The sequence below is a fragment of the Dryobates pubescens genome, chromosome 21 (genome assembly GCF_014839835.1).
Source record: "Dryobates pubescens isolate bDryPub1 chromosome 21, bDryPub1.pri, whole genome shotgun sequence".
Lineage (NCBI taxonomy): Eukaryota > Metazoa > Chordata > Aves > Piciformes > Picidae > Dryobates > Dryobates pubescens.
The window spans coordinates 9,272,987-9,326,309 of NC_071632.1; the positions used below are offsets into that span (position 1 = coordinate 9,272,987).

The 53,323-nt window shown below is 41.4% G+C and overlaps 1 protein-coding gene across 2 annotated transcripts; it reads left to right on the forward strand.

Annotated features, from left to right (window-relative positions):
• The first annotated feature begins 24,569 nt into the window (after positions 1-24,569).
• Positions 24,570-52,992, forward strand: KIF5B (kinesin family member 5B). Of its 2 annotated transcripts, none has more exons than XM_054171342.1 (26): positions 24,570-24,975; positions 33,352-33,439; positions 34,507-34,580; positions 35,012-35,116; positions 35,525-35,573; positions 35,967-36,022; positions 36,122-36,209; positions 37,664-37,788; positions 38,774-38,878; positions 39,287-39,432; positions 40,324-40,472; positions 41,811-42,004; positions 42,770-42,838; positions 42,948-43,154; positions 43,363-43,506; positions 44,169-44,354; positions 45,208-45,325; positions 45,641-45,702; positions 45,789-45,898; positions 46,074-46,175; positions 47,390-47,450; positions 47,590-47,661; positions 47,832-47,936; positions 48,830-49,046; positions 50,783-50,915; positions 52,011-52,992. In XM_054171342.1, the coding sequence occupies exons 1-26, from the start codon at positions 24,850-24,852 to the stop codon at positions 52,015-52,017; spliced, it is 2,898 nt and encodes a 965-aa protein (XP_054027317.1). In that variant the 5' UTR covers positions 24,570-24,849; the 3' UTR covers positions 52,018-52,992. The 2 variants fall into 2 exon arrangements, with proteins under 2 accessions (XP_054027317.1, XP_054027316.1); XM_054171341.1 differs by having other exon boundaries at positions 24,571-24,975; positions 44,166-44,354.
• Positions 52,993-53,323: the final 331 nt, after the last annotated feature.

Below are 53,323 nucleotides of genomic sequence, written 5' to 3' on the forward strand. Positions count from 1 at the left end.
TGTCAGAATGAACAACTGGAGAAATGGCTTCTAGAATGATCTCGAAGGTCTCTTCCAACCTGGTTTAGAAGCAGAGGCTGTCCACAGGGTTTGGCTTAAAACAACTGGGTTAGTCTATACATAAAAAAACCTCCCATAATATTCTGAACATGTGATGGAAGACTGCTGCTTCAGGAGGAGTTGTGATGAGAGAAGGTAAGTGCTTAGGTAGCTAAAGTTGAAATATTCGTGTCCTCTGCTTGAGTGAAGTGAATCCAGTGGTGCAGATTCAAACTGTGTACATTGTGGTGCTGCTCGGTTGCATTTTCAGTGGGTATTGTATAGTAATATTTGCTGCCTCTTTGTATGTGATGGCTGACAGTGGGGATAGTCTGAAGTTTGGCTTTGTTTTCCAGGAGTATCTTGGCAGGGAGGAGTGAGTGTGCTGGGCTTGTTGGTGTCTGAGTAGAATTAACAAATCTATTGCTTCCCAAGAAGTGGATTTATAAAATGAATCCTCAGGGGTGAGAGAGAATTAGATTCTACCTGAGAGGTAGTAATTTACAGGAAAGAATTTCAGCAGTCATGGGAGAAAGCTAAGACTGTGTGAAGAACCCCTGGCTGCATTGATGGGGAAGAGGGAAGGAACAGAAACAAACTGGCTGGTGGTACTGTTCAGATTGCTCTGGGAAGTGTGGTAGGTAAACTGAGTAGTTTAAGTAGTAAGATTCAGAGATCTACAAGAATGAGGCTCTAGGATAAAAATATCCTAAACAATTAGTGAGCAGGTCCTGTTAGTGCTCATCCAGGTTCAAATCTCAAAAATAAAACCAAACCCACGACACAAAACAAAATTTACATGAAATTTGTCCCAGTGCTGAAAGTGCAGCAGAGATGCAAAAGCACAGCAGCTCAGCTCCTGAGGCTGTTAGTGGTAGAACTGGAGCATGAGCTGTGCAGAAGCATTACCAGGAATAGGGAGGAAAGGTTTGTTTCTTGCAGAAACCTGCGTGTCTGATGCTAACCTGAGGTAATAAGGAACTCTGCTGAGCTCTAAAGCAGGGCGGCAATCAGGCTAATTTGAGTAGCAAGCTTGTTCCTCACCATTAGGTGGCTGCCTAAACCAGCACAAGGGAATTTCCAGCTCCTGGCTAAAACCTTTTGGAGCAGTGCTAGAAACTTTGCTGCAACTCTTCAGTGTACCTGAGGCTGCTTCATCAGCATGAATCTGTGTTAGCATTAACTGTTCTGCTTTCCTCATCCTCGTGCACATCGTCTGCTTGCACAGGCTACAGTGAAACTACCCCCATCCAAAGGTCTGGGAAAGCTGTTGTAGTGACTCTTTCTTACCCTGTTATAACACATCTGCTGAAGGATTCACACCGTGAAGATGTGGAAAGAAAAAGGTACGTGCTGGAATTATGGCTGTGGTCAGGATAGGGAGCAGTTTCCATTCCACTTCATAAACTGTATGAAGCATTTTCAGATGTTTGCATAGAGAAGTCATCCATCCTGGTGATGTGCTGCTGCTGATGTTGTGACTGTGCTGGTGGTCGACAAGCAGTCTCCAGTCTTGGGAGACCGGGGGTGTCCCCGTAAGGTTTTTATTCTTGAGATACTTGGGTTTCAGTCAGCTTTAATTTTCTGTGTAGTGTGTTTGTTGTAAAGATGCTTGCAAAAAAAGCAGACTCCTATTAATGCAAGATTATATCAAAGTATCAAAACCCAGAAATCCTTTTGGAAATGCAAGACCCCAAACTAAAAAAGCAGACTTTTTCACTGTGAGGGTGACAGAGCACTGGAACAGGCGGCCCAGAGAAGTTGTGGGGTGTCCTTCACTGGAGACATTCCACACCCACCTGGATTGCATTCCTCCGTGACCTGGTCTAGGTGGTCCTGCTGTGGCAGGGGAGGGTTGGACTCAATCTTTCAGGGTCTCTTCCATCTCCTAACATTCTGTGATTTTTGCCTACAGTGGGTCACAGGAAGGATAGTACATTAAAAGCTTTTAGGTGACACAGAACAAGCAGAGTTTACAGGTTCTTCACAGGTCAGCTACTGTTATTCACAAAATACTTGTACTAAGAATTGGTGTCCCTTTCAGCACTACCCTGTCCCTAGCTTGATGCTCAACCACTGTACCCATCAGTACATCCTGTTTGTGGGTACCTGCTCAGCAAGCCTTCACTGTTTCTGAGATGCTTCCTTGAGCCAACAGTCACCTTCAGCATCAGAGACAGGGTGAAGGGGCAGCAGATGGCAATAGGTACAAACAGTACCAAAACTTGTGGTGACTCAAGTCCTGGATAATGTTCCCATTGTTTTCCTGCTTCCCAGAGACACCCAGCCTAGCCCTGCTTCAGTGAGCAGTTCCTTAGGCCAGGCCAGCAGGCAGACTGCCTCGAGTTCCTGAAAAGCCCACAGCACATTCAGTACTGAGACTCCTAAAGTTTCTCAGTCTGCCCTTGACTAATCCATTTGTTCCCCTCAGGAACAAGGGGCATAGCATGTGTTGGATTACTCAGGGTCAGCTTTAATGAAGCGTCAAGATAAAGCCATGATTGCTTAGAATTGTAGGCTGGAAATCAGAACAAATTTACAATGCACAGCACTGTGTACCATTGGAAGTCTGTTCACAGCTTCTCAGGGGCTGCTTGTAGCATGGTGAGCCAGCTCCACAGGAAGTCTCCCTGAGCTATTGCATCTCTCCTGGTTCTACTAAGCCTCACTGCTGGTGTCCCTCAGAGGAACCTGGGCTGGCCAGGCCTTCTCCCTTATTTACCTGTCCTTGTGTTGAGACATCACCAAGTGAAATGGGGGCATTGTGTCTTCTTCCCTTCTGCTTAACTGCTTTTCTGATCAGCTCATCTCTTAATTAAAAGATCATGCTCTTGGCTTCAGTGCAGTGTGTAACTGGGAGCAGCTGTGTGCATCTCTCTAGCTTTGGCTAGCTGAAATACACAGACAAGAAGTGTCAGATCTCACAGGAAAGCTGAAATCATTCCTCCACATGGGTGTCAGGACAGAGAGTTGTGAGCTTACAGGTCACAATAAATCAATCTGCAGAAAGATTTCACTCCCCACAGCCCAAGCACACCACCAAGGGTTTCTGCCAAACCATGGCAGCAGATACATGTCAGGAGCAGCAGCAGTGTGCCCAGCAGTGCAGAAGGGCCAGGCTGGCCTGGGTTGGCAGGAGTGAGGCACAGGCTGTAATGGAGATCTGCTCTCACCTGTGGCTTTATTCATGTGAGTAAAAGCTTTCAGGAGCTTCTTTCACAGGTAGCCTCAAGGGCTCTGCCTCAACACCTGGCACTAGTTCAGGTGCTTTGAGAGCCCTGCAGCCACCATTGACAGGAGCACTCTGAAGGATTCAGAGAAGAGTTGTGAGAGTATCCAAAAGGCTGAAACACACCCAAAGGTGAGAGTCACACAGCTCAGCCTGCTTCATTCAACATGCTACAGATGCCTGAGATCTCCCAATTGCCTACAAGGAATACAGCAGCAGGACAACAGAAAAGCCTTCAAGCTACTACAAAAAAAAAGTCTACTTTACCAGATCATTTGGTCTCTTGCAGCCTGTGTCCTTCCCTTTGAGCCACAGAGGTTGCTACATCCAATTGTGTTGTTTATAAACAAACAACTCTGACCTTGTCTCCACTTTTTAATATTGTGACTGATCTATGCAGAACATTCAGCTTGTATAAAAGAAACCACTGGAGTGAAGCAAATGAGAGCTATCAGCAGGAGCCAGGATCTTCTGAGCTTCAGTTGAAGGCATCACAGGGTTTCTCTTTACAGTGCTGGACCAGTTCCTCACCTCTGCTCTTTCCGCTTTCAGTGAGTTGAATGCAGTAGTGTCACTCGTGTGAGGAAAGTAATTGATGTTGAAACCTGGAAGCTGGTGTTGAAGCTTAGAAAGTGCTCCAGGTTTCAAGCACTGAAGATCTTGCTGATTGCACTGTGTGGTTACACTGCAGTGAACTCAGTTTTGATTTGCAAGGGTGTTATGCTATAAAAGAAGCACAGCAGTGAGATAGAAAATACTGCAGCTGGCCACCCTCCCCCAGGAACTTGGCTGGCCTTGGCAGCTGTCATCTCTCTGTGTCTCAGTGCATAAGCAATGGAGAAACCTCATCATATTGAACTTCAGGATGAAATCAATCTTTATTTACAGTTACACCCAGTGACCATTGTGCACAGGAAGAGTGTGGTTTTGAAAATGCAGTCAGGACAAGTCTTGACAAGCCTTCCCTCCCTACCTGACTGGGGCAGGATACGGTAGATTAGATCACCTGCAATTATGGCCCTGCAGCCACATGGAGCAGACTAAAGCTGTCACTGCTGGGAACACTACTGGGAGCACTTCTGGGTCTTGGAAGCTCTGATGAACCTCTCCAAATTCTTGTAGGACCTGGTGTCTCAGAGAATTCAGTCAGGGCACTTTGTGCTGGAACACAAGCCACATCTGCTTTTAGTGCAGGTATTGCTCACAGAAAAGACCTTTGAGGAAGACAAAACAAAGGTTACTGGGTGGTAATGACCATTCTTTTTTGAGTCACAGGGCTTGGTTTGCTTGAGGGAGCCAGCACATCTTCTCCCATGTGACACTCTCGGGTACTCCCAAAATAATCCGCAGCAGAGTGACAGATTTGACACATATAGGAGATCTGTGCTGTTCTGGAGTGGCAGCTCGAGGCCAGGCAGGCTACCCTAAGACATTTCTCCTGGCACTATACTTAGACATTTAAATCTCTTCTGCAGTGCTGTCTGAACACCCACTAACCATCTTCCTCCCCCAAGCTGAGTGTCCTGCAGGTGCTGGCTGAGGCACTGGGTGGCTCAGGCATCACTTCACCCTGTATGGCCATGAGGAAGATAAGGTCTGAGTGTGCCTGCCAAGTGCAAGGTAAGGTAGAAAAAAAATGGTAAGTGATGTTTCTTTGCTCCACTGATGAGAGGAGTCTGTCTCTGCACTAACAAGCTCTTGCACCAACTTCAAACCCCTCCATTTTGAAGCCTTAGGGCTACATTGCAGCAGACAGCTGTAAAGTCAGAGCAAACCCCACTTCCTTTGTAAAAAAAACATAGATACAGTTAGCAAAAGGACAGTTCTGGATAAGATGAAAGTAGATCCAACTTGGGAAGCAGGACAGTGTTTTTCCAGTCCCTCCTTCAATAGGCAACATATAGTTTTGCAGTATTTTAAAGCAGAACCGAGGACGTAATGTTCCTGTTCCACATCCCTGATGTATCAATTAACTTGAGTGACTTGGAAAGCTCACCTTGAAGCTGTGCACATAATGTTGACATTAAAAGAGGAAGCGCTGCCAGCATTTGTTGAAGTGCCAAAATGAAAGTGCTGTGTTCGGGCTCACCCCAAGCACCTCATTGTTTCCATCCTATCTCACAGGATAATCAGAAAGTGTCTGGGCGATTCTCCACCCTTTCCTTATGTTCTCTGCAGGGAAGCATGAGATCAGCAGCTTTCTCCTTTTGTTCATTTTTGTCCTTTGCTATTTGCTCTGATTAATGAGAATTTATTCTTTAATAATAAAAAGGAGTATAATGCAGGGATATGTGCAGACCAGGGAAGCTGTCTCTTAAGACCCCATATAGTCAGGTCTACCCTACAGAATCATTTAGTGCACTTCAATGTTAGGTTTCTGCTTGGAATTGCACTGTAGAAATTTCTTCCTGACTGTAGAGGCAGCACAGGGAGATGAACCTGGCTGGGCTGAAGAAAGCCTGTGTCACTAGCAGGCTTATAATTGCTAATTTGGTGTCCCAGTATTTAGTGATGCCTCTGGAAGCAGGAGGTGTTAGTAGTATAGAAATGTTTACATGCAGCTCCCACCTAGCTAATAAACATTCAAAGACCCAAATTTATTAGTGGCAGGAAATAAACCCCCCACTGATAACATAGAAATAAGAAACACAAAGAGCAACTAAAAGCAAGAATTCTGTGGTCTGCAAATTTTAAGAGCTATTTTAACAGAAAAGGAAACCCAGTCAAGATAACTACATCATTAATTACTCAGTGTGACTCATGGGATTGATACCTGCTCTAGAGAGCGTGGTCACCATTCCAAGTCAGCTCCTTTCAGCCTGTGAAGTTTTTGGCAATGTAAGATGACAAATCCTGCCTGATGAATCTGGTGGCCTGTGACAGAGTCACAGCTCTGGTAGATGTGGGAAGAGCAACTCAGTACCTGAAGGGATCCTACAGGAAGGCTGCAGAGGGACTTCTCAGAAAGGTCTCTAGAGATATAACAAGAGGGAATGGTTTTAAGCTGAGGGACAGTAGGTTTAGACTGGATCTTAGGAAGATGTTCTTCAGTATGACAGTATGATGCTGGAATAGGCTGCCCAGAGAGGTTGTGGATGCCACCTGCCTGGAGGTGTTCAAGGCCAGGTTGGGTGGGGCCTTGAGCAGCTGATTTGAGAGGTGTCCCTACTCATGGTGGGGAGGTTGGAGTAGATGATCTCTGAGGTCCCTTCCAACCTGGACCATTCTATGATATATTTATTTCCTCATGTAAAACCAGCTTTTCTATACCTATCAACCCCCACATTACCTAGCCATAAAACCAACCCCTTCTTGGTGCAGAATTCCTTTTGGTAAAACTTCTTGTGCTTTAATTCTGCTGTCTCAGTTATCGATCTCTTGCTTTCTCAGCTGCATAGCAGAGAGGCTAATGATGTAAACTAAGCAGGATAACAGCTTCTGGCCACAGGCTAATTCACACTGTCTAAGGCGAGACAGGCCAGCTTTATTGTTGCCTACAGTGAGGCATGAGTAGCCACTGTTCTGGTAAAAGTGCAAAGTGTACTTTTAACTACTGGCAGAATAACAGAATATAAGAACTTAGGGTCAAATCAATCCCCAGCCATAAATACCAGGCACTGACATTAAGAACGCTTCCTTGGCACATCAAAAGGCAGAATGACACAGAGGGTAATACTTCCATTAGGATTCATTTTCTCAGCCTCAGAAGTCCTTGTCATTGCTCCTCTGCATTGTCTCATTTCATTGATTCCCTTTATTCCCCCATCTTATTTCCAGCTATTTTATGGGAAGTATTCTTTTATTCTCTCAAAACTGGTAAGGCATACAGCCCACATTTGCTAACCTCTTCAGATTGCTGGCATAAATGACAAAACTGAACTTTTCTGTGTTCATCTTTTCAGCTGTACTTGGTTCTGCTATAACAGCTGGCTTCCATTCTCCACATTTTATACTCCTTCCTTTGCTCCCTGGCAGGCAGCCACTTTCCATATGAGGATTTAAGCAGGATGGGAAGCAATGCAAGCTTTCCACTCTCTGGTACCCCAAGGTTTTCTGTGATGAGCAGGGAGGTTGTGCTCTCCACAGCAGTGCCTAGTGTTCTGTCTATGGCTTTAAAGGATTTTGGGTGCATGCTGTGAGGGATTACCCTAATATTCACATACATGTAGCAGAGGTAATTCACCTTTTAGTCTATATTTAGCAAAAGCCTTTCAACACCCCTGTGCAGTGCAGCTGGATGCCTTTAGCATTTTAGTGCCAAACACTATAGTGGGTGAAGAGCAGAAGTACGCTGGGGTTTAGATCCCAGGCATTAGGTGTGGTTGGACTCAAAATTCTCAAAGGTCTTTTCCAACCTGGTTTATTCTGTAATTCTGTACTGATTTCTGTCTGTGAGTTACTGCCCTGAAGTGTAAATGGGTTACAGAGAGGAACTGTAAGCAAAATACTCAAGCAATAAGGAATAAAATAGTACCCTCTAGAGAGAAGCTGATTTAGCCTACTAGAATTGTATCAAACAATGTCTTGCTGGAGAAAACAAGAGACATGTTCTGTCTCTGTGAAAATCTTCCCCATCCCAAGGAGGCAAGGTAACATGATTCAGAGCAAGAACAGCTGGTAAGCCATGTCATAAACCAGAGCATCAGCATTGCTGTGTGACTTCTGCTGAACTCGCAATATGCTCTGCAGCAGTTTCTGATGCATCTTCAAGTTTCTTTAGACAATTTACACTATCTGCTCTGAAGCTAGTAGATTAGAGGCCCTTCTGGTCAATAGGTCTTCCTTGGATTGTTTTCTCACATCCATGTTTATTGAATATAATGTGGCTGTAAGATGTAGGGAACATCACTCAGACGCAGAGTAGCTGGTCGATTTGATATGCACTAATTAGCAATGTCAGATTAGGGCCAGGTTTTCAAATGTGTATGTGGTTTATGTGTAATTATCTATCAAAGCAAATTAGGCTTTTATATGTCTAAGCATCTAATTTGCATGTGTAATCAAATATGTAAATATTCATGGCATCCAATGCATTTCTTTCCTCATTCTGATGATCTATGGGAGCCTGAATTGGTTCCTCATTTTAAATCTCACCCTTCAGCTGGGTCATTTATAGGCATCTAGTGCAGTTGTAGCAGATGTGACACTGCAGCTTGATATTAATGTGTTATATTTTAACTGTACCCAGCACTTCCCAATACATGACTCCTGTTCAGTACCCTGCACCTCCAACCACTGGCAGTGATGTCTCATGGTAACTCTCCATCATGGAGCACAGTTTCTCAACATGTTAGTCCAGCTCAGTGTGTTTACCTTAGCCAGGGCCCAAAGAGCAGCTCCTGTGGTCCTCACCCCAGACTGGAAAGCAAAGGAGACTGATGGAATTGTCAATGGCCAAAATCAGGAGGGGATTATGCTCCACCAACGGCTTCTGCATGTTTGTGTGGGTGAGCGCTAGCACAGCCTCAATGGCCACGATAACCACTGCTCCTCAGGGTCATGGCTGGCAAAGGAGCCTGCACAGCCCTTTCTGCAGAAGGCTTGTGTCACTCTGCAGTTCGAGGGGAGAGGGGGTAGGAAGAGAAGATTGCCCAGGATGAGGAGATGGATGTAGGCAAACACTGAACAAACCTCAAGGATGGAATTTAACAACCTCTGCTGCAGTTTCCTTGGCGCCGATGGTCTTCCTGCTGGAGCACAGCCTTTGGCAAGCCACTGGGCTAAGCACTTTGTCAGACAGCTTGTCTGGGTGCTCTGGAGCAATGCCTGACTCTGGCTGCTGATGGCAGTCAGAAGCCATCAGCCAAACCCACATCCAGGCATTTTCATGTAGCAGATCAAACTCTTTGTTCCCCTACACCTGTCCTCCCAGTGCCCGCTTAGCACTGACTCTTTCACCTGCCACTCCTTCAGATTTGTCTGTTGGTCCAGGCTGCCTGTGCTCCTTCTGCTTTACCTTGTTTCTCTTGATGCAGGCAAAATTTGGTATAGTTAGTGTGTCTGGTTTGAAGGCTTCTGAAAGCTCAAAAGCATTGCAGTAGGGTGCAGAGGCTTGTCTCGAGGACATTTGTCTGCTTGCAGCACAGGCCAGAACTTAACAAAGGACATCTTTTAGCTGTGTGGTAGCATAGAAGTGCACAGTTGGTCTCAAGCCAGGTCCTGGCAAACATGAATCATGATTATCATTAAACCAATAACCACAACTGCAATTAATTTGGACCTCTGTAGGCAGACAGATGAGGTTTCATCAGTGATACCATCTGAGTCCTGAAAAAATAATAAAAATATGCTTATATGCTCTACACTGAAGATTGGATTTTCAACAGAGCAAAGACAGGATGCAGCAGCTCCTTTTCAATGGCAAATCTGCATTTTCATTTCCCACCTCAGGTTTAGTGGTACCAACGTCATCCTGCACCTTTGCTTCAAGCAGGTATAGGAGAAATGTTTTACATAATAAAGGCACCAAAAAGATGGGTTAGATGGTAGATTGAATCCAGCTTGCTGACAGCCTCAGGAAAAGCTTCACACAGAGCAAGTCAAGTGATGGCAAAGATGATTTATCAGGGATAGAAAAGAATAGAATAGAATAAACCAGGTTGGAAGAGACTTTTGAGATCGAGTCCAACCCATCATCCAACACCATCTAATCAACTAAACCATGGCAGCAAGCACCCCATCAAGTATCCTCCTAAACACCTCCAGTGATGGCAACTGCACCACCTCCCTGGGCAGCCCATTCCAATGGGCACTCTCTCTGTGAAGAATTTCTTCCTAACATCTAGCCTAACCTTCCCCTGGCACAGCTTGAGACTGTGTCCTCTTGTTCTGCTGCTGGTTGCCTGGGAGAAGAGACCAGCCCCCACCTGTCTATAACCTCCCTTCAAGTAGTTGTAGAGAGAAATAAGGTCTGCCCCGAGCCTCCTCTTCTCCAGGCTAAGCAACCCCAGCTCCCTCAGCCTCTCCTCACAGGGCTGTGTTCCAAACCCCTCACCAACTTTGTTGCCCTTCTCTGGACATGTTCCAGCAAGTCAACATCCTTCCTAAACTGAGGGGCCCAGAACTGGACACAGTACTCAAGGTGTGGCCTAACCAGTGTGGTGTACAGGGGGAGAATGATCTCCCTGCTCCTGCGGGCCACACTGTTCCTGATACAGGCAAGGATGCCTGCTTTCCTTCCTTGTAAATCAGAGTGGTAAGAGAAGTCTGTGGAATTCTGCATGGGGAAGTTGTGGTCTCAGCAGCAATTGCCAGAAAGAGGTAAGCAACACAAGGCTAGCAGAAAGGAAAATGACATTCACAGAAGCTCCAGCTAATAATGAAGTAGTCAAAACCAAACTAATCTGAGTGGGACTGGGGCTCACTTTGCCTGTGACAGTCCATGCTGAATTTGTAATGAGAGCAGGAGAAATTTTGCTGATGCCTGGGCACTTTTACACTGCTACTGATGATGATCCCAGTGTAGACCATCCTGAAACAACCTGTGTCCAATGTAGCACACAGTCGTGTCTCAGCAGCAAGAACAATTTGGTTGGAGGTGCTGGAATGTCTTCAGTCTCTGCCTTTTCTGACCAGACTTCTACATTTAACTGGAAGTTTCAGGGCAGACATCTCAGAATCTATCTTCCTAGAATCTATCCCTCTCTGCCAGATCAGCTGAACAACCAAACTTCAAGGATGAGATGATTGCTGTAAAAACACCACTGTACCCACCAGTGTATGGAAACCTCTCAAGGCTTTGTGCCTGATGAGATGCAGCCTGTTTCAATATAAAAGATGGCAAGCTACAGGGCCTCTTTCTCAATTGCCACAGAGTTTTGTAGATTCTGGAAAGATTTCTCTTTCAGTTATGCTTTGTCTAACAAACATTATGAGGAAAACATTTGCCTTGGATTAGATGCAGAAGATAACCCAGCTGGTTCCTTTCCATCTTGTCAGGGACATGAAGCCCATTCCCTGAAATAAATGGCTTGTTCAGTTTCATATGGCTGCTGAAGCTAAACACTCTGCTACAGTAAGATGGAAAAAGACAGATCCATCAGCAACTACAGATACCAGCCCCTAAATAATTCAGTCATTAGGCCCTGAGTTGGCACAGTGTCTGGGAGTGAATCACACCCATGCCACTGGACTCTTGGTGGCCTTTCTCAGATGGCCCTTGCTATATATTCCTACAGATGCTATCTACCTCCACTTATTTTTTTCAAAATACTAATACCATAACTATCAGAGGATTTCTGATTACATATTTGGCACCCAGAAGCCTCATTTCTCTAACTTAGTTTGGCTTTTATGCCTCTCTTTGCTATTCATTTTGGATTCATCTTGCTGTTGTTTGTCCTTCCCCCTCCATCTCCTGGTACAGATGTCTCTCTGTTTGCTGTGACTGTAGCTGCCTGGCCAGCTCTCAGGCTTAAGAAGACTTTAGTGAAAGTGCAGGAAAGGGAATCCTACTCAAAAGCATGAAGGTTATGAGAAAAAAACCTATTCAGAATGGAATTTTGACTTTTTGCCAGAAGACTGACGTTACTGTGGTGTGGCTCAGTTGGTAGCACATAAGACCCTTAATGGGAAGCTTGTGAGTTACCCTGGTTGGCAGTGGAGCTCCACTGTTTGATAGCAGCTATCACTCCACAGACACAAATCATAGAATCAACAAGGTTGGAAAAGACCTCAAAGATCATCAAGTCCAACCTGTCACCCAAGACCTTGTGACTACTAGACCATGGCACCAAGTGCCACGTCCAATCCCCTCTTGAACACCTCCAGGGACAGTGACTCCACCACCTCCCTGGGCAGCCCATTCCAAATGGATTGTTCATCATCAGGGATGTGTAGCAGACCTTCATGGGTTGTCATTCTCTGGACATTGCAGTAGAGGAGCTCTGAGGGTAGCAGCATTACCTCTGTGTTTGGAGAGCACAGCTTAGTGCTAGCTGACTGGTGCTAGCCAGCACTCCCCTAGGCTGGTTTCAGCACTGGTGAAGTAGCTTGTGTACCTTTTCTTTAAATTTATTTTCAGCTTAAAGGCTTTTATGCAGAATATGGCAAATGGGATCACTGTGCCCTCTGCTCCATCTGCTGATAGAGACATTATTTCTGGCCGTAATGTCACTATTGCTTTAAACAATTTAGATTGAAAACCTTCAGGATGAATTTCTCAAAGAGATGCCTGCAATGGAAACTGTAGCATTTCCTGAAGCACCCTGATCTGGGATGATGTCTAGAAAGGAAGATGAAAACCTGAGCTCAGCTCTCCCAGCATGCAAGGAAGGGTTGTGTATGGCTTCCTGAGGAACTCAGCTACAGCTTGGCAATGTCATTCAGGTTCCTGAGCTAACTCCAAATTAGCTGGCTAGGACACTGCTAGCAATCAAGCTTTGGTGTGTGAGTCCCACCAGCCACTCTGCTGCTGTGATGTGAGAGACAGGCTACTGAGGGCATGTGTTCAGGGTTAAAAAATGCAGAGAAAGGAGGCAGGGCAGCACAGAGATGCAAAGCTTACAGGAACCAGACCAGAGACCTCTAAATTGGCTTTCTGCTTTAGTTAATTTGTAATTGACACCTTGCATTTAACAACAGATCTTACCATGTACTTCTATTGGGTCAGTCCTTAGGCTGAACTCAAGCAACTCCCAAAACAGTAACAGGCTGAAAACAACTACAAACCCCACAGATTGTGCCCTTTGGCTCTGAGCCAGTGAAGTGTCCACTCAGCAGTTTTTCAAAGACTTTGAGACATGCTTCTTGGTGAGAAAATCCCTGAAAGTGAGAATTCCCACAGAGCTGTCAGACTCCAAGAATCATTGGTTGGAGAAAAAAAACAAAACCTGGTGTTGCAAATCTTGCTGTAAACTGGGGGGAGCTGCTAACATTCAGGCTGCAGGAACCCAGGACTCTCCTGAGCTTGGACTGTTTTATTTATTCACACTATGGACAATGACCACTGTGGTCAATGTCTAGCCCATCTTCATCCATTCAAAACATAACATGTCTGCTGTTCTAAGTTCATAATGGTGAGCTTCTATGCCACTTTCTAGAGAGATCTTTTGAAAGACAGCTGGTTTTGGCTTTGGGACAAACACCAGCACTCACTGAAAGCACTGCTCAGTCTCTTAATGCAGTCCCTTGGGAGGTTGTCCATCCTGTTCTCAGTGCACATTGTCCTTAACCCTAAATGCACAACCACGCTGGCAGCATACCTAAGTTTCAACAGAAAGAGACTGAAGGGCTGTGGACACAGCCTGCCCTTGGAAATTATTTCTGCCTAGCAAAGCTGGAAATAGAGTTATGAAGTGCACTGATGAAAGGGGCTGCACAGCTGCTACCAGTATTAAACATGGAAGTGGAGGAAACTTCACTCTGTAAAAATTAGTGATGCCCTAAGCAGCTTTTTCAATGAGGAACTCACTGAAATGGTTGGAGAAGAAACAGCCTTGGTTAAGTCAAGGAATTTGTGTTTATTGGAGTAACCCTGGATCCACTGAGATTACTTGCAAATGTTCATTGATTTCAGTAGGATGAGATCTTGACCACTTGACAAACTCCAGGGGAGGACAAGTCATTGAAATTTTCATAGGGTTTACTGCAGGGACTTGAAGAAAAGCATTCTTCCTGGCATGCACATGGTGACATGGCAGTCGCTGCTCAACTGTTCCCAGCCTCTTTATAGCCTACATTGTAGAGCAGAAGTCTCAGCTCCCATCTGATCTCACATGTTGTCTTTGATGCCCAAGTTGGATTACACTAATGAGGAATTCAAACTCCTTAAGAATTACAAATGAGTTACCACAGACACAATTCAGCATAAACCAGTTAGGGTATATGTCAGTCTACAGACTTAATGCTGAGTTTCAGGAATCCAACTGACTGCCCACAGTGACATGTTTGGAAAGCTCAGTTTTTGCTCTCACCAGTGACATCTAACAGAGCTGGATCTCGATTCTGGGCCTGGTGACTCTTGCTAAGCAGATTTCCTCGTCCACCCCATGCTTTCTGAAGTGAGCAGGTCTTTGTGTGTTTATCAGCAACTGTTGTCTTAGCCTCAACAGCCAAACTGAGCCAAATGAAGAGAAAAGGAAAGCAAGCACTTAATTTCTAATAAATCAAAGTCTAATCAGCTACAGTGAGGAAAGGTCCTGCAGAAATGTATTTATAACACACAGGATGTTAAAACAAACAAGGCAGTGATAGAAGGAGAATGACTTGAGCAAGTCAAGTGTCCAAATAATGCATCAGGCTTCAAGTTGGCAAGAGGGTTTCTGAGCCAGATGAAGGCTGTGAATCAGCAGCTCTGGAATGCCAGCACAGAAAGAATGGTAGTAATGATCCAAAGGGACACAGAGGCATGCAGAAACTGTTCCAAGACCATTTTAGCAAAGCACATGTTTCTAATATGTATATATATGTGTGTGTGTGTATATACACACACACATATATACTCCTGTGATGGTAATGTCTCAAACACTTATTAGCTTGGTTCCTCAAAGCATTAATTGAGGTTAGAAAGAGTTCCTGAGATTCTGAGCAGATTAAAGCTTCTGCCTCCCAGCCACTAAGGCAAAATGTAAAATTAACACCCCCACCCCCATGCTTTTTGTTTGCTGCAGAGTGGAGGCAAAATGCTGAATTACTGCTGCTTAGTTCCCAAAATCTCAATTCCATAGGCTGAGTTCTGCTCTGGCTCACACTACAATGGGCTAAGGAACAAGCTGAGGGGAGAGATGCCATGCTCCTGGCCATCTGACACCAAGCACAGCATTCCTTTCAGTGGGTGGGGAGAAGAGACAGGCTGTGGGTGAGAGCAGCATTTGTCCCCAGCTAACTTTGGCTGTTTGCTAATTAGTCTCAGCATAGATGCAGTCCTGCGGCAGGGCTTGGCATGTGGCCCTGCCCTCATCCTGCTGACTGCACTCCCTCCTTGGCGATGGGGGATGCTGGATTATTGAGAACTCAGGCTTCATTACTAAAGATCTTCTGGACTCTGTGAAAAGACACTTGTACAGGTCAGTGAGAACCCCTGTACCCTTTTCCTTTTGGCAGTATCACTGATTTCTTCACACCTATGAGGGGTGAGTGATACCAAAACACTGTTTGGCTGCCTTGGTCTGTGTGAATTCATAGCCCTTGTGCATCCCTAGCGCAAAATTAGATTGGGTTCCCTGGAGAAAGCAAATTAAGTTTCTGTTTCTTGAAAGAGGAAAAGCACATGATACTGCTGGAAGAATTATCTTTCTGACATGATACTGCTGGGAGAAGAATTATCTTTAAGAAAGATATTCTTCCAGCAGTATCATGTCTGTTCATGAATTAAGCCATACTTGAGGAAATCTGGGGGGGGAGGGCTGGAATATATCTACTTCAAATGTCACTTAATGACTTTATGATTGAGTTCCTTTTTCCTTCCTTTTTTTTTTTATAGTGAACAGGAAAAAGAAGGAAAGAAGAAAAGAAGAAAAAAAGTTACATAATTCTCACAATAATCTTTCCTCAAACTTTCAGTGCAGAAAAGAACTTCAGAAGAATTTCTCTTGGTTGCTCCTATCAGCTGACTGACTGAGTATACCCTGCTCTGCTCAGCATACAAAGAGACCATTGTCAACCCTCAGAAAACACCTCAACACTTCATACAGAAATCACATGAGAGGGCCTTCACGGTGACTAGATGTATCAGTTGGCAAGAGGAGGACTGGGAGCAAAGAGGAGCCTGCTCTGTGTGTTTATAATTACCACACAAAACTGCTTAGGATAGTTTTCTTTGGGTTTGTTTTTTTTTTTCCTTGTGGCTCTGCTGTCAGCAAAGTCAAACATCTTTATGGCTTCCATAATCTACCTGAAAATGCATTTTCCTTCAAATCCACTTCAGCATTGTGAGGGAAGAATAGTCCTATTGCCAATGGAGGAATAATTGTTTTCTTCTTTCAGTTAAAACTTACTTGTAGCTAGTTCCCCCAAAATATTTTGTCTAGGTCAGAACAGCAATGTTGAGTTCTTTTCAGAGAGAAACATAATAACTTTTGTGTTTGTGCTAGTGACTTCTCTGGATGTAATTTGGATGAAGACAGGACAGGGAAAAAAAACCCCAAAACAACAACAAACAAAATCTGATGAGAATTTCTAGTGTTCCATTCTCCTTCTCAGCTGGAAAATCCCATCCAAGATGGTAATGTACTTTGCTATGGGTTGAGGTCAGGAGGAGAGCCTTATTTTCAGAGGAACATTTGGAAGCACTGGTGCTGTACTGTGCTCTGAGGCATGCAGTGAGATTCCATTCCTTTCAGTCCCACTATGCCCAAAGTAAGACTTAAGAGAAATTTAATACTACTTTGGGTGGGCCTTTTGTGCTCCAATAGCTGCAGCTGTGTGACTGAAGGGAGCAGCAGCAGAAGCTTTCTCCCACTACTAAAGCATCCCAGTCCTCACTTGGAAAGGCCGCTGGTGGTAGGATGAGAAAATTATGTCACTCTTCTATCTATTTATCACTAACTGCTGCCTGGATTGCTCAAACATGTGACAAAAATGGCATTTTGGACACTGAGGACACTGTGCTGGGGACCAGCCTGTTGCTCCTTGCAGGACACCAAGCAGATACCTGGCACTGGTGGTGATGGGGGAGTTGACCTGAACTGCTTATGCCTTCCCTTGCAAAGCACCTGGGCTTTTTAGAACTTTGGAAAGGCTCCATGGACAATTTTCAGAGTGTACACCATTCCTGAGTGCCTGCAGACCAGAGACACAGAGTAAAAGGACACAAGTGCTACCTCTGGTCTACCATGAAGAAAGCAGAAGCGATTTTCTAACATCCTTACAGCAGAACTGGAACCGAATTGACCAAAGTGTGTTCAAGAGGGGATTGGATGTGGCACTTAGTGCCATGATTTAGTAGTCATGAGGTCTTGGGTGACAGGTTGGACTTGATGATCTTTGAGGTCTTTTCTAACCTTATTGATTCTATGATTCTGTGATTCAAAAGATCCCAAGACATTCCAAGAGCTTCTAACACCAGAAGCAACAGCAGTGCATCTCACCAAGCCCACTACCCCCTATTCCCCTGCAACACAAGTCTTTGGACTTTGGGAGGCTAAAACTTTGCAGACAAGCATTATCTCCTCTCCAGCATGTTTGGGCTCAAAATTGGATACAAAAGAACAGTTATTCAAGTGTTAATGCTAACTTCAGTCATTCTTATCTTGATTTGTGATCCCTATCCATAAAGGTATCACTCTCCATCTTAAAACACTTGGAGTTTCTTATAACAATGTACCATTGTTATCTATCTTTTCCCAGGGAAATCTAGCCATGGGGGATAGGACAGCAATCTAATGCTTGCTTTTTCTACCCCCCCACCCCCACCCCAACCTGAAGTTGTGTGTTAACCCTTCCATTATACTGCTAAATATTACATGTCTAAAATAATAGCAAGCAGTGGTGGTGAGGCTCCTGTTGGTGAGGCTCTACCTTCCAGCAATGGAAGCAGGACTGATGTACTTGCAATCAGTGTAATCTGTAAACCTTACCCAGAAAAGACAGCTGCTCCAGATAGTCAACTCATGCACAAAAGTCATGCTTCGGCTTCCTCTCTCAGCTTCCAACCCACTGCTTCTATCCCAACCCTGCCATACTCTTCAAGGTAAACCTTAAATCTCACATCACTCAACTATACTCAGAAGAATGGAGAGATCTGTCACCCGTGAGTGCTGCCTCTCAAATGTTTGGCTTGTGCAAGGGGCATGTAGAAAATCCTAATTTTACTCCTGGTTAAGTTCCAGCTGCTGCAAGGGGCACAGATTCCCCTTTTAAAGGACACAAACCTTACTGAAAACTTCATTATGTTTCTTCCCTTTTAGCTGGTGACGAGTGGAACTGAAAAAATGGAGGCTATACCAAGGAATCAATTTCTTTATCTTTCCATCTTAGAACAAAACCTGTCTTCAGAGCCATAACCAAGGAAGGAAATATTATTTTCCTGGAATGATGCCACTATTTATCTTTTTTTTGCAAGAGGTGCATCTGGACAAATCAGAATGCAATTACTTAAAAGGCACAGGAATCACAACGACAATTTCAGTTCCACTCTTCAGGTTTTTTGCCCTCCCTATTTCTGGCAATGCTTTATGATGTCCTCCAAACAATCCAGAAAACAATAAGGTTATTGATGTCTAGTGAAGAAGACCTTAGAAGTATCATGGTCAGGAAGATGAATGGCTTTGAAGATTAATCCATGTTTTATTAATACCAGAAATTAAAGGAACTTCAGAAATTGTTCTCACTGTTCTTCTGTCTTTGCCCATTTTATTCTCCGCTTTGGGACACATCACGATGGAAGTGATTCTCTCAGCCGATTTGATAGCTGGAGTGATGCAGCAGAAAACATTGTAGCAACTCCTGGAGGATGAAGAAGCTGCACCCTGCCATTGCTACCAGAGAAAAAGAGGAGAGGCTGGCCATGAGCTGAGGCTAAAGGGCAGCAAAGTCAAACCATGAAATGCTTTGATCTTCAGTATTGTGAATGTACTCACAAAAGAGAGAATTAAATATAATTAAAGCAAGGGGCAAGAAAGATGGTATTAGCAGCTATGCTTTGAAAGAAAGTGCTTGGGATGCCAGCTGGACATTGAGAAAACAACAAATGCATCAAGGAAAACCATTACAGGGCTGGATCGTGTAGGGTAGGGCTATATAAAAGCCAAAAACTGACCACCTACATGAATGAAATCTGGATGTAATGGAAGTTTACTCAGGATGACAAAATCTCTGTAGATGCTGCCAGAAAGGGATTAGTATTTGGCTTATCCTTCACCTGTCTTTTTTTTTCCCCTTTACTCAGCCACTCCTTAGTGTGCTAAATCAGCATTTTAGCACTAAAGCTTCTGAATAACCACCACCAAGATCTGTTGCTTTCCCACATAGTAACTCCATGTTGTAAGATCTGGCAAACATCCAGATTAAAAAAAAGGTGGGGGGAAAAAGGGAAAAAAAAAGATCTATGCAAACACAAGGAAAATTTTTTTCACTGTGAGGGTGATGGAACACTGGAACAGGCTGCCCAGGAGGTTTGTGGAGTCTTCCTCTCTGGAGCTGTTCAAGACCCACCTGGATGCAGTGCTGTGTGATCTGCTCTAGGTGATCCTGCTTTGGCAGGGGGGCTGGACTGTGTGATCTTTTGAGGTTCCTTCCAACCCCTAATGTTCTGTGATTCTGTGAAAAAAGCTTTTACTAACCATTCTGAAAAATTGATGAAACCTCTCTCATGTATCCTGGGTCCAGCATGGGAAATGAGCTTGATGCAGATATGACTCTGAGGAGATGGAGAAAAAGGCATGAATTGCACCACGACCAATGCATGTGCATACATGTGCACACACACTCCACTCCCTTCACTTAGGGCAGCTCTCCAGCTAATGAAGATTCCTTAACTTGACTGCATACAAGGCACACATCCATTTATGGGAAGATTTGAAGTCGGGATGGTGAGACTGTGTGAGGTCAGCAGAAACTTCATATAAAATGTCGATTTTGAAGCACAGTTGTCCCACCCTCTCACTCCCTGTGAATGGTTTGTTTGTCATCGCCAGAGAAATCTCTTCAGCACACAACTTGAAAGAAGTACTTTGAGCTGAGCAATTCCAAACTGGGCTTCAAAAGTCAGCTCTGTTCTGCATATCTTGTGTGGTGTCACCAACACTCTATGTCAGAACTGAGATAATTCTGTGGACAGAAGGACTAGCAAAAGGTTTGGATTCCTCTCCCCTGGCATGATTTCTGTAGAGCTTATAAAATCTATATTTGCCAATAGATTTCAGATATGATTTTGAGTATAAACATGTTCCAGATTTGTTGGGTAAAGAGCTGAGTCTATAAACAGAATGACACACAAAATACAGACAGATTTTAACAGTCACTCTGTGTGTGTAGTGACTGAAAAACACCACTTCCTTCACCAGCCACAGACCCTGGCATTTTTTGATGCACAAACAGGATGAAAAGACCTAGCCAGGTATAAATTTTGGAACAGCACCAGTGGGAGGCAAGCCCCACACATCTTACTGATTCTGTCTTTGATTTTCATTGGCTGATAGAAGCGTGACAAACTGGGCCAGTTAGCCACAGGAATTAGTAAACAGGAAGGAAGGGAACATGCTAACACTGCTCAAGCAAGCTTTTGAGGTCCTTCCCGAAGAAATCAAATAGCCCTTCCCAGACACCAATACCTTTTGAGCTTTAGGTTTTGAAGAAACATATGAGAAGATGAGATTTTAATTGCTACATTTAGGGGCTTTTTATTCCTTTGATAACTACAGATTCAGATTCAGAAAAATGCATTCATTTAGACTTTTTCCCCAGGGTCCTGATGAACTACTCTTAATCACAGTGGAGGCAAAAGTACCACCCAAGACTCCATAAGCTCCATCAAAGGCTGGGTTTTTTTAATCACTGAAAATAAGATCTTGCTCAATCACCTGCACAATCTCAAGACAGAAGCTCTCAAAAGCCTTTAGCTTTGAATTAGTCTGACACTATTAGAAATCATTAAATATGATCTTGGTGACTGGGAACAAACTAGAGGTTTTTCTGGGTTTCATGCATTGCCAGTTAATATTAATCAGTTAATAAGTAAAAATAAGACTGTTTTTTAGAATTATTTGTTATTTTTTTGTCAAGAAGAATTTAATGTGTATCTGCAGATGCATCCTCAAAGTATGTTTCATCCTTCTGGTTCACATCAAAGCCTAGACTTGACAGGGACAGGAGATGAAACCCACATCAGATTGTTTGCTGGAGTGAAAAAAGGCTTTAGACTTTGATAACTGAATGAGAGCTTCAGATAATCTAGCTGGACTCCAATTGTATCTTAGGCTGCTACACTACATCCACCAAGTTGCTAATCTCCATATTTTACTTAGTTATTGAGCTCCTCGAGCTGAGCTGAGAAGGCACAGTCTGTTGGTAAAAACTTTACAATGTATTTGAATAAGCTGTCTGCAGCATAAAATCTTGCTACTTTTAATTATGCTTTTTCCGCTGTCCTGCAACAATGCCAGACCTCATAAATCATCTTAATAGCCTTTATTTACAGAGTGTGTTACAAGCAACAAATAATTCTGTTTGAGGTACACTGCATCTGGCAGATTAATCACTCTTTTGTCCTACAAATTGACCTACAAATTTGGAATGTATTTTACCTGGAAGGTAACTTAAACTCTCAGAAGCCATGGGCTGTCTTTTGTCAGACTGCAAATTAAAATGAGAAGAGTGCTTTTGGTTGCATTAGGAACACTGAATGTCAATAACAGAACACTGAATGTCAACAACTACTGTCAATGAATGAATCTCAGAATTCTTTATAGGACAGAAGGAAGTGGCTTTAGTTTGCTTTGCCACAAACACCTGGGTTACTGATTTATTCAAATATGCCATATTCTTTTAAGACCAAATCAAGATCACTTTTAGTCTGCTGAAACAATTTTGATGGTTAATGACATTGTTATCCAGGTACAGCTTCACTGAGAGGCCCAGGTTTGCCAATTCCCTTTGCTTGGCATGGTTTTATTGCTGGAGATGTAAAAGAGCTGGAAATCATTTACAGAGGTTTATTGCACAGATCATAAATGAGAAGAAACATGGTTAGTAAATCACCAAACACAAACTTCTGTGATAAATTCCTTCTAAGTAAGACACATTGATCCTTGCTGAGAAACTTCACCAAACTTATTTGTCAGATAAATAAGATGTATTTGATTTATAGGGTCATTCTAGGCTTAAACTCCAAACAGAAAGATTCACTTTTTATGACAACTGATACATATTTTTTTTTCTTATTATGGTACTTTAAAAGTTTTTTATCGTAAGGGATAAAACAAAACAAAACAAGCTGCAGATATTTCAAAACAACTTAGAAGACAGTAAATATGCTTCCACTTGGTAAAGGAGGAGTGTTCTGTAATTGCAACAAAATGGGAAATCTACCAGGAATGTTTGGTCTCTGCTCTGCTTTCGAGAAAGTGACACCACATCTTTAAACACAAGTCCTCAAGGCTGCTGGTTTGAGTTGCTATGGCCAGCAGAGATAACATACTGCCCTCTTTGAACACACTGAGTGCTTGTGTCAGACTCCAGGTAGGTCAGCTGAAAGAATGGGTGCTGAGTATTTTGAACAGCAGATCAGAGAAGAGAAGAGAAACTTCATGACAAGAGTTGCTGAAATGGATCTGAGAGCAAGCTCAATCAGTTCAGCAGAGCTCATTTGGTAAGGGATCCCACAGCCAGCAGGAGAGACACCATCAGCCAGTTCTTCTGTGAGCTTGCATAGAACCAACAACTTCCAGCAGGAAGTTCATGCATGCTTACATTTGTCTGTTTCAACATGGTTAAGATGAGTCATTAGCTATGCATGTGTCTGGTGTCTTTGAGGAGTGTTTGCTGCTTTAAAAACTGAAAAGGTAAGCAAGCCCAAGCACCTAATTTCTTGAGAACCGCCTCATTGTGAGGTTTCTTCCTTTCTGGAGATGTTCTTATTCTGGGTGCCTAAAAAAGAGGACCCTGGAAACTACTGACCTGCGAGCCTCACCAATGTGCCTGGGAAGATCACGGGGCAGATCCTCCTGGAAGCTATACTTGAACACATGGAGGACAGGCAGGTGATTCAATACAGCCAGGCTTCACCAAGGGCAGGTCCTGCCTGACCAACCTAGTGGCTTCCTATGGTGGTGTAACTATATCACTGGACAAGGGAAGACCAGCAGATGCCATCTATCAGGACTTTTGTAAAGCCTTTGACATAGTCTCCCACAAAATCCTTCTCTCTAAGATGGAGAGATATGGATTTGATGGGTGGACTCTCCAGTGCATAAGGAATTAGTTGGATGATCACATCCAAAGGGTAGTGGTCAACAGCTTGAAGTCCAGATGGAGAGGGGTGACAAGTGGTGTCCCTCAGGGGTCTGTACTGGTACCGGTGTTGTTCAATATCTTTGCCAATGATATTGACAGCAAGATTGACAGGACCCTCAGCAAATCCACAGATGATATGAGTGGTGTGGTTGATAAGTCTGAAGGACGGGATGGGTGGCATCCAGGCTGACCTGGACAGGCTGGAGAGGTGGGCTGAGGAGAATTTAATGAAGTTCAATAAGGCAAAGTGCAAGGTCCTGCACCTAGGTCGGGGCAATCCTAGATATCAATACAGGCTGAGAGACGATGAAATTGAGAGCAGCCCTGCAGTAAGGGACTCGGGGGTGTTTGGTGGATGAGAAGGCGGACACAAGCCAACTATGTGTACTTGCAGCCTAGGCCAATGGCACCCTGGGCTGCATCAAAAGTAGCCTAGTAATATTTATTAAGAATAAAGTACCTTCTTATTAACTTCAAGGCTATTTGGAGAATTTCCAGTACAAATCATGACTGTCAGAAAGCAGACTTAACTTAGGCAAGCTGTGTTTGTACTTTGGCCCAGTTTGGAAGGTCATTCCTGGATGCAAGAGGTACAGCTGGCAAACTCATGAGACTCTTGAGATCACATCTCTGATCAGCATGGTTTACTTGATATTTTTAGTCTAGATGTAGTCCCTGCTATTTTGATTGACTAGAATTAGAGCTCCCTGTAATAAATAAATAAAACTTGCAACAAGCCAAGCTTAAAAGAAAAATACTGTGCAGACTCTTTTAAATTGGGATGAAAGAGTGGGGAGAACCTCCCATCACCGGAGGTGACACCAGAATCACAGAGTATCAGGGGCTGGAAGGAACCTCGAGAGATCATCTAGACCAACCCTCCTGTCACAGCAGGATCACCGATACCAGAAGTTGTTCCCTGATCCCACTCGCCCAAACTCTCTGCTCCCCAGCTCCGGAAGCAACAAAGCTCATGGGCACTTCGTAAAGTACTGAGTTCTCCGACGTCTGCAAACACCTTCCAGCACTGCCCATCAGCGCAGCCCGGGACCGCTGCTGCCAGCCCGGGACCGCTGCTGCCAGCCCGAGGGTGCTCGGCGGCTCCCTGCCAAGGCGGCTGGGCGAGGTGTCGTCTCCCCTTGCTGCACGGCAGCCGAGGTTAACCAGAGCTGTGTGTCCTCACACCTGCTCCGAACAGAAGGGGAGCGGGGGACTGTGCCAGGTAAGGCGAGGAGAGGACAGGTGGCAACCCCTCGGAGGAGCCCCGGCCACAACTACAGCCTCTCCCCGAAGCCACCTGGCGCCTGCGCCCTGCGGTGCTCGCGGGGGCCGAGCCCGGGCAGAGCTGCGCCTGCGCAGCAGCTCCCAGCTGAGGGGCGGGGAGCGGCGCTGCGGAGGGTGACGTCACCCCCCTGCCCCGCCGGCAGCGCCGCCTCTGCCCGGCGCGAGAGGGCCGGGAGTTGCCGGCTGCAGGCGCCACCATGGCTGCCATATTGGGGAGGAAGTGAGAACGGGAGGCGGCGGCGGCGGCCAGGAAGGAGCCCTTCCCTTTTCCCTTCTGCTTGAGCGGACGCAGGGCTTCCCGGTCAGCGGCGGCAACGGCGGCTTGCGAGACCTCCCGGAGCGGGCGGTGTAGAGGCAGCGGCAGGTGGCGGCGGAGCTGAGCGCCCCGGAGGCGGCTTTGGCCTAAGATGGCGGACCCGGCGGAGTGTAACATCAAAGTGATGTGTCGCTTCAGGCCCCTCAACGAGTCCGAAGTGACCCGCGGCGACAAGTACATCGCTAAGTTTCAGGGCGACGACACCGTCGTCATCGCGGTAAGGGGCCGCCCCGGACGGGAAAGGCGGGGGAAGCGCTTCGGGGGGAATAGGGGTGTCAGGGGTCGGCGGGGTCAAATACCGTGGGGATGGGCGCGGTGTGAGGCGAGAGGGCAGGGCTGAGGCGCTCGGGAGCGCCCGCGGGCGGGGACGCCTCGGGAAGAGGGGGGTGGCCTTTTTGGGGTGGCGGGGGGAAGGGGAGGAGGGCAGGCAGAGCTGTGGACGATGTCGGTTAGTCTGTGTGGCCGGGCAATGAACAAGGAGCTGGCGGGGGCAGAGGTCCCCGAGCAGTGGGTTGCAGGGACACGTCGGCGGCGGCAGGTCCCGAAAGCTTTGACAAAGGCTCTATCTAGCGAAAGGCTTGCGACTTGGGGCGTAGCATGAGCTTTCATTGCCGAGCCCGAGCCACAGGGCACACTTCAGTGTGTCCAGGGAAAACGCGTGAATTACGAGGTGGAAAGTAACAAACGAGTCCTGCAGTGTGTCCCCCGGCCAGGATGTCTCTGAGTGATGAGTTTGATCACTGAACACACACTTGAAATGCATTCATTGGGAGCTACCATCGAAGTAATTGTCCTTAAAGAAGTTTTTGGGGGAAGAAAAGGCAGAACAACAGTGCAGGCTCTGGTTTGTTGCTGCTTGCTATAAACCAGTCTCTGCTAACAAATTTTTAAAGAAATATAACTAAAACGCAACACCAACAAACAGCATAAAGAGACCATTTGGCCTTTGACATGTTTGTAAATGTGTTTTAACTGAAGTCACCTTGCAAAGTCTGAGGCCTGTTACAAAACAATCTGGACGTGACGGGGAAAGATAATCCTTTTTGTTCAGTGTGTAATTTAGCTACAACGTGGAGCTGGAATATAAAATGAAAACACGGTGGTTTATTGCCTGGTTTCGTTGGACACACTTTATGCCTAACGTTTGTTTTGGTTTTACTAAGTAGTAATTTGTGTTTTCATATAAATACTCTATAGAGGCAGTTCTGGTTCTGCATTGCTGAAAGTAACTTAGGTGTCAGTTACTGTCTGTCTTTGGGTTTGGTTTTTTATATTCTGTTTCTTGAGGCTACCAAGAAAGTGTTTTATATTCTTTTTCTTGAGGGTTCTTTGTATGGTATCTGAAGCTGAAGGAGGTGATTTAATAAAATACTTCTTTTAGTATGAGTTCCTAAATGCTCTAGTCTGTTAGTATTTGTCAATACAATATGAAGTTTTATGGGTCTGGAGCTACAAGAATGAAAGCATGCTTGTGAAATGAAGTAATTTGGGTTAATTTCAGTTGGCAAGTTAGCATCTTGGACTACATCTCTTCTTGCTAAGGTTGTACAGGTAAACTCTCAGTAAGGAACCAAACCTGGAAAACGAGAAATCTTAACTAGAGCAAATGGTCTCGCTTAATCAGTCAATACCCATTCATTGTGGCACTACATACTCTGTTTAAAATCAGTGATTAAATTTAGAAACCTTGGTGGGTTTTGACTTTTTGAAAAATAAAATTTCCACATCTTTCAGCAGTTCTACTGTAAAGGAAAACTTACAGTGTTTAAATACTTTTAAAGTATGCTAACTACTGTATTGGAGTAGAACATTGGTGGCATGCTCTTGAGGGATCATGTGGGGCTTTCTGGTCAGGGTTAATATTTAGTGTTGCAACTGTACTTGGTTGCTTTCTGCATTGGTAAAACTGACCAAAACAAAACACAAAAATAAATTAATCCTTCAATGATCCTAGGTTCAGGACTTGCTGTGTCTGGGAAAAATGCTTCCCAAATTACTAGATAGGGTAGCAGGGACAGTATTTGTGTTCTGTTACACAAAATCCTAATAACGGATTGATACACTGGGTGTTTGGGGTTTTTTTTGTAATGGCAAATATATGACATGATAGATGTTCTGAAAGTTATGGCTTGATCCTCTGAACTGTTCAAACAATTACTTGAACTTGGTTTGGGTTTTTGCTTTTTATTTTTTTAATAAGCTGACTTGAGGTTTTCACAAAGTTCTCAACCTTCCATCTGGAGGCAGGAGCCAGCCACCTCTTCTGTGGGAGGATAGTAGCAGAACACTCCATCTTTTGAAACAGTTTCTAGAAACCTTCCTCATTATGCCTTATGTTTGGTTACTTTTAGCTGTTTGGTTTCTGACTTTATTGCTACATGTCACATTGACTACCTGTTGAGAGGTAGTAATTGAGCCACTTTTTTGTTTCATTTTGTTAATAGCTGCTTTCCTCAGCTGGTTGAAGGACTTACACCTCTGCGTGCGCTCGGGTCTGTGCTGAAATAGTAAAGGCTCCTTTAATAGTTGGGAGTTGCCTGTAATGATAGATGGGAGGTGAAAACCAGGAGGCGGTGGAAGCAGAGCTTATACTAGACTGCAGATTTGACTTCTCTGTGGAAGAGAGGAGGGAGGGAAATCAGTGATTGCAACCAAACCCTCTTTCCTTGACTTCTCTGTCATTCTGAGCTATCTGTCCTCCTTTCTCTTCCTGGCTCCCATGTAATTGCTGGCATGATTGGTTTTCTGGACAAGTGAGTTGTTTTCATTTGTGTTAGATAAAATACTTGTTTCATTTGTATCCAGTGTGTGACTGCTATTTGAGGGGACATAGGGTATTGGTCTGTTTGAAAGAGCAGACTTTGAAGAAGTGTTGTCCTTCCACAGGACAAAACTTTTTAACTAGTAAAGAGCTTTTAAATTATTAAAGATTGCTTGTTTTGATTTTATTTTCTAATGGCTCTTCCTGTTAATTAAATATAATGGTTCTGTTAAAACAGATAATAGGGTAACTTGTTATGAGTATATGACTTTTATGTTAATGTACCTGTATACAAAAATTGAAAATGATTTGCTCATGAATTTTGGGCTTTTGAATAAGATGAGGAATAGCAAGCTTATAATACAGTTGTTCATCCTATATTTTTTAAATGTGAAACTGCTTGCAACTGAGTAACTTTGTAGTTCTGCATAACACACTATGCTGGTTTTTAAAAAAAACCCCTATTTCTATACCTAGCCCTAATGGAAAGGTAAATTGCTGAATGTAGTGACACTGGAGGATTTTGAACTGAAGCCTAAGCTGAAAACAGTGCTGTCAGATGACTGGAGTGATGAGGTGTTTTGGGCATTCACACAAATGAATGCTAACCTTCAGCTGTCCAGATGTTTCTAGTAATGATTGCAGTATATTCCTTATTTCTGGGGCCTTTAAGAAAGTATTGTGGCTACTTGCTTGTATCTTCGTATTTGGTTGGAGTGCTATTTTTTTTGTGAGTGTGTAAGTGTAACCTCTGTGATCCTGGAAAGATCTTGAGACATTTATTTTTCATTACCTTTTAAACTAGTATTTGGTAGGAAATGAGAGCAATGCTAGGTTTAAGCTAAGGTTAGAATCGGGGTAATGAAGATCACTTGCTATTACTACAGGTTTTGTCTGCAGAGTATTCAAAAGGAGAAGGTAATTCATGTGTGTTGCTGAAAGCAAAGTCAGTACTTTTCTGTATAAGTGCAAAAAGCAAGGTGCATTCTTTAGCTTTTGTCTTGGCTAGTGTGAAGGAAAACATTAAGTTATAAACACACAAATAAAAATGCTTATGTCTACAATGCAACTTTAAATCCGAATCAAAAATAGCAATCTCTAACTGAAACAGTAGTATTGTTTAATGTTGCTGCCTAATTTTTTGTTTTTTACTTCATTCCATGAAATGGATAATAAATACATTTTTCAGATGATACTGGTTTAACAGAAAGCAAATATTCTAGCTTATAGTAATGTGAAAAGGGAGAGCTGTGTTCCCTGGCTGCTGTACTACTTGCTTAGAAACACCTCAATCATCTCATGTTTGTTCTGAAATTCAATGGCCATTTTTATGCCAGCAGTGTTTGCTTTTCTCCTTAGAAGAAACTTCTTGCTAAAACAAAGCTTGGCTGGAACTCTTGTTCCAAAATTCCTCTCTGTTTTGATGCTTGTTTCTAGTTACAGTTTTTAAAAATAAAATTACGTGTTACAGTCCTACTGTATCAATAAATAATTGCTGTATAAGTTGGCATGAGTTGCAGTATTTGCACAGAAAGAAGAAAAATAGAGCTGAGATCCACTAACTGTCCTGCATCAGCTGCACTATTGTATGCATAGAGCTAGGATGAAAAGAAAATATTTTCCTAAAAATAAAATCCTGGTTTGCAACACTGGCTTTTCACTCCTTTGCAGTGATGGACTCTTAGGTGTGTCCAAGCAGCAACTCCTTAGCTTAGTAACAGGAAGAACTGAGTCAGGTGTTTGACATCATACTTTCCAGAAATTAATTGGTGTGGGATTTTTCATTTGAAGTATTTTGTGTTGGGAAGAACAGTTTTTATTAAAGATGCAGAACTTAAGAGAAGCTCAAGGCTCTTACTTTAACCTCTCAGCAAGAATACACTAAGCTAGCCATGGGAGTGTGTAACACTGTTTAAGTGTCCATTCTAGCACAACCAGTGAAGAGCATCTGAGTTTGTTGTGGTAGAAAAATACACTACTGATTTTTCAAGTACATTTTCACTTCTGACTTTGCTTCTGGTATTAATGAATAAAAAATAATGTGAACTCAGGCAACCTTAAAAGTAACCAGTTCTGTAGTTTATGGAAAGTTACAACAGTAAAAAGAAGATTAAAAATTATATATTTTTTGGAAGATAACCATAAGTATTTCTCAGGCATTTGAGGTAAGATCACAGAATCACAAAATGGTAGGGCTTGGAAGGGATCTTTGGAGACAGAGTCCATCGCCCCACCAGAGCAGGATTGCTTACGACAGGCCGCACAGGAACATGTCCAGGCAGGCTTTGAAAGTCTCCAAAGAAGGAGACTTCTTTGGAGTGCCTCTCTGGGCAGCCTGTTCTAGAACTGTCGCCCTTACAGTAAAGAAGTTTCTTCGGCTGAGGTGGAACTTCCTGTGTTACAGTTTGCATCCATCGTCCCTTGTCCTGTTACAGGGTACCAGTGAAAATAGACTGGCCTCTGCTTCTTGACACCTGCGCTTAATGTGTTTATAAACATTGTTTGAAGATTTCTGTCTAGTTGTGATTGCAGAAAAACAACTCGTGCATGCTCCAAATCTTCTATCATTCAGACAGGTTGAGCATCCGTTTGTAGAAGGATTGTGGGTAGCTACTCTAAAGGTTAACTGCTGAACTGTGTACTTAACATAAACCCTTTATTGAGATCCAGTTTAACTCCTGCTAAATCATGTTGGCAGATGCACTTTTTTGAGGGCTATGAGAGCACTTGCAACATTTTTACTGTGGGACCACATCCTTTCAGTACAAGCAACTATGTGAGCTGAAGTTGTCTTGTAGTTAATTACTGACAAAACAAATGCAGAGTGAATGGAGTTGAATTCTCTCTTTGGAGAGAAGAGGTCAGAAGCTCAGTTTGCTTGGTATTTTGTGTGTTGCTTATAGGTTGTAGGCATTAAATTTCCTTAGGATTTGAGCAACACTCGCTGTAAAATTCTGGAGCATGTCAAAACAGCATCATATTACAGCAGTGACACTGCTACTACCACTGTCATGGACACCATGTGGTAATGTTACTTGGACCTTTTGTGTTTTCAGTTCATCATAATATCTGATTGTTTATCACTTAGGGAAGAAAAGGCATCTGGTATAGGAAAAAAAATCTGACACTTTAATCTTTCTTGATTAATCTCTTAAAGGTAATGAGGAGGCTTTCTAGGGCAGGGTAATCTGTGTAATGCTGTTTTAGCTTTGTTTACAGCAGAAAGTAGACTGTAAAGAGAAGTGATAAGACATAGCATCACAGATGCCAAAGATGTGAAGCTATACTGAGTGGGAGGAATTTGTATTCTTAAAACATAATTATTGTGGAACCTGCTTGGCTAAACCAACTTGGTTAGGTACTGATTCAAGAGTGATGGAGTCAGGACACACCTCTATTGTAGGTTTTCATGAGTGTGATAAATGTACCATGGTCGCTGAGGGGAGGGATTTTTGCATGCTTTGAGATTGTATCGTGGCTTCATCCAGGAACATATAATACTGAGGACACGTAAACAAATATTCCACTTTCCAGCTGAAAGGGATGGGGAAATGACAAGTGGTATAAATAGGACCTTTCATGAAGATTCATCTGGCTGGAATTGTTTTGTGTATACATAGGCAGTTGTTAACCTGAAGGAAATTGGAATTTGTCACATGTCTTAGCAGCTTTCAGTCTATAAATAAGATACATTAAGGGGTTTATTACCCAAGTAAAATCATTGAATCTTGGTTTTTTGTTCTTACTAAAGACATTTATCATGCTGCTATTCTTTATGTTAATGTTTTGCAAAACAAGAGGCTAAGTATGTGAGATACTGTAATTTGTCTCTTCTCTTACCAACGCATTTGAATGGCAGTTGGAGGGTAGATAGTCTAAAAGTGTTCTGAGTATGTAGATTAATCAAATTAGTAAACATAATTTTCCTTCAATTTAATAGTTCAATTTGGTCAACCTTTGCATGCAGAATAATAAAAACAAAATGAAAACCAAACAAAAGCCTCCAAAACCAACCCCAAATCCCTATAAATGTTGTTTAAAATTCAGAAGAGAGCTTTTTCAGAGCCTGCTGCAAATACCTGTAGCTTGCAGAGTGCTTGTGGACTAGTGCAGGTTGTGCCAACAGTTGTTCTTAAACAAGGTATCTTCCTTCACAGGAAACTAGACCTGAGGCTGGGTGTGTGTGTGTGTGTTTTTTAACTTGGATTTCTTTGGCATCAGAAATATTCTGTAGTAATATATAAATACACGATAACGTATATGTACAAATACACAGATCGCTAATGCTGTACAGACTTTGCGGTGACCTTGGACACTATCACTTTTCTCACTATATTTTTCCAATATGCAATATTAAATATGATCCTCCAAAATGATATATTTCAGTGCATAAAACATGCACTTGAGCACAAAACAGATTTGATTAATGTTTTGTGATGAAGGTGACTTGCAGTGTGTAGAGTAGCTGACTGATGTTTGTCAAGTTGGAGGCTTTTTGACTTAATGTGTACTCAGTCTTCCTTTTCTTAGCTCAGGGTTACTTGAAACTTGTTAGTTGTTTGTCTTCTGATGTATGTAATAGCCTCAATTCTACTTCTAGAACATAGGAATTTGAGGTGTATTTGAAGCTAAAATGAGTAATGGAGGCTTGAGATTTCCCTGCTGTGAAACAAGCACTCTGACAATCTTCAGCACCTTAGGGATGGTTTCTGCCTACTGAGTCTTGTGGTTTCTTGAGCATGTTTACACAGTGAAGGCTGTAATTATTTTTTCCAAGAGGGAGCTCATCTGTCTGAATTCAAGGCCTCTCAGCAGACAGATCTGTGTTGACTCTCAAAAGCTTTGTTAGGTGTTATACTAGGCATTAGTGAAAGATAAATGGAAGGTCGGCCTGAGGAAGGGAATGTGGTGGGTGGGTGAAAGATCGAAGCTATACTTGTCTCTGCCAGGGAGGTGGTTCCAGAGTATGCTTGAGGGAAGATGATAATGAATTAAATATAGGCTAAATGGAGCACTTAACAGTTGCAGTGAGTTAGCAATGATAACTGACCTAGGACCCTTGTAAACCTTGCCTGTCTACTTGGCTGCCTACTAAGTCAAGCTCTGAAAATGCTATAAAAATTTGAACTTAAGATGACCATAATAGTTCATATCCTAATGGTTTGTTAGCTGCTTAGAATCACATTTTAAATGTCTCAAAACCCAACATTTCTTACAGGAAGCTATGTCAGACCTTCCTCTTACAGTGCCTTCCAAAATGAGTTGTCTGTGAAAAGGTTCTCTTCCTCCAAAGTGTACTTTTGCTTCTGCTTATGGAGCTTTCTTTTAAAGATATCATGGGTGGGGAAATAGTTTCTGTGCTGATTATAGGTGATCTAAATATTTCTTTTTGGTTTGCAGTTTTTACCAAGGTAGCTACTCTGTGTGATGTGGTGCAAACCGTTTAATAATTTGCATTTAGCAGGAGTAAACCTGGTACCAGAGCAGGAGAGGATAAGGGGTTCTCAGGTGTATGGGCTAGGCATTGGCTTACCTTGTAAATAAAGTAAAATGAGATCATGTGGCAGAGTAGTTTTGGAGAACTATTTAGATTGCCCTCTGAGCCCAAATATATTTAATTCAAGGCCTTACTTGTAGGCAAGCATGTGAAGATTTAGGCAACACTATATAAGCTGATTTCCTCTCTACAGTCTTCAAGTGCTTAAAATAAAAGGTTGCCCTGAGACAATACAGTTTACTTCTAAACTAAAGAAGTAAACACCTTCCAACTCTGCTTCCAGCACCTGTTTTTTTTAATAGCTTTTCTGTCTTATTTTTTTTTTTGTTTTCCAGTCCAAGCCATATATATTTGACCGTGTATTCCAGTCGAACACATCACAGGAACAAGTATACAATGACTGTGCTAAAAAGATTGTCAAAGGTAAGCTGGAATAGCAGCTTTAACCATAAGGAAATCTGTCTAGATTCTGGTGTTGAAAACAGATATTTTTATGCTCCCTTCTACCCTCTGAACGTTTCTTAAGAGCCAACATGGATCATAGTAGTACAAAATCACCCTGTAGCTGAGCTGATAAATTGTCAATGCTTAACCTGCTCTTTCAGCTGGTTGTAACATTTGATAACATTTACCTGTCATGTTTCGTGGGGGTTTGCTTTGAATTGATTGGGGTGGATTGTTTTTCTTTTTTTTCATCTTCTCTGCAAGAGATTGTTTGAAACAATTAGTCAGAAATGAGTTGAAATAACTCCTATGAATAGGCTTGGTTGTTTTTTACCCCCTCAAACTTACTGGTGAAGACATCTTAAATTGCTTTGGAGGAATTGGCCCCCCCACTGATCTCTGGGAAACACCACTTGTGAGTGGCCACCAACTGGATTTAACTCCATTCACCACAGCTCTTTGGGTCCAGGGTGTGCATTTGCTTCAAACCTGAATTGTCAGAACTGGCCTAGTAACTTCAGAAAATCAATTCTTCTCTCAAAGAAGGTTGTACCAGCCTGACTTGTTGTAGTAAGCAATTAGCTGGTTTCCTGAAAATAAAATTGATTAATTTCTTGAGATCAGTAGTAAGTTGTAAGTGATATAACTTTTAAAACAAGTTTAACAAAGCACTGTCAGAAACCCCTGAAATACTATTAGTGACAAGACGGGTAAATGTAGGGGTTCTCCAGTCGTTAGAGAAGTCTCTACAGCCAGGCTCTTGTATCAATTTCCATTTTGTTCCTGACCTTGAAGTCCTGATTTTTCTGTTTTCAGAAACAGATGCTTCTAATACCGTAAATGTCTAAAACACAGTCAATAATGGCTTAATGCATTAAAAGGGCTGGGGAGGAGCACTCTCGCTCCCCACCAGCTCTAGCACAGAGCTTGCTCTGAATGACTTAGCTTGCTGAACATTTTAGGAACTGCCAGCTTGCATTCCATTTACTTTGACTTTCCTTTAGGAGAAGGAAATGAACCCTAATGAAAATACTCTTTCCTTTTAGATGTACTCGAGGGATACAACGGTACAATATTTGCTTATGGGCAAACATCGTCTGGGAAGACACACACTATGGAAGTAAGAAACCTAAAAAAATTTTCTTCTTAATATCATTGTCATCTCTCTTCATCACAAGAGTCCTATCTTTCTAGAAATAAGATGTCTACTTGTTTTAATTTTGTAATTTTAGCTTTCTTTCCCTTGCCATTGTGACATTTTGATGTCAAGAATGCGCTTTTAGGACTGAGAATGGCAATGACTATATTTTTTTCAGTCCTCAGTAGCAGGATGAGAAACACAAGAATAATGGTTAACAGAGTATTTTCACTTCTAGTAGTTTGGGAGATTTCTGAGCCTGCTCTTTTCACTCCTGGCAAATACTTTTAGCTAAATCCTTTGTCAGATTTTTAAAACTAATTTATCTTTTAACTATTTGTTTTACCTTTCCGTACTATTTGTGAAGTTGAACTCAGCAGGAAGATTTCATTTGATTGTTTCTTTTCTAATAGGGGAAGCTTCATGACCCAGATGGAATGGGTATTATTCCAAGAATAGTGCAAGATATTTTTAATTATATTTACTCTATGGATGAGAACCTTGAGTTTCATATTAAGGTAAACTTTTCTTTATTGTTACTTATTTAATCTATATTAAAACTGGAAGTAGTCTGTGGTGAAATGGATGTTTATCTGGTTCTAATGCTTATAACTTGGAAAATTTAAATGTGAGTTATTTCTGAAATAACTGACTCTTTACAAAGAAGAATTAGTTAACACTTTAATTTTGTTTCTATTAAACATTAATGGTAGCTATTCTGAAACCTATGGCAGTGCTGATAGTGTTTGAAGCTTTTGATCAAAATAGTTTCTTCTTAAAGGCATATTTTTGTTCATCCTTAATTACTTAAGCTAGATGTGGTATTATGTGGGTGGTCATAATAATCATGCTGGATCCTTCTGATCAAAATGCAAAGTGTTTTTTGCTTTCTCATGCTGTATCTTCATTGCCCTTTTCACTTTTAGGTGTCATATTTTGAAATATACTTGGATAAAATAAGGGACCTTTTGGATGGTAAGCCTTTTTATTTGTATTGAGCATAAAAAAATAAGTTGTTCTGGAGAGAATAAAAAAACACAAACAAACAAACGCCAGCAAAACCCCAAACAAACGTCAAAACCGACCAACAAACAAAACCCAACAAAAAATCCCAAGAACAACAAAACCTTATCATGATACCAAGATAGGTAATAACCTATACTTGATAAGGGCACATCAAACTGGGAAAGCATGGGGTTATTCCATATAATGTTACCAAAGCTGCAGTAGAGGTTGTTCCCTGTATATGAAGCTTTTATGAAATCTTGCTAGAGAAATAACATCTGAATGAGATGCCCAGTGCATGAAGCTCTTTCATTTTGCAAAGAAATTGTCTGTACCTTAGCTTTGGAACTTTTTCTCTTCCAGTTTCTAAGACCAATCTTTCTGTTCATGAGGACAAAAATAGAGTTCCCTATGTAAAGGTGAGCATTGATCTGACGTGATTTAATCTTGCACTCCTTTAAGTGTGTGCCACTTCTATTTGGCTTCTTGGTGTGATACTTTATTTTGCTTTTCAAAAGGGTTGCACAGAGCGTTTTGTATGTAGTCCAGAAGAGGTTATGGATACTATAGATGAAGGAAAATCAAACCGACATGTAGCAGTTACAAGTAAGTGTTATCTTTTGTCTCCTTTCAGTGCTCTGTTGATTTGCTTTGATTTGCCTTAAAAAGTGGCAAAAGCAAAAATAGCGAGGTAAATCATTTTTGAAAGGATCTAGCATAAGCAGCTTCAGCAGGTCTTTCAGAAACAAGTGTTTCAATTCATTATTTGTTAGGTGTTGCTTGGGTTGAAAGAAGAAAGTGATCAATGAAGAGCTCTGAATCACTGAAGAAAAAGGTGTAGTTCTACAGCAGGAATAGTCCAAAATCCCAGTCTAAGGAATTAATTTTGGTTAACCTATGGATCTATAAATAAGGCACCATGGCTTGTCTGCAGTTGGCCATTCCATTGCACTTCCTGAGAAAAGTTAATCAGAATATGTTTTCAAACATGCTGCAGTAAATCTGCAGCATCCCAGTGCCACAGGATTTTTGGCCTGTGGCATGCCATATGGCATGGAGCCATGTCAAAAATCTCTGAATTCCCATGAGAAGCAGGGTTAGGAAGTGATGGTGAATAGGGGGAAAAAAAGGGCAAGGAAAGATGGCGTGCATGTAGAAGATTGCTTCAGTTCTAGCGCAACTGAAGTGACTGTCAGAAATCTCTGAGAGCTAGTTTGAGGGGGAGTTTCACAATCTACCTGTTTGGTTCTTTTTTCAGGAAAAGAACATAGTCATTAAGGAATTTTTTAATTATTATTAAGAATCAAAAATGAAAATATGATGTTACTTTTAAGGAACAACTCACTCTTGCATTTCTGCTTCATTGCTCCTAGGTAGTAAGTGGGGACCAGACTAAGTAACAGAGATACAGCAGAAATTTGGACAGGCTGTTACTCTATGTTGAGTTGCTGCTGTGGCATCAGTAAACCAGTCCTTTTAGACATGTGATGGATTTTTTATTAAAAAGGAGAGGGGGACAGCTGTTCTCATTCAGGTTGCTGTCAACTCAAATTTTATTAATGAATTAAAATCCTTGTTTAAATTTAGTAAGTCTTGCTTACTCCACACGCTTCACAGTAGAGGAGGCAATAAGTACTCAAAGGAGAAAGGACTGAAAGGTTTTGTCAATCTAATTCAAGTTTTCATAAAAGGATAAAATGTGATACCTTCTAAATGTACAAAAAATTTTAAAAATTCAAAAAAGAGACTATGTTCTGGTATCAGAAATGTAAGTGTGCTTTGTATTTTAGTACAGTAAATTAAATGTGTGAAGCCCATAGCTGACAGGCTAAATCTTATCAGTGAGCTTATGTGGTATTAATAGAAGCCCAAGGGAAAATGGATCTTCATTAATTAGACAACACTTGGTTTTGCTGCCTCTAGTTTTACTGTCCTTGAGATACTGCTCTATACAGTTTTATTAGCTTTAGGTCAGTCACTTCACTGTGAGAAGATCCCCTTCTGTTAAATGGGTTTGCTTGTGCACTATTTTTTTACAATGTGTATATTTTGGATTATAGATATGAATGAACACAGCTCCCGAAGCCATAGTATTTTTCTTATTAATGTAAAACAAGAGAATACTCAAACAGAACAGAAACTAAGTGGAAAACTTTACCTTGTGGACTTGGCAGGTAGTGAAAAGGTAATTCTGATTATTGTTTCATTTTCTTTTCCCCTCCTCTGACAGACTGGTGGTTCTTTGCAGCTAAATATTTTACATTAATGTGAGAGTGATTGTTCAGTTGTCATCTCTGAAGTGTGTGTTTTATTTTTTACTTTGAAATGTGGTTTCTGAATCCTAGGTTGACTATTAGATGCCTCTTCATTAGCTGATATGCATTTCTGCAGTGAGGGTTTGTAAATATGGCATGGGGTAGGGAAATAGGCTAGAGTTCAGTCTTGTTATCTGAGAGCAAAAAGGTGCACAGGTTGATGTGATGAGGTGCTGTAGCAGTGCCAAGTTCATTTGAAATTCTGATTAACACTGCCCAAAATGACAGCATGCTTTCTTGTGTCTGTGGCAGAGTAGGAAATGTGTATTATTTTGCTGATGCTGCATCACTCCTTAAAGACTGTAATTAGCCTTTTAAGGGCTGGATTTTTAACATTCTTTTCTTCCTTGCTTCTGGGTTTATCCTCCTCTTTGTCTCCACTTTTTTTGAGTCCTTTCTGCTTGCTGTTGTCTTTCCTCGAGTAATGTTTCTGTGGCCTCCTTGTTGTCTGAATCCTGTGTTTGTTCTGAAATGCATTTCTTAGTAATGGTCTTTTTCTCTTTGAAACTGGAAGCATGAATGTGAGCGCTAAGTTAAAGGGCTGGAATGCAGGTTTTTGTTACTTTCACTCTTTATTTCAAAATTTGCTTTTTATGCTTTTCCCAGTTTGCCTTCCATGAAAAGGTGTAGTTTGCAGGGGAAACATTCAATTTAAAAAATTAGAAAGGTCTTCAAACTGAGATGTGAAGGAAAAATTTATAGCAAAGCAGGAAAAGAGTGAGGAGCAGCTTGCTTGTGAGTACCTCCAAGTCAGGGAGATTAATTTAAAAGTGAAAAAGTTACTCAAGGCTTGTATTAACTGTGGAAGGTAGATTTTCAAAAATACATTTAATAATTGACTGAAATGTTGTATAGGTTAGTAAAACTGGAGCAGAAGGTGCTGTGCTGGATGAGGCCAAGAACATCAACAAGTCTTTGTCTGCTCTTGGAAATGTCATCTCAGCATTGGCTGAAAGCAGTGTAAGTGTTCTCTTGTATTTCTGTACTTCAAGGTTAAAGGCTGGTGTCTCTGAGCATGATGTTATGCAGAAATTCTTCATTGATCTCGGTGACATGCTTGGAGTCTTTTAAACTAGTCCAGTTGTATCAATGCATTGCAAATGTGCTGTATTAAAATATAAAGTTATAGTTCACATTGAGGGACATAAGCATCATACTGAAAGTTTTCTTGTGCTCTAAAAAGTACTGAACATAGACTTATGATTTTATGTTATTCCATGTATGTTCAGCTTTAGGATTTATGAATTAAAGTAGAATTTAATGTCTTTGTAATGAAGTTATACCTAGCCAAACATAGCTCTGACTTCAGCAAATTAAACAATGTGGCTGAAACCCTGTGGCTGATTCATTTAACCATTCTCTTGGTAGACTTATGTTCCATATCGTGATAGCAAAATGACCAGAATCCTTCAAGATTCACTAGGGGGTAATTGCAGAACTACCATTGTTATTTGCTGTTCTCCATCTTCATACAACGAATCTGAAACTAAATCTACTCTTCTCTTCGGCCAAAGGTGAGTAAATGATTTGATGTTTTGCTCTTAAACATTCAAATTAATTGGATAAATCTTCATAATTATTCAGTGCACACATGATTTAGTGTTGGTGTTATACTGAACCCCTCAGCTGTAGTAACTGGAGCAGGAATAAATACCATGTAACTTGGTAGGAAATCATGGGATTGATTGCTTCCAAAAGACACAGTAAGACCTTGCAGAAGAATTCTTATTGGAGTCATAATATGGAGAGGAAAACTTCTACCTACCGTTGAGCATTTTTCCTATTTTGATATTTGAGGAGGGAGTAGGAGAATGTATAGAAGAATTACTGAGGTAAATGAGGTGTGGTGCTAAAGGAAAGACTCAACCTTAATTTCATGAAGGTAGGTTATTGGTGTCTGCAGTTTTATCGCCAAAGCTAATGTCTTTGGATGAGATTTGCCAGACTGAATGTAGCCAGTCACATCTGAGCTATATAGCTTGTGTACTACTTTTGGTTAATGGAGATCTAGTAACTGGATTTTTAAATTGAAATGCAGTGTTTCTTAAGCTTGATGGCTTACACTTATAAGTGTAAGCCTCCTACTGGAGAAATGTTTGCTAGGTGTGGTGAATGTTACCCTTTGTTCAGTTATTCACTGATGTCGTAACTTGAATTATTCCAGGTGAAAGTATGCAGCTGAATCTTTCCAATTCAACCAGCTTGAGATTTTTCAGCCTTCCCAAACTTCATTAATAGTTGTCAATCCAAGTGAAGGAATAGTAAATTGGCAGGGACTACAGAAAGCTTTTGGAAAAAGTGAGAATGCTTATACTTTCACCAGACATGTGGCAATTTTATTTAATACCCTTTAATTCCCTTTCATTAAAAATTAAGTTTCAGAGCTTTTTGCTCTTTCTATGTAGAGCAAAGACCATTAAGAACACAGTCTGTGTCAACGTGGAGCTCACTGCAGAGCAGTGGAAGAAAAAGTATGAGAAGGAAAAGGAGAAAAACAAGACTCTGCGTAACACCATTCAGTGGCTAGAAAATGAACTCAACAGGTGGCGGAATGGTGAGAAGCTATTTCATTTTTTGTTCTGCAAACTTTAGGCAAGACAACAGGCACTGAATTGGTTTTCAAGATACCAAAAGTAATTAAGCACTATGCAGGACAGGAATAAGAATATTTAGCTAGGATATCAAGTTGGCATTGGAACTGGCTATTTTTCACTCTGTTGCAGCTGGAACAACTTCTGATAAAGACATAATGGCAAAGATATTTGAAAATATATTGGTGCTAGGTTATTCAACACCTGATTTGCTAGCAGATTAGTTACATGCATTCTAAACATTTTGTTTTGGGGGAGAAAAACATGTTATTAATTGTGACTGCAGAAACCAAATAAAATACTTCCTCTGGTTTGGTTTTCTAATTCAAATCGTTATCACAAGGTCTTGTGCTCATTTGAAACTCAGAGTTGTTAATAGGCAAAAACCCTACCCAAACCCCAAAGCTGCTGATTGTAGGGAGTGTATGCCTGTTCTTTCTTCCTGAGTAATTAACACTGAAGTGTCTGGCAGAATGCAGGTTGCATGTGAAGCCTTAAATTCAGGAAAGTAGGAACATAGGTAGTTCTTAGAGATGTGTTCTGGAGTTTGGCTGCTACAGAAGATGATTTTGCAATCTTGTAGACAACTGCACACATTCTCACTTAAATAACTGTAGTGATTAATTTAAAATTATTTTATTAAAAGAGAAAAAAAAAAAATCTTTCATGGAGATGGTATGAGGCCACACCTGAAATGTGAAGTGTAATTCTTTCAGAATATTGATACAAGATCCTGGAATGCTGGAAAGAGCCCATACCTTTCAAGGACTGCATAAAATATTTCATAATAGTATGTTAAGGACTTTAGCTTACTTCACCAGAAAAGTTGTTTGTGTTTGTTGTTTGGGTTTTATTGTTTCCTATGTGAAGATAGTAAAGTGTTCTCATGAGAAGAAGCTTAATGAGCATAAAAGGGTAAATGTGTAACTCAGAAGATACTACAAATAAGCAGCAAAGCTATTTAAAAGTAAATATGGCTACCTAGCAAAACGGCTGCCAAGGGAAAAGAAGGGATTTTTCTGTCTTCAGGGCAAGTTAGGTACCTTTCTAAAAAATAGGGCTTGATGTAAGATTTGGAAGTCAGAGCACAGGATCTGGGTGAAATGAAAGTTCTGTGATCAGCAGGAGATAGTTTGGGTGATCTACCTGGTCATATTTTAACCATGTATTCATGAACTCAATTGCTGCTTAACCATGAGCAGTACTGTTAGTAGGGAGTATGTAATACTTCTCAGGGTTAATTTTGTGGAGTATACTTCATGGCTGGCTGTACTAAAACTAAGTATATTCTGCTCTTTAAGGGGAGACTGTACCAGTTGATGAACAGTTTGACAAGGAGAAGGCCAACTTAGAAGCTTTTGCAGTGGACAAGGATATTACTGTTATTAATGATAAACCAGCTACCACAATTGGAGTAACTGGTAATTTCACTGATGCTGAGAGAAGAAAATGTGAGGAAGAAATTGCCAAACTATACAAACAACTGGATGACAAGGTATGCTGCTGTTCTTTAGTGTAGGGCCGCTTGGAAACATATCTTGAGCTATGTTATGTAATATTTAATTTGCAGTCTTTGTTAGTACAGCTTGCTAAAGTATTTGCTGGGAGTGCCTGCTCTAATTCTGAAGCTCTAGGTAAGAGAAACCAAAAGTTGTTTTATCTGATGCTGAGTATCCTTTCTTATTTGCTTTCCATCTTTTGCTGAGAATGGTCCTGAAAACTGAATCATCAGTACATATGAAAAAAAAGAGAAAAATGAAAGTTAGGAAGGAAAAGTCAGTGCGACTCTTGAATGGTATTTCTGCTGTCTTACATCCTAGTTGATTGTTTGGAAGAACACTGTATCAGAAAAAGGAAAATAATGAGAAAGCAGGAAAATGAGGAATTGGAAGATGGCAGCCTTTTGGTGGTGGTTCTTCCACATTATGTGTATTTTATTTGAATGTAATTCTAAATGTTGGCAGTAGTAATAGAGCTGGACAGGTTAAAAAATGAAATTCTTACTTGCTCTTTGGAAGTTAGACATCCTTGACAACTTGGAAAAGCACAGGTATAAGAGTTTGGGCTTTGTGGCACATGTGTTAAGTTAAGAGCCTAATGGATCAGCCAGTGAAATCGGAAGGATGATTATTGTTATTTTCCTTTTATTGTTTTAAGTTGTGTAATTGTCTCAGAATAAGGAAAAGTTAGATGCCAAACATCTACTGTCTCAGGTTATTTTTCCTGAGTGGTATTTAATGTAGTCTGTCTTCAATTGCAGGATGAAGAAATTAATCAACAGAGCCAGCTAGTAGAAAAACTGAAAACACAAATGTTGGATCAGGAAGAGGTGAGTTTTGCTCTTGTATCTCTCTTCTGTTTTAGTTTTTCCTTTAAACAATTTTCTTGGTGATTGCTTGTTGTTGTAATTTTAAAATAAATCTCTAACAATGTTACAGCTTCTAGCATCGACCAGACGGGACCAAGACAACCTGCAAGCAGAGCTGAATCGCCTTCAGGCTGAAAATGATGCCTCTAAAGAGGAAGTGAAAGAGGTGCTACAAGCCCTTGAAGAATTAGCTGTCAATTATGATCAGAAGTCTCAGGAAGTAGAAGATAAGGCCAAGGAGTATGAACTGCTTAGTGATGAACTCAATCAAAAATCGGTACGAAACTGGGATGAGAAATAACCAACAGCCTGTGATGTAACTTCTCTTGCCTTACCTGTATCTCTTGCCTGAAGTCATTTAAAGGTTTTTCACAAGGGGAAATGGGAGTCTAAGTGTGGAAAAAAAACTATGAAAATAGTTCTTAAGAGTATTCTTAGTTCTTAAGTGTGTTTTGTTCATTGAAGTGTAACTTCTCTTACTGTAGGTCACTCTGGCCAGTATAGATGCAGAGCTTCAGAAACTTAAAGAAATGACAAACCATCAGAAGAAGCGAGCAACAGAGATGATGGCTTCCCTACTTAAAGATCTTGCAGAGATTGGAATTGCCGTGGGAAATAATGATGTCAAGGTAAGGATTAGCTGGTGCCATTTTTAATGCCATGTATTACACGCATTGTGGATAGATTTGGTCAGTTTTCTTAGTACGGTAAAGATAACAGCCATAGGAAGCCTCCTGTGTATTAATAATTGGGACTTGGTTCCTAACCAGAATTTGATTATGCAAAGACAAGGAAGTGCAGGAATGATTTTACTAGTTTTTTTTTAAATCTGAAGTAGTGTTTTCATTTGTCCTGTTAAACTGCTACGTGTAATGGTCATAATCAGCAGTATCATCTTGGAAATCTAATGCTGATTTACAGTGGCAATCAGTCTAATACTTAGATTAAAAATGGAATAAGGAACTGAAATAAAATATCTTGCAATGACCTTACAGATTTCTAAGAGTGTAAGCAGTGCTACAAATCCGTAGTGAACTCTATTTTCCCTCTTTATTCATTCATTTTTACCTTTTTTAACCTCTTCTACCAGTTTACCTTTGTGCAAAGTTCTAAAAAAGCAATCAGAAAACTTTAAAAGGAAAATAAGGAGGTTACATTTTGATGTTTAAATGCTTTGATTATCAACTGAGACAGCAGATGTGTGCTGGGTACTAAATTGCTCCAGCTCATCTTTAATTCTGTTTTGTTTTCTGTGCTTTCTAAATGTGTCATTCCATGCTTTTTTCAGCAGCCTGAGGGAACTGGCATGATAGATGAAGAATTCACAGTTGCAAGACTGTACATTAGTAAGATGAAATCAGAAGTAAAGACAATGGTGAAGCGTTGCAAACAGTTAGAAGGCACACAAGCTGAGAGCAATAAGAAGATGGAAGAAAATGAAAAGGAGTTGGCTGCCTGCCAGCTCCGTATCTCACAGGTAAATGCTTCTTTACAGTGTACATTCTAAATGTTCTTTGGATTTGGTTAACCTACTGGGAAAAGAAAGTTGCAATTTCTGTGACACCTAACGAAGTATGTTGTGATTGAACAGCCACCAGGCTTGGCTGTATCCGCAATACTCTCGTTTGGATGCTTCTGCCTGATTATGTGACAGGATGTTGGGATTGCTGCAATATGTCTGTAGCCTGCTATTGCTTTTGTAGTACTTGTATTAAATACTAGAATCCATTTGTTCTCCATCATAGGAGTCTTTACAAATACGAGTCTTACAGAAGCAGTGACTACTAGGTACTCTGCCTACTAATGCAGCCAGTTGGGAGTGGGAGAGGTAGCAATAGCACAGTAAAATTATGGTAAACTTGCATAGCAAATTAAGTTTACTTCTAATGAGAGAGACTATTTTCATGTGACTGTTGGAAAAGATCAGTGATGTTACTTCTAACACTTGTGAAAATTTTGATCTGCATGTGCAATTTAATGTTCTGTTTTGTTCCACATACAGATGGTCATCTTTTTTTAAATCAGGAGATGCATGTTTCAATGTAGTCTTCTAAATACAGTGAGCCTCTCTTGCCTCTGATAGTATTTAACATTCAAAACACCTCTGTTCCCAGCCAAAAAAATCTATTTCATTCCAATCAAAACTAGTAAATTGAAGTCTTGTAGACTGTGTTACAGATCTTCTTCAGTAGCTGAATTCTTAGAGCTTAGCTGGCATCATTTTTGTTTTGGGATCAGGTTGCTTGTTTAAAGCTAAGTATAACCTGTTTATGCAGATGTAATTCTGTGATACCTAGTTCCAAAGTAAATTAATCTTTCCATTCTCCAAGCATGAAGCCAAGATTAAGTCATTGACTGAGTATCTTCAGAATGTGGAACAGAAAAAGAGACAACTGGAGGAGTCCGTGGATTCCCTTAATGAAGAATTAGTTCAGCTACGAGCACAGGGTAGGAACTGCTTCCCTACACCCCACCAGCATGTTAAGTATACAATGATAAATAAGGAATTGTTCTGTTTAGATTGAAAGGCAGAGCTGTAGAGTGGCTTTTTGCTACTCAACATGTAGAATCAATTGAGAATGCACATCTGCTGCTTGAAAGAACTGCTATGGCTAGGATTAAAGATGTTATTGATTTACTCTTTGTGGTGGGAGGGGACTTCTTCCAAACTTTACAGTGTTGGGAAGGGAATGGGGAACTGGCTTTCCTGTGATCAACTAGTTACCTGGCTGAGATGTGTTTTCTCTCCTCTATCCCTACTAGAAAAAGTCCATGAGATGGAAAAAGAGCACTTGAACAAGGTTCAAACTGCAAATGAAGTCAAGGTAACTTAATTTCTTTATTTTTTTAAAACCAAAGTCAAGTATGGCAACTTGTTAAAGCATGTAATGTGTACTGTTTTTTCTAATAGCAAGCTGTGGAACAACAGATTCAGAGCCATCGTGAGACGCATCAGAAACAAATCAGTAGCCTAAGAGATGAAGTCGATGCGAAGGAGAAGCTTATCACTGAACTTCAAGAGTAAGTCACTGTCATTTTAGCAGCACCAAGTGTCACTGGGCTCTATTGAGTACAGAGTATGGCAGGAAGGAAGTGGTGAGGGTTTCCTCCAGCAGTGTCTTTCTCACTTGTGTTGCTTTACTGAATGTCCTGTCTGACAGATTCAACTGACACAGTATTTCCTTTCTGTGTGCAGCCAAAACCAGAAGATGATGCTTGAACAGGAACGTCTTAGAGTTGAGCATGAGAAATTGAAAGCAACTGATCAAGAGAAAAGTAGAAAACTGCACGAGCTGACGTAAGTGATAATGGTGTATAAAGCAAACACTAGTGACCTAACATGATGATGTGGCTCTCACTGTATGATGTGCCAGTTAGAGGCTTCAGAGTCTTCTTGAACTTAACTGTTTAAAAACCTTTGCACTGCTTTAATATTGAAAGTAAAATGATGAAAGATAGGAAGGCCACTACTTTTTTCTGTGTTACTATGCTATGGGTTGGAGTAATCAGCTTCTCAGTTTGCAGTGAAGTATTGTGTGCCCTAAGACAAAGAGGATTGCAACAGTTCTCTTTGTGGTTCTTAGGTTCCCATACTGGTTTTTAGGTTCTTGTGTGAACTAGTTAGGTGGTTTCAAGTGGCTTATTCCTGAGATTAAACAGCTGCATTCTTCCTTAAGTAACTACAGTCTGCAGCTCAAGCTGAAAAGCAGTTCTTAGCTTTTGGAAATCTGACCACAACCTGGAAATGTTTCTAGATGTCAGTAGCCTTTTTCTTTTTAACTTCTTTAAAGAAGTTAAAAATGCATTGTATTCAAACTTCTTTTGGCCATGTTTCTTGTCTTGTAAGATTTGATGTGCACAGCAAAGTATTGCTGCTTATTTCAGTTTGCAGGCTAAACTATATATAGCATTGATCCCTTAAAAGCACTTGCTATATTAGAAATTTTCCTCTTCAAAAGACCTTCAAAGCAGCATTAATTTTTTTTCATATTCTGTGTCCTGCCTCAGCCTTTCTAAATCAAATTATTTTCTCTTTTATGTCATAAACGTGCATGGCAAGAAAGAATGCAGATTATATTCCTGTAAAGTGAGATTGTTGTTGAATGATGCCAGCTTTGGCAAGTGTGTGGGGGCTGAGATGGTAAAACAAAACACACTTACCTCAGTCAGCCAGCGTTAAGAACATTTGTTGGATAAGATCTCCCCAAGTATTCATCCTGAGCCTGAGTGACAGCATTTTTTTACCTATTCTAAAGATCTAACCTTCAGGCACCTGAAAGTGTGTGTTTGTAGTCCTTCAATACTAAAATTACTTCCCTCTTTTCCTTCCACAACTCCCCCCCGCATAGATTTCTGAGGATGGTCTTATCTGTTGGTTACATCTTGAACTGAGGACTTCAGCTGAAAGACTATTTTCATTTGTACCATGTAGCATTCATGGCTCTAATCTCCTAAAACATTGAAATTTCCAGTTTTGGTTAGATGTTTCAGGATGAATTTGTTCTCTTTCAGGGTTATGCAGGACAGACGGGAACAAGCAAGACAAGATTTAAAGGGTTTGGAAGAGACTGTGGTAAGATAATCAGAATATATTCTAGAGCAAATGTCAATACTTGCCTGTTTACCCTTTAAAAAGGTATTTTGGGGGCTGTTCTGGTTTCTGTGTGTGGTGGGTTGGTTGGTTTGTTTTAATTTCTTGTACTTACCTGTAGGCAAAAGAGCTTCAGACTCTTCACAATCTTCGCAAGCTGTTTGTTCAAGATCTGGCTACTAGAGTGAAAAAGGTAATGAAGTGCTGTAGTGCAAGTGGATGTTTGAGAATGCTTCATGAATTTCAGTTTTTACTAAATTAGGAATTGATCTTTATGCAGTGTGTTTTGTCTGGATTGATCTTAATATGCATGTTCACATTTGTACTCAGCCTCCTCTCTCCCCCCACACCTTTGTTTTACAGAGTGCCGAGATTGACTCTGATGACACAGGAGGCAGTGCTGCACAAAAACAAAAGATTTCCTTCCTTGAGAATAATCTTGAACAACTTACAAAGGTTCACAAGCAGGTACAGTGAGGCTTAATTTCAAGTACTAATCAAAACCAAAATATGGTGTCTTTTTATAGACGTGACTGAATGCATATTGGTCATTAACTTATAATTAAATACTGATACATCTTAAATACCTCTCTATAAACCAAGATAGTAAAGTTTTCCTGTGAAATAAATTTCATAGGTATTGCAGGTTCATGTGAGCATGTAACAGTCTAGGGGGTACATGCCTCTCTCTGAAGAATGTAGATTTTTCACAGAATCACAGAATGGTTTGGGTTGGAAGGCACCTCCAAAGGTCATGTAGTCCAACCTCTCCTGCAGTCAGCAGGGACATCCTCCACTATATCAGGTTCCTCAGAGCCTTGTCAACCCTGATCTTGAATATCTCCAAGGATGGGGCCTCAACTGCCTCCCTGGGCAACTTCTTCCAGTGTTCCACCACCCTCATGGTGCAGAACTTGTTCTAACCTCCAGTGTAAATCTTCTCTTCTCTAATTCCAAACCATTGCTCCTCGTCCTATCACTACAGGCCTTTGTAAACATTCACTCTGCAGCCTTCTTGTAGCCTCCTTCAGGTACTGGAAGGCCACTATTAGGTCTGCCCAGAGCCTCCTTTTCTTCAGGCTGATCAACCCCAGCTCCCTCAGCCTGTCCTTGTAGCAGATGTGCTCCAGCCCCCTGATCATATTTGTGGCACTTTAATTGCCTATGTTGGGTAACGTGTTCTTCCACAGTAACTGCTTTTCAACTGACAGTCTTACCAAGGAACTGTTAGATTTAGTAAAAGCTTAAGCAAAGATAATACAGTAGCCCTGCCCCTCTGCCTGTGCAGAGGCTTGAGGGTGTTTGATTGCCTTTCCCCATGAGGAAAGATACAGAGAAAACATTCACTTCTGGTTTTGCAGCTGGTACGGGATAACGCCGATCTTCGCTGTGAACTTCCTAAACTAGAGAAGCGACTTAGAGCTACAGCTGAGAGAGTTAAAGCTTTGGAGTCTGCTCTGAAGGAAGCTAAAGAGAATGCTTCTCGTGATCGCAAGCGGTATCAGCAAGAGGTAGATCGCATAAAGGAAGCTGTAAGATCTAAGAACATGGCCAGAAGAGGACATTCTGCACAAATTGGTTAGTCAAGAATCCCTTGCCCTTCGAAGCTTCATCTGCCGCCTTCTTTGTACATGTGTGCAGCTTCCTGCCCTGCATGAACATGATGCATTGCCTCCCATGAGTTGTGTTTTGGTTATTAGACTGTAAGTGTGTGGGTGGTGGTTTTTCTTTTTGCTTTGTTACTTATTTTAAATGGGTCTCTTCTTGGCAGACGGCGTTTTGTACATGTTGGGTAAGGCTTACTACCCAAAAATTCTAGCCAGAATCTGTATTCTGTTTCCTAGCAAAAAACAATATGCTGAAAGTGAGTCTTAAGTCTGTAAAATCCTTCCCATTCTACTCCAATTTCTAAGCCTAAGTGGGTATGCCAAAGCAAGGAGAGAGATTAAGCTGTCACCTGAAGCAACAAAGAAATTGTCTTGCTGTCTCTTGATTTTTGTGGGGAGTTGGTAGACTGAAACTCACAATTAACATCCTAAGATCCCTTAATTACCTTCTTTGTTCAAAACATACAGTACTCCACAGCCTTCCTGAGGGGAAAAGAATGGAAAAGCCAGCAATCTATAGTAGCTAGTACTGTTTGGTATTGTGTGGTGGGAAGACAGTCGTGTTTGTTACATCCTCCACACAGCATCATGCTGTCAGGTGCTGAGGGCCAAGAGGGTGTGTGACCTGTGGAGGACTTAACTGTTGCCTGTTACATTATTGTTGCAGGAGTAACTATGTGTTCCAGTCCTTCAGCAAGCAGTACACTTCAATGAAATGCTCATGCAACTGAAATGAGCATTGCAGTTAATCTTTGCTCTTATTCTATTGGTGTGCAATTAGAATGGAATAAAGTTGCCCCTTTTTTGTGGGGGGGGGAGGAGGGTTGCTTCAAGTGTCACCTTGAGGACAGATGCTTTTCAGTCATCTCTGTCAAGTGATCTCCAAGAAGACAAACAGAATTCTCTAGTGAGTTTCTCCTATGTATAAAGCCTCTTGTATGTAAGTGCCTAGATGAACTAGTCATGTCCTACTGGAGATCAGCTTCCTAGAAGGCAGAAATTGAAAAGTGTCCTTCTGATGCACCTGGTACTTATAGGTGCCTTATTTCCACTCTTACCTGCTGAAACTTTAAATGCTTCTGTTTACTCTTACAGAACTGTGTAAAGTCATGCCATTGTGCATGGCCTGTTGACAGCCACTGCAAAACTTGTTGAAATTAATGTACTTAGCAAAGTGTGTGCAGCTTATGAGTTGTTTTTAATTCCAAGCAAATTTTGTTTTATGTTGTTAAGAGGCTGGTGAAACAGTGTTACCTGTGGGGTAATCGGCCCACAGAACCTCTTGCAGAGCGGAGTAACTAGTGGCTTAGATGTGGGAAATACTGCAGGGTATAAGGATTCCTTACAGGAACATAAACCCTGTGAAACTTTGTGTCTTATTAGAGTTCTTGCTGCCAAGAAATAGGACTCTGGCAGGGAATTGCATTAGGTGGGGCAGATAACACATGTGCAGATAATCATTACTGAAAGCTTTGCTAGCCTCAATTCTAACAGGAGCAATAAAAGCAAAACCTTGTCTGTTTTTTCAGGGCTTGATATAGTTGACACTAATCTGTTAGGTTCTCAGAACTTATTTTCTTATTCAGAGTGCATTCAGTTTTGATGATTTCATTTGGGACACTGGGAAAACAAAGCATTAGTCAATTTGAATAATCAAAGGTAAAGCTGTGATGTATGTATTAGTAAGTCCTGGTTTCTTCCGTGCAGCTAAGCCTATCCGTCCTGGCCAGCACCCAGCAGCTTCTCCAACTCATCCAAGTGCAATTCGCGGCGGAGGCGCGTTCACTCAAAACAGCCAGCCAGTTGCTGTGCGCGGAGGTGGAGGACGGCAAGACAAAGTGTAAGCTTCTCTTGGACACTTTTGTAAAGGTTATTTAGATCACTTTGTGTGTTAGTTTAAGGTTCATGCTATGGCATAAAACCACTCCTAATGCGATTGACTTCTTTTTTGACAGCGTTTCATAGCTAAAGGAACAGCATGCATGTCCATCTGGCGGCGGCTGCTGCTGTTTGCTGAACTTGTTTGTTGGGAAATGGTAGTTCTGGAGGTGTTCTGCTGGAGTAGAAAAATGCAAACCCAGTCAGTTGGAGACAGTTACCAGTCAAGTCACAGTCAGGAGCTACTCTTTGGGGAAGGAGTGAACAGTTTAAACTCTTTTGGCTTGCTGGTATCTTTTAAAATATGTTGGGTTTTTTTCAGAAAACATTCAGTGATGAAATAAAATATGGCACTGTTCTTATATGTTGTTGTTTGCTGGTTTTCCTGTGTTTGCATACTGCTTCACGTGTCAGTTTTAACTGAAACACTCGTGTCTTTATCTGGTAAATGCAAAAGCATAGCTTAGCAAAAATACAGTTACTGTAATTGAAATTAGCATGTGCACTTAGTTGGAAATGTCTAATCTTCTAAGTAATTAGGAGATGTAGCCTGGTGCTTAATATGTTTGAGTTGCTCACAGAATCACATCTCTTTAATTAACATATGCATTAGAGTTCGTCTGTTGGTCACCTAACACTGATGCTTTGCTGCATACTGTTGTCATCTTCATTCACTTCAGGGTGTTTCTATAAATGTTCTCCAGACGTTCTTAAGAGAAGTTAATCTTAAGTCAAGGTTCTCTGCACCTTCAGTCTGAAAATATTCCTACAGTGACTTCATGGTACTTGAATCCTGCGCACTTCTCTTCTAAAGGGCTCCAGAATATCTTAAGTTAATCTTGTTTCTATTTGGTGGTTCTTACTAGCTGACTTTCGAAAGCTTCCTCTCTATTTTAGAGACAATTAGGCTGTGATACTGACCACTTATGAGAGTGGTGGAAGAATTGGGCACTTAAAGGCTATGTAAATAGTGAATACAATCTGCTGTAACCATAAGTAACTTGGCTTTTTGGCTTACAGAGGTACAAGCTTTAACTTTCATTTTTCTCATTTACAGTTGCTGAAAAGTAAACGCAGCGTGAAGAGGATTGGATATCATGTAGAGAGAGTCATTCCATGACAATAATCTCTCCCTTTGGGGAACTGTAGGATTATTTTTTTGAAAATGTATAAATTATACCTGGCCTGTACAGCTCTTTCCCCTTCCACAAATTCTGCTAACTGATTCCCCCAAAAAACCCCACAAACAACCAACAAAACTAGAGTGCAATTTTGGCGTCTCAAAAAATGACACTTCCTTAAAGTGTAGCTCTGCTCATTACACAGTTTGTCTTTCATGTCTTAAATTTAGTCTGCACTGTGCCAAGCTGAATGTACCTGGAAAAAAATCTTAGTTCCAACTTTCTAGCTTAATTTGTGTACATCTTACTGTCTTAGGGAATGTGCAACAGTGTTTTAAGTACACTTTCATTTTGATCACTTCACCTAACACTACATGTCCCACGGAATTAGAATGGCACTCTACGTTACAGTTTCCTTTGGAATGCTGCATAGAGCACTGAAACTAAATTTCTTTGTACAGTGTAAGATTACTGAAGTGTGCTTATGGCAGCTGCCGTGAGGCACTGCGACAGCTACACCACAGAGCTGAAGAGTTCGATCTGAACAAGGCTGTGTAACTGTTATCTGATTAAATGCCCCTTTATCGGGCAGGGTAGAATTAAATATTGTACAGTAATAAGAGTAAACCTAAGTTTACAAAAAAAAAAAAGAAGAAAAAAGACAAAAAAAAAAAAAATAGACTTTGGCAGTGGATGATCCCATCTGTCCTGTTCCTGATTTTTACACACAGTACAGTCTGGTGGAGTGAAAACATTCTGCTTCATTCTGATGAGCCTGTCTATCCATTTGTCTGTAGCTGTGACGGTTCACTTTTTGCTGTTTTATAATAGTGGAACGAGTGCAACCTCGAATTTAACTTGATATTCCCCAACATCTACAGAACTGGAATTGTTGGCTAAAATTGTAATTTTTCAATTAAGAGGAAAAAAAAAATGAAATTCAGCAACTGGCCAATGAATTCAGATACACTAACAAAGGACACAACTTTTAAAACCTGATGTATCTTGAGGTCCCAGAGACAGGTGTTTAAAGAAATAAAGTGCTCCGCTGAACTGTATTTGTAACCTGTTTGTAAGTAGGTATATGAAATGTCCAAGGTAGTAGTTGTTGAATTATTTTTCTTCTCTTTGCAATAAAGTCCTGTAAAGTGGCTAACAAAATGAAACATGGGTTTTTTTGGGTTTGGCTTTGAGCTCCGATATTCCCACTGAGCTGAATCTGGGGTTTAAGATTTCGTAGTTTAATTTG

What these genes read in the sequence shown, in the direction of transcription:
- KIF5B (XM_054171341.1), top strand. Translation starts at nt 24,850, where the DNA reads ATGGCGGACCCGGCGGAGTGTAACATCAAAGTGATGTGTCGCTTCAGG. An exon ending in TGCTAAAAAGATTGTCAAAG is followed by an intron (nt 33,440 to 34,506) that starts GTAAGCTGGAAT and finishes CTTTCCTTTTAG; the next exon opens with ATGTACTCGAGGGATACAAC. An exon ending in GCCAGCTCCGTATCTCACAG is followed by an intron (nt 44,355 to 45,207) that starts GTAAATGCTTCT and finishes CCATTCTCCAAG; the next exon opens with CATGAAGCCAAGATTAAGTC.